Source organism: Eucalyptus grandis, chromosome 11, assembly GCF_016545825.1.
Source record: "Eucalyptus grandis isolate ANBG69807.140 chromosome 11, ASM1654582v1, whole genome shotgun sequence".
In the NCBI taxonomy this organism is placed as follows: Eukaryota; Viridiplantae; Streptophyta; class Magnoliopsida; order Myrtales; family Myrtaceae; genus Eucalyptus; species Eucalyptus grandis.
The window spans coordinates 6,288,701-6,352,599 of NC_052622.1; the positions used below are offsets into that span (position 1 = coordinate 6,288,701).

A 63,899-nucleotide genomic window follows, 5' to 3' on the forward strand; every position below is an offset into this window, starting at 1 on the left:
CCTTTTCTATTTTTTGTTGGGTAGAGAACCAGATTTTGTTCATTTTCCTTATTATCTTTTTTCTTGTTCTTTTTTCTTGTTGTGAATATCTTTTTCTTCTTCTAAAGACTCCCAGAATTCCCAAAATCCATGATGGAGAGGAAGCAACAAGTGGGGTTTGGCTTTATGACGGAGGGCGAGGCAATAGTATTTACTAAAGCGTTTTTTAAAAATACATTAAAAAGCAATTTCACATAATTAGTTCGATTTTTGGTCAACTTTCATTGTTATAAAAACCTCAAACTATCGCACGTCAATCCGTGATCTTTCCTCTAGGTCCTACTCCTTTAACCAGATTTCAATCGTGAACTCGAGGCAGAAGCATGAAACTCAAAGAGGAACTTTGGCAATGTTTTCCAATAAAATAAAATAAAAATAGTATCTTTAATTAAGCTGGTTCGATTTAAGAAAAATATTACTCTATATAAAGAGTATTCATGATGGGATTTGGAAAACAATATTATTATTGATGAGACCGGTTTCATGGATCCACCCGGGAATTGGACCAGACCGGCGGTCGGTTTCTTGGTTGGATCCATCCCACTAACGGGTAATTCCAGTTCCAAAAAATTGAAATCGGTCCTTAGCTAGCGGTTCCGATTCTAGGCCGGGAGCCGTCCACCCAAACCACGCACACCCCTACCTAGATCCATGCGCCTGGTGGAGTTTGCATCACCAACACTTTCCATTTTTTCTCAGTATATAAGGTTAGTACCCAAAAAAATCCCAAACTGAATTAATTGTAACATCTAAATTCATTGTAAAATATCTTGAATGGTGCTGGAAGAGAGGATATATTGTTGTATAAGTTTGGGTCTTTCAATGCAAGGGGTTAAGTCCCCTTCTCCACCATGGAGTGAAAATGATTCCTCATAATACTAAAAAATAAGATCAAAATTTATGGTTTTCCCTATGGCGAGAAAATAAAGGCTCGTGCGGCTCGAGACAAAGGGCAAAAATTAGCAATTTACGGCATTATGACTAGAAACCATTATGATCAAAAGTGAAATATTTTATTTTTAATAAGAACACGGAATTTCTATTTTTGAAGTAGAAATTCATTTGTTGGATGACGGAGTGGTGGCGGTGCGGCGTTGCCGGTGGCTAGGAGTGGTGGCGACGGATGGTGAACCGCGGCTGTTGGTAGTAAAAGAGGAAATAGAAATAAAGATGGAAATCAAGAAAATGGGAACACTTCTCTCCTCATCCAAGCGTGTTAGGTCAAGTGAGAACTAATTAACACCTTTTGGTTATCGATGGCAACAATACCATTGAAGTTTTGGTTTTTTTTCCCTTTCTTTTTGGTTAAAACCAATATCTCTTCATATGAGAGGTTGAAATAAGTACCCATTACTAATACTTTCTAAATGGACGGATGAGAGTCGTATATCTGGACAATGAACAATTACAATTACACATCCGCTTGCCCAACCCGTGCACTCGCATAGTCCACAGAAAAATCATACAAAATCCAAAGCCTCCCACGGGTGAGAGTAATTCTTGCCAATGCTTCTTGGACCTTGGCCGTTTTTACTTATTATTTTTCAGTTTGATGAGACTCCCATTTAGTTTCCATTCAATTTCCACAGTCTCAACAGGTGCTTGGGCAGATTACTCCAAATTTTCAACCTAATATATAAAAAATTACCACATTAATGAATTATATTTACTTATACCACAAATTGAAACCACGTGTTCTCAATTGTAATAGCATCATGGAGGCCTGATTCCCCAAGCTTGTCCCGGCCTAGTCAAAGTCACAAGTGACCGAAGCTGTTAGACGGGCTCGACCTATGGCATTAGGATGAATGAAAGCACGGGATCCTAAGATTTCACCAAAGCCCATCCCATAGGCACCTCCACCTAGGACACCGTGCTTCCAAATATATTTCCTCGCGACCACAACTACTGCTCTATAAATAACAAATAATGATTTTTTTTTTTTTTTTTATGTACGAGGGGTTATTGCTTTTTATTTTTACTTTTACTTTTTTTTTCTAATTGGTTGGAAATGAGCAATTCTCCTTGCCTCGGCCTGTGGAGAGAGAAAAGGAGACTGGGAAGTGGAAGTTCTTCCAACGGGAATGGGAGCAGAGCCACATGGCGGCGCCCTGCACCCACCCACTGGTTCACTTGGACGGCGGCCATGGAGCCCGTGGGTCCCATGGATCTTATAAGAAGGTAAAAAGTGAGAGGTTGAGAGAGTGGACAGACCGTGAAATTTATTTCTCTTTATTTCTTGCATCAACTTTCAACAATGCTTAAATATCTAATTAAGAATTTTTTTTGTGATTTTTAATATGTCATGTATTTATGTTATATTTCTAGTTAAAATAAATGTTGGATGGGTATTTTTGGTGATAAAGACCCTTAATTTCCTAGCTATTTTTTTTTGGGGGGTTTATAATATTTATATTGTATAGAATTTCAAATTTCAAAATACTTTAGTAAAGAGATTTTGGTCAACTATAAATTCAGGGATTTCTTCTGTTGGTGAAGTGATGTAAATGAGGACAAGTACATAATGCTAAGGCTCATAAATTTTAAAGGGCTCCACATATAGTCTTTTCCATTGAATTTCCAGAGAATGCCCTTTTCGTTCATTAGCCACTTTTGACTGAAAACTTCCTCATTTTTCTCCCTCGTGTCAAAAGAGGAAGAGCACCCTTTGCACACTCACGAGGCCGATTGGTTTTCCAACAAGGGGAGGGGGCGGAGGAGCCATTATGAGGTGATCCAATACAATGGAAATCAATATGATCCAGTGAGTATTTTGCTTTTTATCAATTTTCCCTCTTTCTAGTCTTGTTCTTCGTGTTTTTCGTTTCATGTTGTTTAGGTTGTTTGTGTTGATGTATTGAGAATTGGCTTTTTTCACATCAAATTTTACCTTATTGTTTAATCTTTTTTTTCCTGCAGGTACTGTTTGCCTACAATGTGGTGACGGTGGCTTTTACGAGTCTTTGACCTAGTGTCACCTATTGTCACGTTAAGTTTGCCCTCACATCCTTTATGGTTACATCAGGTAGGCCTAGCCAACAGCTCGTAAGTGCAGGTGTGCACATAGAACTATGTGATACATGTACGCTCCTATATCCAAGTTCAATTTATGTAAAAAATGCTCACTATTTGAAAATAAATATGACTGTCTTTTTCCCTTGCTTTTTAGGTATTGCTTTGGAGTCATATTACAGCTCTCAACAAAGATGTTATTTGGTTATGTGATTATTGTCAACCCATGCCTGGAAAGGAAAGTTGCACTTCCAAGGATGACTAAGAGATTACAGAAGATTTGAAAAAAGAAAAAGAAAAATACTCCTCTAGAAAGGTTGGGAAAGAAGAAGGAGAGAAGAACTAGCAACTAGAAGTGGAGGAGGGTGAAGAATAGAAAAAAGAAGAAAATGAAGAAAATGCGGATGTTCTTGGTTAATATAGTCTTGCAAGAGAGTTTATTTCTTCCTTAGAAACTTCTAGATCAACCAGCTTTTCCTTTAGCATCTCCTTCTCCTTCATACCATCGGCCAATTTCTTCTCCATCTTTTGTTAGGACTTGAGAACGGATGAGAAGCTTGTCTTTGTAGCTTCTTAGTTTGCTAATGCAGCTACCAACTATCCCTCGAGTATTCTATTTTATTATGATACGGGAGGCTATTTTTGTTTCATATAAGTGGTATATGCTTGAAGTAAAGGGAGGTGCTCCAACTTTACAATTAGTTTCAATGCATACCTATATCATCATTGTTAATCGAAAGGCTATCATATTCCCACTGATGCAAGGACTCAGGTTTTCATCTTCAAATGCCAAAGCTGTCTCTTCCCCAATGCTTTCACATCCATTGGAGTTGGTTTGGACAGGTTTTTCATGTGTTCCACTGTCTAAAGTCAAACACAATCATTCCCTCACTATTAGTTAAATTCATACTAGAGTAAATGAGCCACTTAAAGTAAGCAATGCCATGAAACTTAATTCCTTAAAGTTCAAGCAGTCATTAACAAATGATGCTTATGCAATCAACATGATTTTTAAAAAAAAAAAAAAAAAAGAGAGAGAAGCTTGTGTAGTCCGCATGATAAACAAAATAGAGAGAGAGAGAGAGAGAGAGAGAGAGAGAGAGGAAAATGATGTAATAGTATTAGAGCAATTATTATCTCTACTTCTCGAGCAATGCCTTGACTTTTACCAATTCAGATACCAATTCAGCAATTTTGTCGAGGTGGCACAATTTTTAAATAATATTTTCATTCTTTTCGTTTATTTTTTTATTTTTTATTTTTTCCCTTTTCTTTTCCTTCTTGTTTGTCCTTGGACTTTCTCGCACTAGCAGGCAAGCCTCCAGCAAATCAGGCTAACCACTTGATGAATCAACTATCGTCTGATATTGAATTTGAATTAGATCGACATGATAGATACTTAAGGTACGTAAAGCAGCTAATTCGTTAAGCATCTTGTAACTATAGAGGTAAAATATTGACTAGAATAGGTTTTCATGATTTACCTACTAATATGTTAATGTATGATAGAAAATTTATATATTGATGGAGTTGAACTGAAAATAATCACAAAATACCAACTTTATCAAAAATGGTAATGAGCAGCTAAAATCTCTAGATAATTTGCTCTAAGTTTGATGGGAAAAGAAAATGAATTTATTGAAAAGAAAAGATACGGTTGAATTAAAACTAATAAAAAAACCCTTATAATAAATAGTAATCAATATATGTTTGTTTAATATTGTTGCATTTATACGACATCTTAGGATTTCTTTAGAAACTTTTTTAGGTTATTGATGTCAATGTAAAAAAATATATGTTTAGAATTTTATGTTTAAGCAATTTATCTATAATCTAATTTCATAACTATATATGTGTATATGTCAACAACTATAATTCTTTTTTTCATGTAACAGTGGTTTATTTCAATATTTGCATGAAGATTGAAAATGGTATCCAAACAAAAGAAGAGTTTAAAGGTTATGACTATTTATGAAGAAAATTCAAAAGTTGCAACAATTGGTAACCAAGCAAACTCAAGGTATATCCACGATAAAACTCAAAGATACAATCGTTTCGGACATATTGGTTTAATATATTTTCATATAAAAAGTTTGTATTTGGATTATAATAATTTGGAAGGAAGATTTACAGGGTATCATTAGAGGCAATATGGCTTGTTATGATGTGCGTGTGACCGATCTTCATAATTGAAACTTCTCAAGTTTTTAAAATCTTTTCACTTCTTTTTTGTTCTCTCTTTTATGTAACACGTCGCCTATCTTCACAATTGCTAATCAAACGAAATAAAAAATAACTATTTGCATGAAATGATACTTACCATAATGGTCGATACAAGTTGGATAGAGTTGGCTCTATGGAGTTTAGAATTTCAATAATAATTGCAAAGATGACATCATTCCAAGTTTAAAATAGGTATCTTGACTTTACCCAAATGAGCTCACAGGAATGAGAATAAGGTGGATATCAATAACATCTACTAAAATACTTTAATGAAGACACTTAACAAAAAAAACCCCGTAATAAAGAAATACCTAGATACTTACCATAGTTGGGATTTAGATTTCTAATAAATTGATTGTGCCTAATTTGAATGCTCAATTATTGTAATTCGATTTTTTCAATCAATTTTAATTCCAAGATTTCACTTATTTATTTTGGAGGGGGGGACATTTTTAAAATTTTAATCGACAAATATGTAAGTTTTTTATGGTGGTAATTAATAGACCATGATTTCAATATATGTTTGTCGTCTAACCCAAAATGTTTGTCTATAGAGGACATATCACTCCCTTCCCCTCCCTCCTCGACTACCACCAAACCTTCACCCCAAGACGATTGGGACCTTCGATCATGAAATGTTATAAACTATCAAAAAAATATGCTAGAAATGGAAGAAGAGAATAAGCATTTATTAGGTCGGGGTAAATGTATGATTATGTATTTAAGAATGGACTGGAAAATGGTGCAAAAATGGGATTGTAATTTCTTTATTTAGGCTTGTTTGGTATCTTAATGAGATAGGAAAATTCAAGACTCTTCCTTAAATTTTATCTTCACTCATTTTTGTAAATGCAAGTTGCAAAAGTTTTTGTTAATGGATCCACTTGGTTTGAAGAGGCAAAAAGAAATAAAAGTCTGCTTGGGATTAAGGATAGTGGGATGGATGTAATGGTATCCAACAAATTTCAAACTGTTATATGAATATTTCCAATAAGAACAAAAATCACCAAAAAACCACCAAAATTTTATGCCATCATTTGCTCGCTCCCTCCCCCCTGCCTCCCTAACTACCACCAAACCCTCACCCCAAGCGGATTGGAGCCTTCGGTCATGAAAGATCATAAATTACTAGAAAATAGGCTAGGGAAATGAAATGAGGGAATAAACATTTCTTAGGTCGGGTAATGTATGTTTATGTATTTAAGAATGTACTAGAAAATGGTGCGGAAATTGGATTGTAATTTCTTTATTTGGGCTTGTTCGGCAGCTTAATGAGATAGGAAAATTCAAGACTCTTCCTTGAATTTTATCTTCACTCATTTTCGTAAATGCAAGCTGCAAAGTATTTGTTAATGATTTACTTGATTTGAAGAGGTAGAAAGAAATAAAAGGCTACTTGGGATTAAAGATAGTGGGACGGATATACTGGTATCCAACAAATTTCAAATTGCCATATGAATATTTCCAAGAAGAACATAAACTACTAGAAAACCACCAAATATTTGTGCCCTCGCTCACTTGCTCCCTCCCCCTCCCTCCCGACCACTACCAAACCCTCACCCCAAGCGGATTCGGGCCTCCGATCATGAAAGGTTATAAATTACTAGAAAATAAGGCAGGGAAATGGAAGGAGGAAATATGCATTTCTTAGGTCATGGTAGATGTATACTTACGTATTTAAGAATGAACTAGAAAATGTTGTAGAGGGATTGTCATTTCTTTATTTGGGCTTGTTCGACAGTTTAATGAGATATGGAAATTCAAGACTCTTTCTTGAATTTTATCTTCACTCGTTTTTGTAAATACAAGCTACAAAAATATTTGTTAATGGATCCACTTGATTTGAAGAGACGGAAATAAATAAAAGTCTGCTTGAGATTAAGGATAGTGGGACGGATATAATGATATCTAACAAATTATATCGATGACATACTTATTATGGGAAATGATGATATTGCAATTCGAAAACTCAAGAAATATTTACATATGACCTTCCATATTAAGGATTTGGGACCTCCCAAATACTTTTTTGATATTGAAATAACCCGATCCAATGAGGGAATTTGTCTCATTCAATGAAAATTCATTCTGAAAATCATATTAAATGCAGAATTATCGGGATGCAAGGCATAGCAGAGCAAAATGTCAAATTGACAACACATGAATATGAAGTAAGCTCTCATTCTCCAAATGAGGATCTATTGTTAAAGGATCCATTAGGATATTAGTGACTCGTTGGAAAATTAATTTATCTCACTATGACCAAGCCTGATATATGTTATACTGTACAAATTCTCAATCAGTTTATGTATAACCCAAAACAATCACATGTGAATGTAGCATTGAAGGTTATGCAGTATTTAAAAGGATGTTTAGGACTTGGAATTTTATTATCTCGTGATTGCAACATGAAGATAATGGCTTATTGTGACACATATTATGCCACTTGTCCAATGACAAGAAGATCCATTACTGGCTTTTGCATCAAGCTAGGAAAGTCTTTGATTTCATAGAAGATGAAGAAGTAATCAACAGTTTCATTGTCATCAGCTGAATCAAAATAGCAAACCATGGCGATTGTGAGATAATTTGGACATAGGGATTACTTTTCAGATCTAGGTGTACAAATCAACAGCACAAGTGAATTATTTTGTGATAATGATGATGCATTTAAATTGGCGGCAAATCCAGTTTTTCATGAGAGAATAAAGCACATTAATGTTGATTGCCATTTTACTTGAGAGAAAATTGGGGAAGGGATTGTTATTACTTGAGGAATTAAAACTACGAAATAGTTTGTAGATATTTTCACTAAGCTACTATGGTAGAGACAACATAGGTATCTATTGACCTTCGACATTTACAAGGCATTGGCTTGAGGTGGAGTGTTGGAGAAATAATCTGATTTGGTCTAAAGATTGATTCCCAATCCAGATTCCAATCTTATGATTGATTCAGTAAATCGTGGATGTGATCGTTTTAGGAAAGATAATATTGTATAAATTCTTTTTGATTCATTGATTATACTACAAATACAACCATATACTTGTACATTTGATAGATAAAAAATGCAGAATTAAAAATTTTCTCTTCACACCTTTACGTCTCTTGTCATTATTAAAATCATCTTGCTCCTTGGCATAGATAACATTTATACAATCTTCTTGTTGTGGAATTAATTTAATGTTTCTAAATGTGTACATTCAACATACCCACAAATTAGTTATCCATATAATGATGAATACATTATTTATTCATTTGTTTATACTCGATGCTTGATTATGGTGCAAATAAGTGTCTTTAAATTTATTTAGCTTTGACTTGTAACAAATACAATCTCTCTTGCAAAATCGGGACCAATTACCAATGTCACGAAGCGATGCTCTCGCTCTTTGCACCAGTAACATTACTCGGGTATTCTCATTGTGAAATTGTTTTAACATTTCTAAATGCGAACATTTAATACCCCCACAATTGGGTATTGAAAGTACATTGTTTTGATGCATGGTTGTGAAATTCATTTTGGGAGCCCCATGCATGATGATGTTGCTAATATGTAAAGGGAGGAGAAGACACTTAGCAATGGATCAAAATGTCAAAGAATTTTTGCAATCCAACAATAACTTCTTGCTGATGAGGTACTCTTATTCAAACATCAAGAAAATCATGAGAGGCCTTAAGGAAAAATTAGGCGAGGAAAGGTATGGTTCTATGTTTAAAGGAAGACTTCGGAGTGACCACAAGGTGACAATCAAGATTCTGAAGAACGGAAAAGCGAATGGGCAATACTTCATCAGCGAAGTGGCCATCATAGGAAGAATTCATGGTAATGTGGTCGGACTAATCGGTTTTTTCTTTGAAGGTTCAAAACAAGCTCTTGCCTATGATTTCATGCACAATGGGTCATTGGATAAGCACATTTTCTCACGATGAGAGGGGACTTCTCTTGATGGCAAAGAAGTGTATGAGATTGCTCTTGGAGTGACTAGAGGGATCGAGTATCTTCATCGAGGATGCGGTGTGCAAATCCTACACTTTGATATTAAGTCTCGTAACATTCTTCTTGACAATGATTTCACCCATTCACCCCAAAAGTTTCCAACTTTGGGCTCACTAGATTGTATCCTACAAATTACAACACTGTCTCTTTGACTGCCGCAAGAGGAACCTTGGGATACACGACTCCGGAGTTAGTCTTTAAGAACCTTGGGTGCATCTTGTACAAAGCCGATGTCTACAGTTTCGGCAAATTGTTGATGGAGATGGCCAGTGGGAGGAAGAGTGTGGATGTGATTGTAGAGTGTTCTAGTAAGATTTACTTCCCTTTATGGGTTCATGACCAACTTAGTGAAGGAATGGACATTCTAGCAAAGGAAGTGAGGGGGATCGGAGAATAGTAAAGAAGATGATAATAGTTGCTCTTTGGTGCATACAATTGAATCCTAACGAACATCCTTCGATGCATAAAGTCTTGCAAATCCTCAAAGGAGAAGTAGATGATCTACAAATTCCTCCCAAGCCACTTTTTTATCCAACGGAAATGTCAACAAGGGATGATGAAACTTGGACTAACAATGGCAAAGATACTATATCCACTTCATTGACTAGTGAAATAACTTATGAAGATTATCGTTTTGAGCATACTAGCACTAGTACTACACAAGTATAGTCACATATCAAAACAATTTGAACCCCGTCGATAGAGTGAAACGTCATATTGATGATGTTTCACATGTGGCTCCCCTTTCTTAGCCATCATCATATTGTATATGTTCATGACCTTATTTTTAATCTTAGTCACGCCCATATCATCCTTTAGCATTGTTGGTTGAAGATGCCATTGGTTATAATGTGGACTTTCATATCCAACATAAAATCTAGTGACGACTTTTAGCATAGTGCTATGAGGTGCGAGTTTGTGTTTTGAAGATGATCTCTCATTGAATAACAATAATACATGAGATTAATTAATTTTTTATTCTATTTACTAGGCTAATCACTATGAGGTGGGGAGTTCAATTCCCCACAATTTCGAGGGTTGGGGAGGAGGCACGTGAGTGGAGTAAAATTTCATAACCTATGCATAGCGCACAAACGCAATGACTTGTAATATATTTATAAAAGATAGAATTAGACAAAAGGAAAAATACTGGGAGATATGACAAGATGATCTCTTCCTAGATAACAGTAATACATGAGATTAATTAAATTCTTATTTTATTTGTTAGGTTGCTAAAGTTATTTTAGTGGTAAATGTGCACTTAGAAAATGGTAATAATTTTCCTTTTAAGATTCATTGTCTAATGCTATTACATTAGGAGGAAATCTTACGTTAGAGAGAGAGACATGCCATTTTTATTAAAACTTGGTTTGAGTATCCTACTCGACTTTAAATTCATATCGAATGTAAACAAGTATTTTCATGTTTAGTTTTCAAGTACGTGTTAACTGTCCCAAACACTTCCTTCTATACATCAAATCGAGCGAAATACAAATTCACGAGAGCAAACAAAATCCCACTTTGAGAACGGATGTGAAATTTTACAATTTTTGCGAATTTAATTTCACCATTTTTAAGATTGACTTTTGTTTTAGCTAGTAAGTGTGCACCTTGACTCGAAGCCCAATAATCATTATGGATTTCACGTGAGTATTGGATTAATAGTCATATAACTTCATTTGCATTTTTCTGATTAAGAAGTGAGGAGAAAGGAATCGAACCGTGCGTTTCCATCATTTACAGATTACCGAAATACAATATTTCTGTTTTTGGGTCTCCAAAGATTCCGAACGACACTTTTAGATAACAGGTCCCTTAATTCGGGATACAGGGCGAAATGACAAAAAGTCCAGGGGACCAAATCCGAAATAACAGAAAGGTCGCGTCCTCGGATGCAAAAAAGTCGCCTCGCTTGTCGCTATTTGCTTCCTTCCATAAGTCTCTCCTTTCTTTTGCGAGGGAGGCCGCTTCTAGACCCAAACGCTCAAAACGCATTCAACCGTTGATTCAAAAATCAGGCAACCAAAAAAAAACAAAAAAACTCGTCACATTCTAATTCTGATTCTGATTCTGATTCTCATTTATCGTTCTCTCTCGCGGTCTTATGGAGATCTCTTGCTGTTTTCTATATTCCATCTCCTCCGCTCTCATTTCTCGCGCCATAAGTTTCTCGAATCGCAGTCCCGATTGGAGGCGAAGACGAAGAAGACGACGGCGAAGAAGGCGATGGGCGGCGGAGGCGAATCGGAGGCGACCCGGTGCGGCACGTGCGTGGTGGGGACGCCGGTGGAGCCCCGGGCGCACCCCGCGAACCAGCACGCCGCCACCTGGGTCGCCGGCGAGGCCCGCGGCGGTCCCGCCAGCTTCCACTCCAGCTACATGCGCGCCACCCCGAGCGGCTCGGCCTACGGCTACGCCAACCTCAACCAGAGCGGCGGCGGCGGCGGCGGCGGTGGCGAGAACCCGTACGTCCACGTCGCTCCGCTGAATGCCCCCGCGCCGTCCGGCAGGAGTGAGTACTATCGAGGCGCATGCTTCGCGTTGGGAGTTGAGTAATTGGCGATTAAAGGCTTTTGAGAAATGGTTGCGATGAGGCCGACGCTTTGCTGGTGTTTGCAGGTCCGATGGACAGGATATGCGGCGCGTTGAACCGGTGTGGGAAGAGGTTCGAAGACGCTACGCGAAAAGCAGAGACGCTCGCGGACAATGTCTGGCATCACCGTAAGTTGTCTCTACAATTTTTGCTCGCAATATATGTCTGTATAATCAGTTAGGAACATTTTGGATTTGTTCGTGGAGACGTACCTGATCGCTTGCTTGCGTGTATTTTTTTCTCTGTTTCTGCAATGTCAGCGAATGCTATGGATGTAAATATTCAATCCATAGAGTTTGGCACCTTGTCTTTCATTGACGTCGTTTGGGAATCAGTTCGATTTCAGTCACCACCTAGGAACTAACATACATCCTTCATAATCTGTGTATTCAATCCACCGATTAGCTGCTGAGTGGATCGAGTCCTTTGATTATTTATCTAGGGGAGATTGAACTGTTATGTGCGGTGCTATCTTCAGCGCTCATTGTTTTGCTAATCTATGTTGATTCCTACTTACAACAAATTGCCGAACGTGTAACATGGCACTTTTGTGGAGGACATACTTTGTTTTCCATAATTTTCAAAAGCCATCCAGACCCATCGGGCTCTTTGCATGACTGAACGTTGGACTAGATAAATGATCACCTCTCGGCTCTTCGTCTTTTTCCTGTAATGAAGAAAAATTAGCTGTCCTGTAATAGGAAGCACTGCAGCAGCTGGATAAGCTTGGTTTTGGCATGTTGTCTGTTCTTTAATTCATTTGTGACTTGTGAGAGACAAAGCCCGTAATTTCTTTGATTCTTGTCTCCTCACGGTTTTCAATCAATGGAATTGTGATGTTAAGAACTCTACTTATGCCTGACCTCAACCAATTTGTAATTGTGCGATGTTTGTGTGAAACAGTAAGAACCAACCCTAGCATCACAGACGCAGCAATGGCTCGACTGGCTCGGGGGACAAAAGTGCTTGCAGAGGGGGGACAGGATAAGGTATTTCAGCAGACATTTGAGATTCTGCCAGGAGAGAAGCTCCTGAAGGCATATGCTTGCTATGCATCCACTTCCACTGGGCCTGTCATAGGGACACTGTATTTGTCAAACAAGAGACTGGCCTTCTGCAGTGATAACCCTCTTTGCCAATACTCTCCCTCAGGACAGCAACAGTGGATGTATTATAAGGTAACCTTTCCAATCTTCCTGTAATTGCATTATTTACTCTAGGATTGCCATTTCAAATTGGTAAGCACTGAACTTTTGTCTGAATCATGATAAGTTTTTAATGCATTACAAATTCATAGCCTGAGTTATGATTTTCGTTTCCCCTCTTGTGACTGGCCTGAGTCGTCATTGTCGTTGCCCCTCTTTTGGAGAACCTTCATTGGAAAGGACCTTCATTTTACTCATTGACTGTATTACTTCACCGAAACTTGGATAATTCTTTTTGTCATTTTATTCTTATTTAAGCATGAAGTATCTGAATGTAGTGAAACATACCCAAGAAAAATTTGTCAAGCTCCACTGAGCTTCACTCTCCAACCATCGGTTCTTAACATGCTTTCATCCTGATTGATTTCGTAGGTGGTTCTGCTGCTCAATCAGTTGAGCACTGTTAGTCCTTCTTCAAACAGGTTGAATCCTACTGAAAGGTACATCCAGGTTGTCACGAGAGATGGTTATGAATTCTGGTTCATGGGTTTTATATCATATGACAAGGCTCTCAAGAACATAAATGAGGCTTTACATCACTATCATGACAATAACATGGCTGGAAGGATACTGGTACAATAACTCACCCGACTGAGGAAGAGATTGACTGTACTTGAATAATTTGGATGTGCGTCTGACTGCTATGGATACTCGATTTCGAATGTTTTACTTTGTAATGTAAAATAAAATAAGATAAAGCTTTCATAGTCCCAAAAAGGATCACTAGGGCTTTCTTCATTATTGCTCCTGTTAGATAAGCCCGAATGAATACAGCCAGTCATTTCAGATGCCCATATTTGCTAATGGGCTGAGATATGTGGTGAGTGACCAATGCATGGCATTGGAAGGTTCTTGTTTTAGTGTTACTTTCGCTTTGATTTGTAGATAGTCACATGTTGAATAATTGGCTGTTGTATGCAATCTTTCGTGGTCCCAGAAAGGATCGCTAGGGCTTTCTTCAGTACTGCTCTTGTAAGATACCGCGTGAATGACTATGGCCAGTCATTTCAGATACCCATATTTGCTCAATGGGCTGAGATGTGGTGAGTGACCAATGCATGGCATTGGAAGCTTCTTGTTTGTGTCATTTTTGCATTGGTTTATAGATAGTCACATGATGTGTCCATTGGCTGTTGTATTCGATCTTTCTTGGCCTGTAGAAACGGAACTTCGAGAGTAACATTTCCTTTTAAAACAGTTGCAGCAGGTAACTATATTCTATGAAGCAGCTATCGGAGCTTGTTTCTTCTTTTTTCCCTTTAATAATTGCGTTCTTCAGTTTTGGAAGCTGGCTTCTGATAACACTCTAGCTGATAAATACAATTATAATCTGAATCACGTTTTACTACAGATGCTTAACCCGACGTGATCTAATTCTTGAAAGGGAAGCATTCTATTGCAGCGAACTTCTATTTACTTCGGCAACGACTGCGGCCTATCACTAGTCATCTTTAATTGCTAGGCTAATTGCAAGGTTGCCGCCATGACCCTTGGTTACAAAGTCCCATAGGAAACTATACTCTATGCAGGAGATGAGGGTCTAACTGACACTTTCCAATCATTTTGCCGACAAACTGAGAAGGGAATGCGTACTCAGTTTGGTGCTTTTCACGTGGCAACGAGCAACCAAAATGTTGAAAGCTTTTCGAGAAATAATTATCCAAAAGTCTTAAATTTATCATGAGTTTGCAAATTTAGTTGTAAATTTTTCATTTTTCACATTTTAGTTTAAATCTTCCTATGATTAGTCAATTTAAGGCTCGGAATGCCAAAAGAGAATAGAAAAATGAAGTAGAAAGCTCAATGCTCAATTGCTCATCCCCTGGATGGTTGTTTGCTAATAGTTTAGCCTTAAAAAAATAAAAATAAAAATAAATAAGACGTCATTTGCTTATGGCTATCATTCCACATAAGAACCTTTCTATATCTATGTTTTTTTGGCGTGTTCCAGATGATCTAAGCTCTGTTCAACGTAGACTTGTCCTTACGTGCTCTCTAAGCATCACCGTGAAGGCATGGAAATGTCTCTGCAACTGATAACGCTTTTTGTTTCATATCTGCATATTTTATCAGCTAGATTATATAATCCTCTTTCTACCAAACTTTTTGTGATGCTATTTTGACCAACAAAAGATGGTAAGAATTAATCTCCTCACTTTAATTTGGTTCTTTCTTGGATATATCATTTCATTTGTTGCTTCAGACTTGAAGGCCAATGATTCCCCCAGCAAACCATTAAACGAAGACTTCACCCACTGTATATTACTTCAGGAAACTTAAATTCTCTCCTCTTATTCGCTGGACCTAAAAGAACATGCCAATGACAATTTCGACATTGCTGAACAACCATGCCGTCACGAATATACTTACAAGAGAAATATATGAACAGTACTTACAAAAAAAATAGTATGGTCACCTACTACATGGGAAAGTAGGACAACCAAAATCGGTTGCACAAAACATAATTACAATGACGCTGCGCTCATGTCAAGAGCAACCAAGGATGCGTAGAAACCGTCTGGAGTCGTGCTTTCCTTTCTCAACGATCACTCCATTTTTTACCACCACAATCACGTCTGCATTTTTAATGGTTGATAATCTATGCGCCCCTATAACTGTAGTTCTATTGACCATGACTTTGTCTAATGCATCTTGAACCACTCTTTCACATTCAGCAACCAATGCACTCAGTTATATAAGTGAAGTTCCCATCGTTTAAACTGGCTATTTATATCAGATCAACTGGATAGGATTGGCTTTCTTTTGAGACATGCCATACAAAAAAATTCGTGCTTTAGTACCTCTCTCTACTATCTTTCCTTGATGAATGACAGCGATCATATCAGCGTTCCTGACGGGGCTCAGACGGTGTGCTACAATAATAGTGGCTCGGTATCCTGTCCAATGCCTCTTGTACTATTCTCTCTGATTCTGCATCTAGTGCGCTGGTGGCCTCGTCTAAAAGCAAAATCCTAGGATCTTTCAGAATTGCTCTGGGAATGGCAACTCTTTGCTTCTGTCATCCTGAGAGCTGAGTACTGTGCTCACCGACCATTGTCTCCAGTCCCTTGATGCAAAGATGCAAAAAAGTTTAAACTCACAATTCTCAACTTAGAGGTAAATTAATTAAACTAAACGTCTCTAGACCTTGGGCAATTTATCAATGAATTTAGCAGCGTCGGCAACTTCAGCAGCTGCTCTTATCTCTTCGATGGTCGCGTTCCCTTTTCCATACGCAATATTATCCTTAATGCTCGACGCAAACAAGAAGGGTTCCTGGGTCATGAGGCCGATCTTGCCGCGTATCCATCTAAGCTGAAATTCCTTTAGATTTATGCCATCGATGAGCACTTCACCCGCTTGTGGATCATAAAACCTCTCTATAAGACTGATCATGGTGGATTTTCCGCTTCCACTTTGTCCAACCAAAGCGGCAGTTGTCCCACTTGGTACATAAAGAGAGAATCCGTTGAATATCAGCTCATCTGGTCTGGCTGGGTAGCTGAAGTAAACATCCTTAAGTTCTATGTCTCCATGAATTTCATCTATCGGGCTTCCTGTCGATGGTCTCAAACATCTTAAATGCTGCGGCTTGACCAGCAGCAAATGCGGACATGCATGGAGAAGCCTATCCTAAGGACCTAAGAAGTAAGCCAAACCAATTCATTTATTATGGGTCTGCTCTGGCACAAACACAATAAAGCTGCTTACAGTTTATTTATGTCTAATCTCCTTTGATGCAAATATTCAATCTCTTGCATGGTTTTTAAAATAATCAATTATTAGCTTTTCCTTCCAAAAATAACATGTATCTTTTAACTCATCAATGTATACGAGCAGTTAAAGTTGAATGAAGTCCAAAGTACAACTAACATTGAACTAGCTAAGACAGCGATGATGACATTAAGTACTTCACCTCCAGTATATCCTTTTTCCATAATCATCTTTCCTCCGAACCATATTGCCAATGAGTAACTGCAGTTTCTCTCCCTACTAATTATTAATTATTTTATTTTTAATTTGAAAATTTTATTTTGATTAATAACTACAAGCTACATTATTTTGAATAAATTTTTTTGGTAAATTTAAGAAGACTAAACATGTCCATGCCCAAATGTTCTAAGTTCCTTTCCTTTTATAAAACTCATGTTTTTTTTTTGATTAAAAATAAACTAAATTCTCTCCCCAATAATTATTTTTTTTATTTGATGAATGTAAATTATTTTGAATTAATTTTTTTGGGTAAATTTAAGTCACGACGTGCCTTCTGATGATAAGAAATGGTATAGTTTTTCTTTGCATTGCTACCCTTAGAAAGTTTTTTTGATTTGTACAAGGTTATGGTATTTATGGTATGTATGTTTATATCTTATAATGTGAGGGTTTTGTGATGAATTTAGTCAAGAACTTGAATGATAAAGCAAATTACATGAGTTCTACTTTTCCCTCTTGCTCTCTTGCTTCTGGTGGTCTAGCATTCATCTAATATTTTCTTTCTTGTTTTCCAAGGTTTTTGAGTTGTGAACAAAGATGTAGATGTCACGGCCCGACAGCATGTCCAAAAGGTTTCCATGGGCCGGCCGTGACACGATTATGGTGACACGATTATGGACTCAACGACCCTCGGCTTATCCCCGTCACTTAGGGTTTTTCTCGGGTCTTCTAGAATAATTCTAGAATAGTTGGTAGTTGGGGAGATTCAATATCCACCGTTAGATCTAGGGGTTTCTCAGGTCTTCTAGAATAATTCTAGAATAGTTGATAGTTGGGGAGATTCAATATCCACCATTAGATCTAAGGTTTCTCGGGTTTCTAGAATAATTCTAGAATAGTTGGTAGGTTGGGAGATTCAATCTCCACCGTTAAATCTAAGGGAGATCTACGGATACGGTTTGCCTTGTATTTGTATATAAATGGGTCCTCCCCTTCATTCTAAACATCTCATTCACGAGTAATAGAAAATCCATCGCTTCTCCCTCTAAAGAGTTTCTCTCTCAATAATGTGTGAGGACCTCTTTCATTGTAAAGCATCTCATTCACGAGTAATAGAAAATCTAGACAAGTTTTCCCAAAATCAAATCATTTGATGATTTTGCCCACCCCTATTGTTTTCTTCACTTTACTTATTTTGTGGGTCTAGATGAAACTGAAAATAATCTTTTTCTTTGCTCGTTTTACTCAGGTGAGGAAGGTGGAAATGCTTGAAGGAGTATCTGTGATCCCTTCCGAGAAGGTGAAGGATGAACTGGTCATGGAGCTTGTTTTCGAGTCTTGCGCCTTCATAAACCAGGTACGTCCTACTTGTCATTTTCCTCGCACCTGATGAAAAGCTCTTGCTGAGATTAAATTTCTGCGTGTCTTGAAACAGAAATGCATGTGAAGAACAAGGACATCCTTGATGGTATTTATGTCAGCGAGAAGGGAACCTTCTCGCTGGATTTGCTTCTAAAGGATGATTTAGCAGACTATGATGATCTTATTGAGGATGAGGTTTACAATTTTGTGCTATGGGAGTTTCTCTGCCTACAGTTTGGTGTTTAAGGAGGTGGGGATGATTTTTTAAATTTTATTTAATCGGTTGATGTAGAACTTTATGCCTGTGGGATTGCTTTTGGGCTGCAGTGGCAGTTGTTGACTGAATAGAAGTGATGGATGGGGGATGATTTAGACGATTTTGAGTCATGAGTTGATTGTTTGGAAGATTAAGTGTCTTCAGATGATGTTATGTTGTTATGCTGTGTCCTTTTTGTTTGTTTAGTATATGTTTATTCAAAAGGATTAGAGAGGTTTTTCTTTTCTTGTTCAAAACAAGGTCTAGAGATGTTATGGAGCATATCTTCTTGGGGAAGGTCCCAAAGTTATCGTTTTTACTTGTGACTTTCATCCCAGGTCATTAGAAGCTAACATGGGTTGGGTTTTTTTGGTATTAGTGATGGCTGCATTACCACCACTACATGCTATGTTTTATTATGTTTTAGAATGATTTTGTTGATGATAAGTGAGCATGATTGTTATGGGAATGCATTAGGTGGTGGCAGAATTTTCTGCAGTTGTGGTAAGTGACCTATATTAGTCATTAGAATACGTTTGATTGTTCCGAAAATTGATTTAGTGCTTTGAACACTTTCCCTTGATCAACTTTTAGAAAATTGTATAGTTTTTGATTTGTACAAGGTTATGGTATGTATGTTTATATCTTATAATGCGAGAGTTTTGTGATGAATTTAGGCAAGTACTTCTTGGTTGTGAATATCTGAATAGTACGAACCGTTCCATGGATATCTTTGCTTCGGAACAAAACAATTAGAATTAGGCTCGGTCAACTGGAATGTGTATTATCCATATAGGGGATCTTCCAATCGAGACGATCCATCGACCCGAGACGAAGAGAAAAGTCTATCTATTTTATTTAGTTATTCAGTTAAACTTAAACCAATGATTCGTTATTGGAGCACATAGCAACAACCATTTCATCCGACATGCGTAGTTTTGATTTTCCAATGGATTTACATCTTTCGGAAATTTTTTGATGTAGTGAGTAATAGCTCTGGTTATTCGCTGTTCAGTTCATACCATCAATACAAATTATATGAGTTCTTCTACTTTTCCCTCTTGCTTTAGGTGGTCTAGCATTCATCTAATATTTTATTTCTTGTTCTCCAGGGTTTTTGAGTTGTGAACAAAGATGTAGACGTCTTGTTTCAAGTAAGGCCATTAAATTTCTCTGCCTACTAATTATTAATTATTTTATTTTTTATTTAAAGAATTTATTTTGATTAATAACTATAAGCTAAATTATTTTGAATTAATTTTTTGGGTAAATTTAAGTTATGCCGTGCCCAATGTTCTAAGTAGAGCAATTAGAATATTGGGATTGTAAAATCTGATTTATTTTGATTAAAAGTAAACTAAATTATCATTAATTTTTTTTTTTGGAGTAACTTATGTGTGGGCTTCACAAATACTACAACAAAAAAATGCTTAGAATAAAAATGTTATGTACGCGGTGCATCAATTGCCACACATAGGGGACTTGGTTGATTGTTATCATACGTGTTATTTGTGCATCGATTGTCATGTATCCGCTTCCGACTCGGTAGTATTTTCGATGATGTAGTGGATTACTTGGGGCTGATTCAAGTAAAAACTAGTTAGCGAGTAATTTGTAGTTCGAGACAGAAAGTAGCGGAAGTAGCGGGTACATTCATTTCCTTAGTTCTCACCTCAATTCCTTATCTCCCTTCTCCAAATCAGTTCAATTCCTTACCTCCTTTCTCCAAATCAACTTAATTCTTGTGAGGTGATCCGAACTTATAACTGCAACCATCGAACGAAAGTTTTTGGCAGCTACAAACATTCTTTTTACCATAAACCTAAATACTATTTAATTTATCTTAGTAATTTTTTTTTTTTATCAATTTGAATAGAATACTTAAATACTCACATATTTCTTGCATCGAGTATTGTTCCGTGCTTGGAAATTTCTCATAATCCAAGAAAAACCTAAAACATTCACCTAATACAAACATCAATATAAAAAACATTAAGCTAATCAAAATATTTATCCCATCTATTTTTCTTCATGTAAAAAATCAATTTGGTAATGCCCAATTGCATCAAACGCGAGGCTATCCCAATATAATTTATGCTAATTAATAATTAATTAAATAAATAATATCATATGGGAAAATCTTACTTTTTCATGACATAGCATCACGTGACGTAGCACGTAACCTCTCAACTTCCTTTGGTGTTAAATGTTTTAGGCATCTTGTGATCATTTTCTATGTGGAGATATAATAAGTATTAGCATTAGAATGAAACAAACAAAAGGCAAAGACAAGGCAAATACCTCAATGGGTAAATCTCCTAAAATTACTCGGATCTTAATCTTCTTAGCATCTTTCCCTGTCACACAAAATTCACTCCTCACCTTTAAGCACATTCGTTCGCGATTTGTATAACTCAAAAAATATAACCTGTGGACGTCTCTCGTGTGGGTTCGTCCTAGGTTACATTTGTGGAGTTATGCAAATCTCGGAGGAATGTGCTTAAAGATGAGAATAGTGAATTTTGTGTGGCATGGGAAGAGGCTAAGAAGAATAAGATCCGAGTAGTTTTAGGGATTTACCCATTGAGGTATTTGTCTTTGCCTTTTGTTTGTTTCCCTCTAATGCTAATATTTATTATATTTATTCACATAGAACGACCATAAGATGTCTAAAACATTAAACACCGAAGAAGGAAGTGGAGAGGTTACGTGCTATGTCAAGTGACGCTTTATCACGAAGAGGTAAGATTTTCCCATGTGATATTATTTATTTAATTAATTATTAATTAGCATAAATTATATTGGGATAGCCCTAGTTGCGTTTGATGCAATTGGGCATTACTGAATGATTTTTTTACATGAGGAAAATAGATGGGATAAGTATTTTGATTAGCTTGATGTTTTTTATATTGATGTTTGCATTAGGTAGATGCTTTAGGTTTTTTCTTAAATTATGAGAAGTTTTCAAGCACCAAGGGAACAATACTCGATGCAAGAAACATGTGAGTATTTGAATATTCTATTCGAATTGGATAAAAAATTATTAAGATAAATTAAGTGGTGTTTAGGTTTATGGTAAAAAGAATGCTTGTAGGTGCCAAAGACTCTGGTTGGATGGTTGCAGTTATAGGTTCGGCTCACCTCACAAGAATATTTGGGAGGGAGGTAAGGAATTGAGATGAGGACTAAGGAAATGAATGTATCCTCTATTTTCTGCCTCGAACCGCAAATTACTCTCTAAGTAGTTTTTGCTTTAATCAGTCCCAAGTAATCCACTACATCATCGAAAATACTACTGAGTCTGAAGCGGATGCGGATATGTGGTAATCGATGCACGGATAACATGTATGATAACAATCAACCGAGTCCTTATGTGTGGCAATTGATGCGGTATGTGACAATTGATACACTGCTTACATAACATTTAAGCATTTTTTATTGTAATGTTTGCGAAGCCCCACAAAAGTTACTTCAAAAAAAAGAAAAAATTAATGATAATTTAGTTTACTTTTAATCAAAATACAACAGATTTTACAATCCTAATGCTCTACTTAGAATAGAACATTGGGCATGGCATGACATAAATTTACCCAAAATGACATAAATTTACCCAAAAAATTAATTCAAAGAGTTTTTGAAAGGAAGGAAATCATGGAGATGTTTAGTCTTCTTAAATTTACCCAAAACAATTAATTCAAAATAATTTAACTTGTAGTTATTAATCAAAATAAATTCTTCAAATAAAAAATAAAATAATTAATATGGCCGTACCTGTTCACAACTCACAAACCTAGAGAACAAGAAATAACAATTTGATATTAGATAAAGTAGAAGAACTCATGTAATTTGCAAAGCAGCCAATCATTCAAGTTCTTGACTAAATTCATCACATTGCACTCTCTGCTTCAACCCTCACATTATAAGATATAAACATACATACCATAACCTTGTACAAATCAAAATAACTTTCCAAGGGTTGCTTTGCTACAATAAGCATGTCCATCGTACATCTAAGGATATCGCAAGACGGGCAGACTCTAGCTAGCTAGTTAGGCATCTTGTGAGATGTTTCCTAAATGGACATGCACGCTGTTTAGAGGAAAATATACTCCCCAAAGGATCTCCGCGAGCAATGTTGAACTTTCTGGCATTTGTTGATTCGGCATAGTTTTTTCTAAACCAGCACTTTTGGTGTATATGAAGTATTCTTAAACCAGAATGCTGATTAATCTAGGGCAATAAGACTAAGAATTGCTTGCTCAGACAATGTCTGTTTCTGTATGTTTTGTCTGTGGCAGCAGGCTCATAAACATCAATGGAAATGATGAGAAGGAAAAGACTTCCCCGCAGGATATGCTCCATATATTCCTCTCACAGCATAGTATTCATAAATATAGTAATCTTCAAGAGACCGCGTCCTTTCTCAAGACATCACTCAGTCCTCTCCGCATGTGAAAAAAGAAAAATGGTGCAGATGTCTACCCAGCCAGAACAGCCCATGCAGGTGGAGAGGAGGCAAAACAGAAGTACTGGAGGACGTGAAGAAGAAGAGTGACCCGACAGGCTTGCCATTTTATAAGCTTTTGAAGTATGCAGACGCGCTCGATTGGATTTTAATGGCTCTAGGGACCATACGATCTGTCGTCCATGGGATGGCTCAACCAGTTGGATATTTGTTGCTCGGCAAAGCACTCAATGCTTTCGGAAGTCATATCGACAACAAAGACAGCATGGTTCATGCTCTGAAAAAGGTAGATAACTGCACTTCGCTTGAATTCCTAGCTTACTGTCAACTGGTGGCTATAATTATTCATAGCGTGCCTTGAGTACCGACTTACTAATTATGGATGATTCACACACAGTGTCAGTGGAGCTTTTCATTTGTGTTTTTCTTCTTACCTCTTTCAGGTTGTTCCATATGTGTGGTACATGGCCTTTGCAACCTTCCCTGCTGGAATCCTAGGTTGGCTTCTTCTGGTTTTCTAAGATGATGCAGATGCATATGTTTTTACTAAGTCGCAGAACAGTTTTTTGTTGACATGCACACTTGTCTCACACCTAATCGCCGTTCAAAAGTCACTGTTTCCTAGGCTCCAGTGGAGATTGCTTATTTTTGTGTGCCATTCCTGAACATCGCATCAAGTTTTATGGGATTGGAAGTATCATATAACCATTTATCATATTGGACTACTACCAATAAAGTTAGCAAGAAGGACTAGATTAACTACAGGAGAGAAAACTAGTAGTCTAGAAAGTACGCAGTAACAAAGCATTCGCATGGCTTCCAATTTTCTGCAGAGATTGGATGCTGGATGTACGCAAGCGAAAGACAAACAGCACGGATCAGATTAGAATTCCTGAGATCGGTCCTCAGACAGGAGATTGGAGCTTTTGATACTGAATTGTCGAGTGGAAAAGTCATTGCGGGAATAAGTACTCACATGAGCATAATCCAGGATGCTATTGGAGAGAAGGTAGCAATCTTTCCCTCAAGTTGACTGCTCTTTAGATTTCCCCACCAAAGTTTGCCGATCATGCTAACATAACTTTTGCTAGCAGCTGGGGCATTTCCTTTCGTGCTTCACCACATTCTTTTCTGGAGTCTTGATTGCCTTCATTTGCAGTTGGGAAATTTCACTGGTCACCTTGTTTGTAGTTCCCTTGATTCTACTGATTGGAGCCACCTACACCAAGAAAATGAATGCCATCTCAGCTGCGAAAATGATTTACCTATCCGAAGCTACTACTGTTGTGGAACAGGTGAAAAAACTTAACCTTTTTTATTTATAAAAAATCTATAATATAGGGAATCATCTGGGAATTCATGGGTTAATGTTTGACAACGTACAGACCATATCTCATATAAAAACGGTCTTTGCATTTGTGAGAGAGGATCGCGCAATCAAGTCATTCTCAGACCACATGGACAAGTAGCCTGTCATTAGCAGAGGAGAGGCACTGATTAAGGGAGTTGGAACAGGAATGTTTCAAGCAGTGACCAACTCCTCTTGGGCACTAATCATATGGATCGGAGCAATCATGGTCATTGCTGGAAGATCTAGTGGAGGGAACGTCATAGCAGCAGTCATGAGCATCCTATTTGGATCTATGTAAGAAAAGTTTACCTTTCTTGTAAGAGTTTTTGGATGAGATTGTTTTGTCTTACAGCGACTAGGTAAGCAATCCAATGATGATCATCAAGCTAGTTAATCTGCACATAACATGAGAAATAACATCATCCTACTTGGGTTCTCTAAAGTTTTGTATGAATGCGTGTGTGATGCATTTCATTTTGAGCCTCTTAAGAAGATATCAGATGCCTTTAAGAATCTTCATACAATGAAGTGAAGAAGATAAACCTTAATTTTGGACCGTGGCTTCTTTTGCTTTCCAGCTCAATCACTTATGCTGCCCCAGACATGCAAGTATTTAACCAAGCAAAAGCAGCAGGAAATGAAGTTTTCAAGGTGATCTGGAGAAAACCAAATATTAGCAACGGTTCAGGGGGATCATACTGAAGGAAATCGAGGGAAACATTGACATAAGGAACATTCACTTTGCTTACCCATCCCGAGAAGATAAGGTGATTCTTCAAGGTTTTACGCTGTCAATTCCAGCAGGAAAGACGGTGGCGTTAATTGGTAGAAGTGGGTGTGGGAAAAGCACAATCATATCCCTGGTTGCAAGATTCTACGATCCATCGGAAGGTCTAAAACCTTTACCTCCATGCTCTTGAGCTGAAATTTGTTATCCTCTCCTTATTATTCCCACGGTTTCATGCTTCTATTGCTCATACATTTTTTGCGCACAAAGATTGCTGACGATTGAATAATATTGCATAGGTTGCTGAGGATTGGGAAATATTGCATGTTTTCAGGGGTCATTCTCATAGATAACCATAACATCAAGGATCTTGATTTGAAGTGCCTCCGCCAAAATATTGGAGCAGTTTCCCAAGAACCATCACTGTTTGCTGGCACTATCAAGGACAACCTTAAAGTAGGAAATTTGGATGCAGATGACCAACAAATAGAGAATGCAGCAATGATGGCAAATGCACATAATTTCATTTCACAGCTTCCAGATAAGTACTCGACAGAGTTAATATGCAATCTCCTAGCAACAGATGAAAATAAACGATGTCTCTCCTGAAAGTTCTCAAGCTCTCATTAGACAAAAAACAAGGATCCTAAGTTCAATTTTGGCGCCATGATGATGGACTAGGTGGGGCAGAGGGGCTTCCAGCTGTCAGGAGGACCAAAACAAAGAATTGCAATAGCCAGAGCCATTCTCAAGAATCCTCCAATACTCCTGCTCGATGAGGCTACATGTGCTCTTGATTCGCAATATGAGAAGCTGGTTGAAGAGGCATTGGAGAAGGCCATGCAGGGAAGAACGGTGATCTTGATTGTGCACAGATTGTCAACCATCGTTCATGCAGATGAAATTGCTGTCGTAGAGAATGGACAGGTTAAGGAGACAGGAACGCACAGCACCCTATTGGATTCCAGCAAATTTTACAACAGGCTATTCAACATGCAGAACATCAGTGTTGTTCGTGATGAAAGGTTGGCTGCCCCATAATAATTATTTCCTACCGTTTGTGCATGACGATTATTTTGATAAAAAAAGAAACAGGTTCTCACTGGCCCATGATGTTGATTGAATGACAGAACTGATATATCTTCGCAAGATTATGAAATTGACCAACCCCATGGCTCACCTAAAAGCAGAGTTTTAAGTGAAAAAGGCGCAGAGATAGAAGAAAGCATCAGAGAAGATCCTGAGCAAGAGGAGCACAAGAAAATATTAGAAGCAGTCCACTTCTTTAGAATCTGGTTTGGGTTGAGGAGGATGGAACTTGTCAAGATAGCCATCGGCTCCATTGCAACCGGTTTCTCTGGAATCTCAAAGCCTGTTTTTGGGTTCTTCACCATAACAATAGGCGTAGCATATTACCATAAACATGCAAAGCGGGAAGTTGGATGGTACTCGATCGCATTCTCCCTAATAGGGTTGCTATCATTAGTCTCTCACATCTTGCAGCATTACTACTTCGGTGTGGTCGGTGAGAAGGCGATGACAAACCTTAGAAAAGCTCTCTTTTCAGGTAGCTGTCACTCTTTTTTGCTAGCAGAGTCCTTTACAGTTTAATGCAGAATCTACTAGCTCTGAATTTGAGATTCTGCCCAAGTTGTGAATCATTTATGGAGTATAATTTGCATTGATTGTCCTAAAATCTTGCAGGTGTCCTGTGCAATGAATTCACTTGGTTTGAGAAACCCGAGAACAGCATTGGGATGGTTACTTCGCGAATCATATGATACATCCATGGTGAAAGTGATAATTTCTGATCGCATGTCCGTCATTGTTGGATGCATGGCTTCTATACTGATTGCTACAGTAGTTAGCATGATTGTAAACAGGAGAATGGGTCTTGTGGCTCGGGCTGTGATGCCTTGCCACTTCATCGGTGGGCTCATTCAAGCCAAGTCAGCCAAAGGATTTGCTGGCGACTCTTCTGCAGCACATGGCGAAGTCGTTTCCCTATCTTCTGAGTCGGTGACAAACATAAGAACTGTAGCATCTTTTTGCTATGAAGAGCAAATCCTGAGGAAGGCCAAGTTAGCGTTGGAAGTCCCAACGAAAGAGAGCAGGAGAACCAGAATCAAGTATGGAATAATCCAAGGATTCTCTCTTTGCTTATGGAACATTGCACCTTGTGGTATACCGCGGTCTTGGTCGATAGAGGCCAAGCCACATTTGAAAACGGCATAAGATCGTACCAGATTTTCTCTCTCACGTACCTTCTATTACAGAGCTGTGGACGCTGATCCCCACCGTGATATCGGCCATGAGCATACTCACCCCTGCATTCCAAACCCTCGATCGAAAAACTGAAATCGAACCAGATGTGCTGGAAAATACACATCATGGGAGGATCGAAGGAACTGCTGAGTTCCAGAACGTCAAATTCAAGTACCCATCACGACCAGAAGTTACCGTTCTCAAGAACTTCACGTTGAGAATTGAAGCTAGGACGAAGGTGTGGCTCTTGTCGGGCCAAGTGGTGCCGGAAAGTCCTCTATTCTGGCCCTTCTGCTGAGATTCTACGATCCGATGGAAGGAAAGGTCGTCATTGATGGGAAGGACATAAAGGAATACAACCTGAGATGGCTGAGGACTCGAATAGGATTTGTGCAGCAAGAGGCCATCCTCATTAGCTCCTCCATTAGAGAGAATATCTGTTACGGAAACTGCGGTACTTCATTGCCTCATTGGTGCTTTTCTTGTAGCATCTTCGAACCTCTTCCCACACCGGTTCAACGCGCCGCATCCATCGGACCCACAAACACCAGCAAAGCGTCGGCCCCATCAAAACCATTCTCAAAAGCCTCTAAACGAGAATCAGAATCAGAATTAGAATGTTGCGATTTTTTTTTTTTTTTCTGTTTTTGGTTGCTTAATTATTGAATTAAAGGTTTGAGTGCGTTTGAGTGTTTGAGTCTAGAAGCGACCTCCCTCGCTAAAGCAAAGAAACATCTGGAAGGAAGCAAGGAGCGACTAGCTAGACGACTTTTTTGCATCTAAGGACGCAACCTTTCTATTATCTCGGATTTGGTCCCCTGGACATTTTGTCATTTCGCCTTGTATCCCGAATCAAGGGACCTGTTACCGGAAAGTGTTCGGATTTTCAGGTGGCCCAAAAACAGAGAAATTGTATTCCGGCCAAGAAAAAAAAAGCAGTGAAATTGTAAATGATGCAAACGCACCGTTCGATTCTTTTTTCCTCACTTCTTAATCAGAAAAATTCAAATGAACCTATATGATTATTGGTCCAATACTCACCTGAAATCCGTATGATTATTGGATTTGGAGTCAAAAAGCACTTTTTTTTTTTTTTTTTGCTTTTTGGGCCTAAAGAAAGTCAATGAGCACATTCAGCGGCTAAAAAATAGTCAATATTATTAATGGCGAAATTAAATTCACAGAAAATTTGTGAAATTTTGCATCCACTCTCGAAGTGGGATTTTGTTTGCCCTCACCTATTTTGAGTTCATTCAATTTGATATGAAAAGCGATGTACTACTTAAAAGTGATAGTAGGAAGGGTTTGGAATACTTAGCACAGTCTTGAAAACTGAACATGGTAATACTCCTTCGCATTCAAAATAAGTTTAGACTCAATAATTATACTCAAACCATTGTAATAAAGATGACATATATCTCCCTCTCAAATAAAATTTCCTCCTCACATAATAGTCTTGGACAACGAACCCTAGAAAGGAAACTAATATCATTTTTTTAAGTGCACATTTACCATCAAGATAACTTTGCAACCTAGTAAATATAATAAGAATTTAATTAATCTCATGTATTATTGTTAGTCAGGAAGAGATCATCTTTTGATATCTTCTGCTATCTCGCACTCCCCCGCTGTTAAATCGAAGTTGTTTATTATCCCTCTTCATCCATCATATTCAACATTATTCGTAGTGACAATCGGTATGCAATGAAGCAATACATACATAGTGATCACTGAAGTGCCGTTAACCATGCATAAAGTAGGTTGTGTGCTAGCTAGACTTTTAAGCAGAGGCTTTGAAACCCAAACTTGCTCCTCATAGCACTATGCTAAAAAGTAGCCACTAGATTTTCTATTGGATCCAAGAATCCAAACTATAACCAATGACATCTTTAATATGATAATGCTAAAAGATGAATTGGGTGTAATTAAGATCATAAATATAGTCATAAACATCTATTATATAATGATGGCCAAGAAAGGGGAGCTACATATGAAACATCATCAATACCACGTTTCAATTCGCCACATATGTGAACGGATCAAACGGTTTTGATACGTGTCTATGCTTGTGTAATGCTAATACTAGTACACTCAAGACCAGAATCTTCAAAAGTTATTGCACTAGTTGATGTAGTGGATATGGTATTATTGCCTTCGTCGGTCCAAGTTCCATCATCCCTTCTTGACATTTCTGTTGCATAAAAGAGTGGCTTGGGAGATATTTGTAGATCATCTACTTCTCCTTTGAGCATTTCCAAGACTTTGCGCATCGAAGGGCGGTTGTTAGGATTCCATTGTATGCACCAAAGAGCAACTATTATCATCATTTTTATTATTTTCTTGTCATCCTCACTGACTTCCACCGGAATTTCCAATTCTTTACAGAGTCAATCATAAATCCACAAAGGAAAGTAAATTTGACTGGAATACTCTGAAACCGCATCCCCATTTTTCCTCTTAGTAGCCATTTCCATTAGCAATTTTCCGAAACTATAGACATCAGCTTTGTACGATACGCCTCCAAGGTTCTTGAAGACGAGCTTCGGAGCCATGTACCCTAAGGTTCCTCTTGCGGCAGTCAAAGACACGATGTTGTAATCCGTGGGATACAATCTTGCAAGCCCAAAGTCAGAAACTTTTGGGGTGAAATCCCTATCCAAAAGAATGTTATTAGGCTTACTATCAAAGTGTAAAATTTGGATGTCGCATCCTCGATGAAGATATTCAATCCCTCTAGCAACTCCAAGAGAAATCTCATACACTTCCTTGCATTCAAGGGAAATCCCTTGTCCTCGTGAGAAAATGTACTTATCCAAAGATCCATTGTGCATGAAATCATAGACAAGAGCTTGTTTAGAGCCCTCAAAGCAATAACCAATGAGTCCAACAACATTGACATGATGAATTGTGCCCACAGTAGCCACTTCACTAATGAAGTCCTGCGCGTTCATTTTTCCCTTTAGAATCTTGACCGCCACCTCACGGCCACTCCAAAGTCTTCCTTTGAAAACAGAACCATACCCACCCTCTCCTAATTTATCCTTAAAGCCACTCGTGATTTTCTTGATGTTCGAGTAAGAATACCTCATCAGCAAGAAATTATTAGATTGCAAAAATTCTTCAACATTTTGATCCATTGCTAAATGTCTTCTCCTCCATTTGCGTATTAATAATATCATCACGCATGGGGCTCCCAAGATGAATTTCACAACCATGCATTGAAACACTGTATATTTTTAACCAATTTGAGGGTGTGTTAGATGTTTGCATTTAAAGATTTAAAGTCAATTTCACAATGAGAAGACTATAGTAATGTTAACGATGTTGAAGAGCGAGAGCAAGAGCCGGAGCAGGTGCGTCCCATCAACGAACCGTATTCCGCAATAGAGATTGAGTTTGTAACAAGTGATTTCTGAAGAACATTTAAGAGACATTTATTTAGACCATAATGAAGCAGTGTGTACATCGGTTCAGTCCACTAAGATTTGTGGGCAGAATTTGAACTAAATAGATAAACAATTTAATAAATAATGTATTTATTGTTATATGAATAACCAATTCGTGCGTGTGTTGAATGTTTGTATTTAGGAACACTAACTTGATTTCACAATGGAGATTGTATTGATGTTTACCGATGCTAAGGACCGAGATCACTTCAATAACCTCGGCAATTAAGGTGAGGTAAAAGGCGATATCTGCAAAAGAGATAGAATGTGTTTACTTAGATCATAATCAAACAGTGAGTAATTGAATATATCAAGTTCAATCCACTAAGATTTACTGGCGGAATTCTAATTACTTAAATTAACAAATGAATAAAAATGTATCCGTTGTCATACTTATAAAATACCACAACAACATTGAACTAACTACATGATCTTACAGATGACTGAGCTCTATTTCACGTTTAGTGAAATTTCACATGTCTTTGACCAAATATATCCTAATAATATTTTGGGATAAGTACATTAAAAGTGTCATAATTTTCATACAACATTCACTTATTTTTTTGTTCACTTTAGTGCCACAAATTTGAATTCGATCACTTAAGAGTCATCGGTGATTTGCTTTAGCGGAAAATTCGATGTAAATGATGATTATCCTATGTGACGTCGCTATTGTTGATTTGGACAATTAATAAAAAATTCAAAAATAAAAAGAATCCACATCGAAATGGAAAATTAATTAAAAAAAAAATTGTGTAGGATGATATGCCGAAAACAACATTCAAATGATCGATTTTACTTTAATGTGACACTTAAGTGAACAAAAAAGAAAAGTTATGACACTTAAACGAGTACCGTACAAAAGTTACAGCACCCTTGCTATTTTTCATAAGAAATTGAACAAACTCAAAAGTTGTTACCGTTCTTGGCACTACACTGAATTTGGTGCTTGTCATTGATGTCGCACTCGAAATAATGTTTGCAATACTTCTTACAGGAAATTGGATGCCATGAAAGCTCAAACCCATAAACCATTAGATCATGAATTTGCGCATAGGAACAAAGATTGTCTCCATCGACCCACCCTGGCATCATTGCCATATGCTCTATAGTGCACGCACTTTCCATATTCGAGACATTAGCATCGACCATGGCATATAATTGCCTTCTTGTACTGGAAAATTTTGAAAATTCGACCCCATCAAGGCATGATGAAGCATCAATGTATAACCGAGAAGCAACGGCCTTCGTGCAGTTCACAATTGAAACTGTCTTGGATAACTCTCTATCATTGTACATGTATCCCCCGCATTTATATCGATTTGATTTGACGATCAAGAAGCTGCTGCATGACAAAGAGTGGAGAGGAAGAGACGAGCAATTGCCCTTTTGTAGCTCAACATCAACAACCCTAATTGTGTAGTTGGTATAGTCAATGGAACTTACATGGTATTGGCTTGAGTTCAAATCAAGAACAGTGCGGTTATTTACGCAGGCTAGTTCATAATTAGGGTCGCCACAGATCTCCGTGTTGTCCTTCAACCGAAACAGGTAGCTTACGTTGGCGATCTCGCCACAAGAGGTGGTGCATCGATTATTTTCAATAGGGTTACTAAAAGACTGAGGTAAGAGGAGGAAGAGGAGGAGGAGGAGTTGTTGATCTTTGTGCATGGCTTATGCGATTGGAGGGAGCACGCATCAGCTAAGCAAAATCTGAGTGTTTTCGTGTTGAGCTGTAGAAGAAAGATAAAAATGAGAGGAATGATTTTAGTTGCTCTGTTTCTTTCTTGAAAAAATGACGAGGTATATATCAAGAGAGAGGGGGGAAAATTCTCCGACCACAGCTAATTGTGTGGATGTGCGTGATTTGGGGTCTAGCGTCCCACATCAATGGGACGTACGAGAGACGCAAAGGTCGGCTGAAAAGTCAAAAGCCGGTCACCAAAGTGTAATCGCCCTTGGCCCGGCGGACGTGCAGCGAGGAGCAGAGATTAGAAAAGACCAGAATTCAACAACGAGGAAAAAACTGACTCTCGAGCTATCGACATCAGCTTTGTAAGATATGCCCCCAGCCCCCAATGTTCTTTAAGTTTAGAGTCATGTATCGCAAGATTCTTCTCGTAGCAGTTAGAAACATACTGTTGTACTCGACGGGATACAATCTTACGAGCGCAAAGTTGGAAACTTTTTGGATGAAACCTCTGTCGAGAAAAATGAGAAAAATGTTGTGAGACTTAATATCAAAATATATATTTGCAGGTCACATCCTCAATAAAAATATTCAATCTCTCTGACTATTCCAAGAGCAATATCATGCATTTCGTGCAATCAAGAGAAGTCCCTTGTCCTCGTGAGAAAATGTGCTTTATCCGAAGACCCATCATGCATGAAATTGTAGAGAAGAGCTCATTTGGAGACTTCAAAGCAAAAAGCAACGCGTCCAACCACATTAACATGATGAATTCTTCCTATGATAATCACTTAGTTGATGAAGTCTTGTCCATTCGCTTTCCTCTTCTTCAGAATCTCCATTGCCATCTTGCGGCCGCTTTGGAGTCTGCCTTAGAAAACAGAACTGTACCCTCCCTCGCCCAATTTGTCCTTAAGGCCACTCGTGATTTTTTTATGTCCGAATAAGAGTACCTTATTTGGCAAGAAGTTATTATTAGACTACAAAAATTGTTCAACCTTTTAATCCATTACTAAGTGTCTTTTCCTCCATTTGCATATTAGCAACATTATCGCCATTGGGGTTCCCAAGATGAATTTCACAGCCATCAGTTGAACTGTATTTTGGGGAAAACGCAAGAAAATTATTGGTCTGTTAAATCTTTTGCATTTAGAAACATCAAATCAATTCAATATGAGAAGATTTAAGTATCGTTACCGATGCCATAGAGCAAGAGTCCTCAAATACCGGTGCCAAAATTGTAGAAGTAGGCGGAAATTCCTGGAAAATGGACTGCATATGTGTCAAGTGAAAGCGGAAGAAATTCAAAAAGACACTTATTTAGACCGTAATCAAGGAATTAGTATATTGGTTCAATTCATTAATATTTGTTGGCAGAATTCGAATTAAATAAATAAACAATGCATTTATTACAATACATATAAAATACCACGAGCATCAACCTAACTACCTGAGCTTACTGGGCATTTTCAAATCACACGGGCTTTGAAAAGATACACAGATGACTGAGCTCGATTTCACGTTTTGAACAAATTTCACGGACTTTGACCAAATATGTCCCCACAAATTTTTTTTTTTTTTCAGAAAATTGAACAAACTTAAAAGGTCTCACTTTCTTGGGTCCGCACCAAATTTGGTGCTTACCCATACCACTCAAAATGATGTTTGCAATACTTCTTACCCACAATTGGAAGACATGAAAGCTCAAATCCAAAAACCATCTATTCATGGATTTGGGCATAGATTTAAAGATTGTTGCCATCAACCCACCCAAGTATCATTGACATAAGCTCTATAGTGCATATAGTTTCCATATACAAGACATAGTATCGACCATGTGTTGGGAGCATGTAATAGAAATTCGATACCTTATTTTGAAGATCGTCAAGAGGGAGCTCAAGTTTGAACCTGTCAATATATCCAGTTGGATTCACATTCACTTAAAAGCTTAAGCCTATGGGTCATGATTTAATTAAGATATATTAACTGCTCTACACCATACCAACTTAATGATTTCTCTAACACAACTTACTTACACGTGAGTCATGAGGTCTGTTCTCCCTTAATCCAAGTATCATTTTGCACCTTTAACGATTTATCTCAAACCATGACCATGGCTCTAATAAGCACACAATAGAAGTCCATCTTAATCCAAGTATTCTTTTGCATCTCTAACGACTTTTCTCAAGCTGTGACCATGGCTTTGATACCAATTGGTGGAAGCACACAATAGAAGTCAAATACCTTCTTCCAAGGAGATTACCAAGAGGGAACATAAGTTTAAACCTATCAACATATTCAGTTGAATCCACATTCAATCAAAAGATTAAGCCAATGGCTCATGAGCTAACCGGGATATATTAATTGCTATACACTACACCAATCCTTTGATGTAAGATTTCTGTAACACAACTTATTCACACGAGAGTCCTAACACCATAGTGTATAATCGCCTTCTTGTACTAGAAAAGTGAAAGAAAAATTGACCCCATCAAGGGACGACAAAGCGTCAACATGAAACTGAGAAGGCACAGTCTTCCTGCAATTCACGATCGAAAAGGTCTTGCATGACTCTCAACCATAGACCTTGTATTCCTCGCATTCTTATGGATTTGGTTGGAGCTAGAAGTTGCTACATGACAAAGAGTGGAGAGGAAGAGATGAACAATTGCCCTTTTTCATCCCTACATCGGCAACCCTAATTGTGTAGTTGTCATAGTTGCAATACTGGTCCGGGTACAAATCCAAAACGGTACGGCTATTTATGTAGGTTAGCTCATAGTTAAGGTCGCCACAAACCTTTGAGTCCCCTCTAAGCTGAAACACGTTGCTTATGATCGGGATCTCGCTGCAAGAGTTAGTGTATTTATTATTTTTTGTGGCAATGCTAAAAGACTTGACGTAGAAGGAGGAGGAGGAGTCGATCTTTGGGCATTGGTTATGCAATAGGAGAGGACACGAGTCGAGTAGGAAAATCTATTGTTTAGCGTGGAGATGTAACAGAGATGGATGAAGATGAGAGGAATAATTTCAGTTGCTCCGTTTCTTGAGATAATGAGAAAGAGAAGGAAAAATCGTTGACTACAAACTAATTTGTGTGGAAGTGAGTGATTTGGGGTGTGGCGACCATAAAATGGGACGTGTGAGAGAAGGAAAAGACTGGGATTGGTCGTCTGAAAAGTCAAAAAGCCCGTCAACGAGCGAGACAGGCGCTAGAAGAAACTTCGTGCACCGCGACGAATCTAGAGTTGAATCAACGTCGGCGTGGGCCACCCCAACGCAGCCGTGCAGCAAGCTCAGAGTGAACCTAGGCGCGGCACGGCCGGTGGTCATGGTCTGGGATGAGGGGTGTAGATTATAAGATCGGAATATGGATTCCGAAATGAAAGTCGGAAAGGTCATATCGATTCATTTTTTAACGATTGGAAATTCTATCTGATTGCCATAAGTTCTTTTTTAAGCTCTCATTGTCCGACAAAGGGAAAAATGGCCTAATGCTAGACGCTCAAAGATTATTCATGAAATCTTGTTTGCAGAATGATGCATAAACTCTACATTTGTATAATCGGGAAGAAAGCGATCAAATGGTAGGAAAATATATACATAACTATAAATGTGAGATGTTTCTTCACTTTTCATATTTTTTGAATTGCCATTCTCACTTATGAAAAGTCATGTGTAAAATGACTTTTTATAATCAAGAAGGGCAATTCGAAAACATGAAGACAGAGAAAAACCTTGCACTTTATAAATTGTAGTGCATTCTATTGTGTTGTACCTATCATCCCTAACTCTCATCCGACTAATTAACATCATATATCACACAATTTATTCAAATAATATATACGTAAAATAATTTTATGCCGTCATCCACAATATCTCTACCTAATGACAGTATTCCGATAGGATTTTGTTAAAAAAATGCCCTCAGACACTTGTTAACGCCAAATAACAACATATTGTCAACCCCGCTGAACTGATTTTTTTTTTTTTTTTGTGATTTGAATATTCCTATTCTCGTCTAGTAATACTGCTGTACTCAAGCTGTTAATCTCGATAAATTGTTGCAGCAATTGATGAATTTGACATAGCGTTTGATGCCTAGCAACTGACACTTCTGTTGGACAAAAGGGTGACTTGGGCAGCGTTAAGAGGATAAAAGTTCCTGCAAGGGAAATTGAACACGTAAGTGAAAGCTGAAAAAATTTAAAAGATACCTATTTACCACAATCAAGCAACAAGTGTTCTAGTTCAATTCATGAAGATTTGTGGTTGGAATTTGAACTAAACAAATAAACAAACGAATAAGACTGTATTCATTATCATACTTATAAAATACCCCAATAGCATTTATCTAACTACTTGATCTTAATGGCCATTTTCAAATCACATGAGCTCAAGATATACAAATGACCAAGCTCAGTTTTCCCTATAGATGAAATTTCACAACCAAATATATTTATTGAGAAAACTGAATAAATCATAAATACTTACCTTTATGCAATTAGTTAGGTTTGTAGCGTCGATATAGCAATAGTATTTACAATGCATCTTACAGGCTTTTTTAAGCCATGAAAGCTCAAACCCATAAACCATCTGTTCATGAAATTGTGCATAGCTATGAAGATTATTGCGATCAACCCACAATGGTATCATTGCCATAAGCTTTATAGTGCATGCAGTTTCTACAGACGAGACATTCGCATCAACCATGGCGTATACTCACCTTCTCGTACTAGAAAAATTCGAAAATTCAACCTCATCAAAGCATGATGAAGCTTCGACGTAAAGCAAAGAATCGATGGCCTTCATGCAATCCACGATTGTGACAGTCCTGGATAACATGTCATCCCTGTACATTCCTCTCCACCATGTATATCGCTTCCATTTGTAGCTGGAGTGGGTGCAGGACAAGGAGTGGCGAGCAAGAGATGAGCAATTTCCGTTTCGTAACCCTAATCGTGTAGTTGGTATAGTCAATGTATCATACACAGTACTTGCCCGAGTACAAATGGAGAATGGTGCGGTTTTTTTATGGAGACTAGCTCATAATTAGGGTCGCCGCAGAACTTCGGGTCACCCCTCAGTTGAAATGGATAGCTTATATTGCGATCTCACCGCAAGAGGTGGAGCATTGATTAATTTCGACGACAATCCTAAAAGACCGATGCGGGAGAAGGAGAAGGAAAAGGAGGAGGAGGAGTTGATCTTTGTGCATAGATTATGCAATAGCAAAGAGCACGAACTAGTTAGACCAAATATAATGTTTGGTATCTAGATGTAGGCCCCGTTTGGCTCGGTTGAATTGTAATTTTAAAGTGCATTAGGAAACAATTTTGACTGAAATGCCATTTAATAAAAATTGCATTATCAAATGACTTTTATTATTATTATTATTATTATTATTATTATTATTATTATTATTATTATTATTATTATTATATTTATTATTATTATTTTTTTGGAGTTTAGCTACCGGCGGCTAGATCCAGCTACAACCGCCTCACCTGAGGTGGTGTGACCTTAGGCGTTGCCTAAGTCGCACAAACTAGGCATCGCTCGCCTTGCCACAACCTAGGCAAGCAATGCCTAGGTCACCCCGACCTTAGGTGACCATCGACTGGGGTCGCGCAATCAACGTCACCTAAGGTTAGGCGGTAGTCACTTGCCCGCACTACCCTTCTAGCCTTCGATTGGCTTTTCTGTGCAAACCATGGAGAAAATTAATAGTAAATGAGGAGCTAAGATTTGCATTCTGAGAATGCAACTTCCTAAAGGATTTCCGGACCTATTTTGGGCTAAAGGCCCATGGAGCCCTTTGGAGATGTAATTATATTTTCCCAAAAGTTGAGCAAAAAATGAAGGGTTAATACCTTGAAAAACCCCAAACTGGTACACTTGTGACAAATTTACCCCAAACTATTTTTTTGACCATAAAAAACCCCAAACTGGTAAACTTGTGACAAATTTACTCCGACTGATTATAAAAAATCCTAAACTGGTACATTTATGACAAATTTACCCCAAACTAATTTATTCGACTGCAAAAAACCCTAAATTGATAAATTTGTGACAAATATACCCTATGCTAAATTGAATTAATACCACAAAAAAATCATAAAAATTATAAACTGTGACAAACGGAACGTAAAATCCTAAATTGGTATACTGGTTAACCGTCACGTGTCATTGAACTTAATAATTTGAAAATAAAATTTAACGAAAACTAACATAGGGTAAATTTGTCACAAGTGTACCAATTTGGGATAAATTTGTCAAAAGTATATCGCTTTGGGGTTTTTTGTGGTCAAAAATAGTTTGAGGTAAATTTGTCACAAGTGTACCAGTTTGGGGTTTTTTAGAGTATTATCCCAAAATGAACCAAACGCCATATGCATTTGGTCAAGGGATTTTACAGTTTCAAAATCTATTTGGAATACTCAACCAAATGGGCATAGAATGGGATGGATAAAGATCTGTTTCTTTCTCAAAATGATGAGGAGAGAAGGAACAAAGCGACCCGGCCTTCTAGGCAAAGGGGGAACAAAAAGCAAAATCTCATGTAGACTGAATGATGCGTAAAGTCTTCCTTCTTATAATCTTTTAGCAGATTTTAGCACTTGATCAACTTGACTTTTACTTGTAACCGGAGACTAGAGTGATGCATTTGGTACGAAAATATTTTCTTTTTTCTTTTGTCTTGAAGGTGATAAAAAAAAATCTTATTAAAATAATGATTTCTCCCATGTCTATTCCTTTTTATTACAAACCTCAACTTTTCTAATTTTGAAATTGCATTTTTTGAATGTAAAATGATTTATGCCTTTCCTTATGTAGCAGTTCAATGTCATGTGTGTTGGAGGATTCTATATTCAATTTTGATTGTTATTGAAAAAACTGATACATATTTAATTTAGAAGAGGATCATGGAAAAGAAGGAAGCTAGTATTTTCTTCCATCACGACAATTTATTACGTGCCTAATCTTTTGTGTGATCATGAAATATTCTCAACATGAGATAGGGAATACTTCTTGTGAAAATACTATTTCGAATAGGGTAGAATGATGAAGATGGATCTTTAGAGTACTCAAGTCGGATTTTGAGGCGTGATATCACTTTCTTTAAGAATTTATTTGCCCCACAAAGTTGCTAATTGTCACCGGTAAATATTTTTCAGGATACAACAAAGTCTCAAAATAAGAATACTAAATAGCAATTCTAGTATTTCTCTAGGATTTCCCTAGGAAACAATCAAAAGGATGGTTGTAGTTTTCAGAAAGAAGACTCGAAAAGATGAAAAATGATCACACTCATTCTTCCTCAATCTAACAAGTATATATAAAATAGTCTTAAAAAACGTAGACGACTCTTCGTGAAAAGTTGCGAAAATGAACAAACACATTCTTTCAAAAATTGCTCAAATGAACAAAGGCGTCCATTCGTAAGAAGTTAAACTAAACAAATGCAACCCTTCGGGAAATGTTGTAAACTAAACATATATCTTTTTCAAAGGTTGTCTTGAAAAGACACAAATAAAAAATTCGGAATAAAAATAATAATTATTAATTAATAAATAAAATTTCGAAATTATTATTTATTAATTAATTAATTTCCTAAAATTCTCAATAAAAAAAACAACCTTTGAATTTATTAAAGTTAATAGGATAACTGTACGAAATAGAAATAAAAATAAAAATAAAAATAAAAATAAAAATAACAAATGAATATGGTGGGGTTTAGCCCACAACCAATCATTCCTTTAGATGCACAAAGGAAACTTCACACTTATAAATTGGCCCATTTCCTCCCATTTTTCCTATGTGGGACAAAGAGAAATGCACTTAGTTTGTTTGTAAAACAAACTTCCAACAATACTCCAAGGAAACAGATAATAATAATAACAAACAAACTATAAAGAAAAGATTAGTAAACGTTTGGAAAGTGTAAATTTTAGACATAACCTTTCACAATTGAAAATAATTTGGAAATGAAAAAGTGGACATACACCTCACACTTTATAATGGTAGTGCATTCTGTCGTGTTCATCGATCATTCTAAACTTCCATCCCATTGTCTATATTTATCAACATCCTGTATCTTACTTTATTCAAATAACAAATATGCAAGAACCATTCCATGTTTTCGTTTATAGCTTAATCCCTCCGTCTCCATTTGCGGATTACAGTATCCCCAATCACAGGGTTCCCAAGACGAACTTAATTAGGCTTACGGCAACTATACTTTTTGGAAAATATAATAAAAGATGGTGGCCGCCGTTCCTCAGGTCGCCTTATAGTTGAAAAGCGTAGCTTATGTCGGTAATGTTGCCACATGAGGTGAATTCCCCGCATGGATTGTACCCGCATAGAAGAATAACGAGAACAAGGGCTAGTTTTTTTAGCATTGCAATGTTTGTTTCAAAGGGTTTTCATTAATAAGAAATTAAATCAAAAGAAATTACAGGAAATTGGCATTTATCAAGTCACGAATTGACTCGGATTGGAAAGCTAGTATAATGAACGAGCAAGGTTTTTGAAGACGATGTGGCATCTTGTTAGTTGCCCCTATTGGGAGTCAAAATGATGGGTTGGTGGTCCATCTTACAAAATAGAAGAAGATGAAGTGTGGGGCTCGTCAACTGACAAGTCAAAGTCAGTCAACGTAAGTTGACGAGCAACAGAGAATCGGAAGAAAAAGTCAAAAAGATTATGCGCTGCGAACCATCCTAGAAAAGCTCGTAGAAGAAAATTTTGGGAAGGTGCAAAACAACCGCGTCCAACTTTTCCGGGCTGAACACTATGGGTCAAAATTTTGGGAAGGTCAAAAAGATCATCATCGACCATTATGGGTCAAAATTGGAAGGATGCACGAGCAACAACCGCGTCCGTCTTTTCCGGGCTGAACACTCACTTTTTCGCTAAATTCATAGCTAAAAGTGTACTTATAAAAGGTATTAATAAGTTACCAACAAAAAGAATGATCATGGTTCATGAACTGTCGACTTCATGTCATATTGAGAAAAATTATATACAACAGCTTCCCGAGTCAAAAAATGAGATGAGATTGATTAGCTCTTTATGATGATTTGGGAGACTTCCTTTAGTCCTTGTTTAGTTGATTGATTCCAGAGGAATTTAATTAGTCAAAGAATGAATATTCTACTCTTAAGCTTTTCATTTAAAAAAAAAGAATGACTATTGTTGGAGCTGGAATATTTCATATGTAGGACTTCCTTGAAATATATTTAAGGGAATTACCTAACCACCTTTAATTGAATTCCACCTTCATCATAATTATGCTCCACTACCACCAAAGTCATCGAACAGTCTAAGTTCATCACCTCTTGCTATCATTCATTGCGTGAGGAGAGGGAGGTCAAGTTGAGTCCCCGCCTCGACTCAGGACCTTGAGGCCGGCCTTGAAACCCCAATGCCAGAAATCGAGACCCTGGTGCCCAAGCCCGGCATGTCAAGGATCGAGTTCTGGACGGACTCAAGGTTTGAGCCCATGATAACCTAAGCAACCTAGTAAAAGAAGGAAGAATTTAATTAATCCAATTTATTAATGTTAATAAAGGAGACATCATCTGATGTCTCCTATTATTCCCTGATTTAATTATTTAACTAATCTCCGATGGAACAAAAAGTCAACAAAAGTATCCACTATTTATTGTGTAGTTAAGCGTCCCCTTCTTCCCCTTGTTTAAACCGAAGTTGTTGTTTATGATCTCTCCTAAATTTTGTCATTTCTTACCATCCGTCATTTTTATTAGTGGCAACGATTAGTTTGCCCTAAAGCGACACGTACATAGCGACCACTAGAGTGCCGGGAAGTCCTGTGTGCTAGTTAGTATTTTACGCAAAGACTCCAAAACGCAAACTCGCTCCTCACAAGACTATGCTGAAAGTCATCACTAGATTATATATCAGATCCATAAGCGCAACTTATAACTAATAACATCTTTAATATGAAAATGCTAAAGATGATACAATCGTAATTATGATCCATTAAAATAGTCTCACATACGTAAAATCTCATGATGGCCAAGAAAGGGAGCTACACTTAAAACATCATTAATACGATCCGTTTTTGTTTGCCACATATGTCACGAGATAAAATATTATCATGGCTCTATGCTTGTGTAATACTAGTAGTACCATACTCAATATGAGAATCTTTATAAGTTATTCCACTAATCGATGAAGTGGATATAGTATCTCTGCCATTGTTAGCCCAAGTTCCATCATCCCTTGTCGACATTTCTGGTGGATAAAAGAGTGGCTTGGGAGGTATTTGTAGATCATCTACTTCTCCTTCTAGCATTTCCAAGACTTTGTGCATTGAAAGGTGATTGCTAGGATTCAATTGAATTTACCAAAGAGCAACGATTATCATATTCCTTACTATTCTTTTATCCTCCTCCCTAATATGTTCAACCGGAATGTCCAGTCCTTCACTAAGTTTCTCATGAACCCAAAAAGGAGAGTACGTCTAACTAGAACATGCTTCAACCACCTCCCAACTCTTCCTCCCACTAGCCATTTCCATCAACAATTTACCAAAACTATAGACATCGGCTTTGTAAGAGACGCTTCCGAGGTTTCTATAGACCAGCTCCAAAGCCATGCCATAGGTTCCCCTTGTAGTAGTAAGAGATACGATATTGTAATCCGCATGATACAATCTCACTAGCCCAAAGTCAAAAACTTTTGGGGTGAAATCCTTGTTGAGAAAAATGTTGTGAGACTTAATATCAAAGTGTAGAATTTGCATGTCACAACCTCAATGAAGATACTCAATCCCTCTAGCTACTCTGAGAGGAATCTCATACACCTCCTTGCAAGCAAGAGAAATCCCTTGTCCTCGTGAAAAAATGTGCTTATCCAAAGATCCATTGTGCATGAAATCATAAACAAGAGCTTGATTCAAGCCATCAAAGAAAAAACCAATCAGTCTAACCACATTAACATGATAAATTCTTCCAATCGTAGCCACTTCACTTATGAAGTCCTTCTCATTTGATTTCCCCTTCTTCAGAATCTTCACTGGCACCTCACGGCCACCCCGGAGTCTTCCTTTTAACACAGAATCGTACCCTCCCTCACCTAGTTCTTGTCTTGAAGACTGCCTGTGATTTTCTTGATGTCCGAGTAAGAGTATCTTATCGGCAAGAAATTATTGTTAGATCGCAAAAATTCTTCGGTGTTTGATCCATTGCCAAGTGTCTTCTCCTCCATATGTGCAGGAGCAACATTATCACCCATGGGACTCCCAAGATGAATTTCACAACCACGAATGGCGCTATATGTTGGGATGAAGGCAAGAAAATTGTGAGTGTTAAATATTTGCGTTTAGTAACGTTAAATCAATTTCACAATGAGAAGATTGTAGTAATGTTACTGATGCCATATCACGAGACCATATAAATTACCCAGGTGATGAACATGAGGTAATGCTCGATTTTAACTGCAAGAGATCTAGAAGTTGAATATGTGACAAATGAAAGCTGAACAAATTCAAGAGACGATTATTTAGATCATTATCAACGGATTAGTAAATGGGTTCAACCCACTAAGATTTGTTGGCAGAATTCGAATTAAATAAATAATTATCTATTATTATACGTACAAAATACCACAACAGTATTTACTTAACTATTTTATCTTAAAGGGCATTTTCAAATCACGTGGGCTCTGCAAAGATATACAGATGACCGAGCTCAATTTTCACGAGTTTCGAACAAATATATCCTGACAATTCTTCTTTCTTTCTAAGAAAACAGAACAAACTCGAAGGTTCTTACTTTTCTTGGATCCGCAATGACTTTGGTACGTGTCGTTGATTTCACAGCAATAGCAATCCGGCCCACAGGTAAATGGAAGCCATGAAATTTCAAACGCGTAAACGATAAGCTCATAAATTTGCGCAAAAGAGCGAAGATGGTTGCCATCAGCCCACCAAGGTATCATTGTCATATGCTCTATAGTGCATGTAGCTTCCACGTATGAGACATTTGCATCGATCATGGCGTACACTCGCCTTCTCGTACTAGATTAATCCAAAAACTTGACTCCATCGAGGCACGATGAAGTGTCAATGTAAATCCGAGAATCGAAGGCCTTCATACAATCCACGATCGCCATAGTCTTGGATAACGCTGGACCCTTTTTGATCATATATTTCCCACATCTATACCAATCCGGGTTGTAGCTGAAGTTGCTGCATAACAAAGAGCGAGAAAGAGACGAGCAGTCGCCCTTTGGCAGCCTGACATCAACAAGCCTAATCGTGTGTAGTTGTTATAGTCAATGTACTGTACAAAGTACTTACTAGAGTACAAATCCAAAATAGGGCAGTTATATTTGCAGTCCAGCTCATAGTTAGAGTGGCCGCAGTCTTTCGAGTAGCCCTTCAATCGAAATGGGGAACTTATGTTGACATCAGCGCAAAAGAAGGTGCAGTGATTATTCTCCATGGCGATTTTAAAAGATCCATGAAGAAGTGGGAGGAGGGGGGGGGATGTTGATCATTGTGCATAGGTTATGCAATAGCAGAGAGCACGGATCGATCAAGCAAGTCTTCGATTTAGTGTTGAGATGTGAAGAAAGATAGGGATGAGAGGAATACTCTTGATTGCTCTGATTCTCGAGATGATGATGATGATATGAGAAAGGGAAAAATCTCCGACTTTAAAGCTGATCGTGTGGAAGTGAATGATTTGGGGTGTAGCAACCAGAAAACGAGACATGCGAGACAAGCAAAAGCGTGGGAATGGTCGACTGAAACGTCGAAGCCGGTCGATGAGTACGGGACAAGCAACCGAGGGAGACTTTGTGCACCGCGACGAATCTGAAGTTCAATTGACCTTGGCTCCACCCTAGCCACCCGACGCAGTGTGTGCAGCAAGCTCAGAGCGAACCATGGTGCGGCCCGGCCCGGCCCAATGGCTAGGGGTTGGAATGAGGAGCATAGATTAAAAGATCAGGATTCAACTCTCGAGACGAGCGAAAAGCTCATGTGAGTTCATTTTCCAATTATTTGAAATTCGATCCGATTGGTTTGAAAATGTTTTGTTTTTTTGGTTTTTTTTTTTGTAAGGAAAAATGTTTTGTTTTTTCATCATGTAGATGTTAAAAAATCTTAGTAAAATGATAATTTCACATGTTTATTCTATCTATAATAAACCTCAGCTTTTCTAATTTTAAAATTGTATTTTTAAATGCAACACGATGTATGCCTTTTCTTATATGTTGATATATCGTTACATACGCTGCATGCATTAAGATCAAACCTTTTCTCGAAGATGTGTATAAATGAAATGTGATTTAAGAATGATTTGAGAATTCTTTGTTCATGTTTAGTATTATTAAATAAATGATCAACATTGATAAATCCTTTTTTTTTCTTATTCTTAGTGACATAGCTCCATGATTGTAACATTTTTTCAGAGTTCATAAACTTAATGGTCCTATCAACAAGCAATCAACCATGACCTAGGCAATGGAAAAAATAAAAAATAAAATAAAGTTGGCAATCTTAGGCTCTGTTAGTTTAGCATAAAATATCATGTTTCGGGAAAATATTTTCCAGGAAGCTATTTTCCAAGAAAATGACGAGATTTTTCGGTATTCTACAAATCTGAAAATGAAGTGAGAGATATTCCACTTTTCATTATCTTATTTAATTTTCTAGAAAAAGTTACCAAAAATGGAATTTTGATTTTTTAGTCGACCAAAAAAATTAATTTTAATTTTTATATATTTTTTAAAATTTAAATTTTCAATTATTTTCTATTATTAAAAAATCGAATTTTTAAAATTTTTTCTTTCTTTCTTCTTCTTTTTTTCCTTTTTCTTTTTCTTCCTCCTCCTCTTTCTTCCTTCGCCACCACATGCCTCTGATGGCCAACGTTTAACAACCAACCAAGACATGGATCGGAGCTCGAGGCCTAGCTAATCCAAGCTAGCCCAAGCTCGCTAAGACCGGCGAGCTCACGGCTCACCGTATCTAGGCGAGCGCGAGCTCTATTGATCTAGGCAACCCCAACCTTGTCGAGGCTGGTGAGCTCATGCTTGCCGGCTTGTGGCGAGGCTCAAGCTAGCCCGTGGCTACTCGCCACCGCCACCGAGACTAGTGATCGGCCAAGGAAAATGAAAAAGAAAAGGAAAGAACAAAAATTAAAAACTTGATATTTAAAAAAAAAAAAAAGAAAAAGAAGAAGAAAACATATAAAGAAAACATAAAAATAAAAGGAAAATGTGTTTGGTGAAAGAAAGTGAGGTGAAAGAAGTTATGGAAAATGTTTTCTATTTCTGAAAATGGAAAACATTCTCTCCACTTTTGAAAATGTTTTTTCTAATAGCGGAAAACGTTTTTCTAGACTAGTTCATTTTTTGTGAAACGAACATTGGAAAATCTGAATTTTTTTTTAAAGTTATTGTCCGTGAAACGAACGGAACAATCATTAATTTTCCTTACATATTCATAAGTTAATATCTTTTCAAAATAATTCACGGTTGAATTTTTTTTTTCCTTTTGATACGACAGTCCCGATTATATACAAGATCGATTCCATAAGTTGTTGGACTAGACCATGTAATTCCCCATTAATTAATGAAGTTGGGAAGAGATTAATGGAGAAAATCTAACAAATTTTCACATTTGTAGACCCATGCTAAACATTCACAAAAATTCCGTGAGTTCTCTCCTTTTCGTTTTTGTTCCCTCTTGGCTGAAACTAAAAGAGATTTGTGGTAGTTGAGTCAGAGATGAAGGAGAGAGGTCTGGATTCGTTTTCTAGTCTGTATATGCTATAAACTGGACTAAACAAGAGTTTTCATCACGAGCAAATCGAAAGAGTTGCTAGGCTGCTAGCTAGCAAGGACAAAACATGGGCGATCAATTCATAGCTCATATCCTTCTGCATAAATCGTGATTGGTAAAACTTTCATGGTAAATGTCGAAGTTCCTAAATATCATCTGAAGAGACGGATCTCCGACCTTCTGCCTAGATGGGATTCATGGAAGAAAACATTTTGGTCACTGTCAAGCAGATCCTCATCTGTTTCTTGAAGTTAAATGTATATTGAGCGTATTGAGTAACGAACCGAATATCCAACATGCAAACGTCCCTTTTGAAATTCAGCGCGAATCACCTCAACCCTAGTACCAATGATAGCTTGTTAGCTGATCTCAGCGCCTTGAAACTTCCAAATGACCATGCAGAAAAGCAAGAAATGTCTCTTGCTTCCATGTTAAGAGAAGTCATTGTGATGGTGCAATAGGTGGAGACATATCATCCCCGGGTAATTCGAAACCTGGCAGATGTGGCTCTATTCCTTTTTTTATTGCCATATCAGAGAAAACTAATATCAATTTTACAAGCTACTTCGTTGGCCAAGTCTTGGCTGTTTCATACTTCATATGTGTTTGCATTTTGCTGAAACAGAATAAAGTTATCCCTTGAATGCGTCAAATCAGAGTATCCTTATCCACCATAGAATGGAACAAGAGAAACTGCCATCTAATGATGTCATTAATTTAAGTGCCGGACAGGGACGTTGTCCGATCACAAAGTTTCTCCAGAGTCGAGTGGAGGAATACCACATTCTTTTCGGGAATGAATGGACTGTAAGCTTGATCTTCAAGAACCCGACTTTACTTGAATCAACTCAACAATGGAATTCATTTCGGCGTACAGTTGCAACTATCACAGTGAGAGAACTGTTAAATATTTTCTTGCCAAAATAGAGAGAGAAAGGGATGAGAAAGGCTGAGGAAAATGGGTTTCCTACTCCTTAGATCACCAAGTTACAGGTTTGAGCAGAACAAATAATCACAGACTAGGATAGATATAAGATTAGATGGGGAATGAGTTAGAGAAGTGACAAATGCTGAGCAAAACGAGTCCCTGCAGTAAATGTGAACAGCTTTAAGAAGAGCTTAAACCCAAGATACTTCTAGGTTGGTGAATCCCAAGTAATGTAAAAATGTCCGTCGTGCATCTAAGGAGATCGCAAGACGGACAGACTCTAGCTAGCTAGTTAGGCATCTTGTGAGATGTTTCCTAAATGGACATGCACGATGTTTTGAGGAAAATACACACCCCAAAGAATCTCGACGAACAGTGCTGACCTTTCTGGCATCTCATTGATCCGGTACCGATTTTTCTAAACCAGCATTTTTGGTGCAAAAGAGGTACTCTTAAACCAGAATGCAATTAATCTAGGGGAATAAAACTAAGAATTGCTTGCTCAGACAATGTCTGTTTCTGTATGTTTTGTCTGTGGCAGCAGGCTCATAAACATCAACGGAAATGCTGAGAAGGAAAAGACTTCCCAGCTATTATTTTTCCCGAACCTCAAAGGATATGCTCCATATATTCCTTGCACAGCATAGTATTCATAAATATATAATCTTCAAGAGTCAACACGTCAGTCGGTCCTCTGTGCATGTGAAAAAAGAAAAATGGTGCAGACGTCTACCCAGCCGGAACAGCCCATGCAGGTAGAAGGGAAGGAAACAGAAGTACTGGAGGAAGTGAAGAAGAAGAGTGACTCGACAGGCTTGCCATTTTATAAGCTTTTGAAGTATGCAGACGCACTTGATTGGATTTTAATGGCTCTAGGGACCATAGGATCCGTCGTCCACGGGATGGCTCAACCTGTTGGATATTTGTTATGCTTTCGGGAGTCATATCGACGACAAAGATGGCATGGTTCATGCTCTGAAAAAGGTAGATAACTGCACTTCGCTTGAATTCCTAGCTTACTGTCAACTCGTGGCTATATTTATTCCTAGCGCGCCTTTGAGTTCCAACTTACTAAATATGGATGATTCACACACAGTGTCATTGGAGCTTTTCATTCGTGTTTTTCTTCTTTGCTCTTTCAGGTTGTTCCATATGTGTGGTACATGGCCTTTGCAACCTTCCCTGCTGGAATCCTAGGTTAGCTTCTTTTGGTTTTCTTAGATGATGGAGATGCATATGTTTTTATTCAGTCGCAGAATTTCAGTTTTTTATTGACATGCACACTCGTTTCGCACATAATCGCCGTTCGAAAGTCACTGTTTACTAGGGCCCACTAGAGATTGCTTATTTTGGCGTGCCACTCCCAAACGTGGCATCAATTTTTATGGGATCGGAAGTATCGTAAAATCATTTATCATATTGGACTATTAGCAATAAAGTTAGTAAGAAGCAATGGATTAACTACAGGAGAGAAAACTACTAGTATAGAAAATATGCAGTAATAAAGCATTCGCGTGGCTTCCAATTTTCTGCAGAGATTGGATGCTGGATGTTTGTGAGCGAAAGACAAACAGCACGGATCAGATTAGAATTCCCAAGATCGCTCCTCAGACAGGAGATTGGAGCTTTCGATACTGAATTGTCGAGTGGAAAAGTCATTGCCGGAATAAGTACTCACATGAGCGTAATCCAGGATGCTATAGGAGAGAAGGTAGCAATCTCTCCCTCAAGTTGACTGCTCTTGAGATTTCCCCACCGAAGTTTGCCGATCATGCTAACAAAACTTTTTGCTAGCAGCTGGGGCACTTCCTTTCGTGCTTCGCCACATTCTTTTCTGGAGTCTTGATTGCCTTCATTTGCAGTTGGGAAGTTTCACTGGTCACCTTGTTTGTAGTTCCCTTAATTCTACTGATTGGAGCCACCTACACCAAGAAAATGAATGCCATCTCAGCTGCCAAAATGATTTACCTATCCGAAGCTACTGCTGTTGTGAAATAGGTGAAAAAACTTCACCTTTTTTAATTTTAAAAAATCTAAGAAAAAGGGAATTATCTGGAAATTCACGGGTTAATGTTTGACAACGGACAGACCATATCTCATATGAAAAAGGTCTTTGCATTTGTCGGAGAGGATTATGCAATCAAGTCATTCTCAGACTGCACGGACAAGCAATCCGTTATTAGCAGAGGAGAGGCACTGATTAAGGGAGTTGGAACAGGAATGTTTCAAGCAGTGACCAACTCCTCGTGGGCACTAATCATATGGATCGGAGCAATTGTCATTAGTGGAGGGAACGTCATAGCAGCAGTCATGAGCATCCTCTTGGAGCTATGTAAGAAAAGTTTACCTTTCTTGTAGGGTTTTTGGATGAGATTGTTTCGTCTTACAGCGACTAGAGAAGCAATCCAATGATGATCATCAAACTAGTTAATCTGCGCTTAACATGTGAAATAACATCATCCTACATGGGTTCTCTAAAGTTTTGTATGAATGCATGTATGATGCTTATCACTTTGAACCTCGTAAGAAGTTATCAGATGCCTTTAAGAATTTTCAAATCATGAAGTGAAGAAGATATAACTCTGATTATGGACCGTGGCTTCTTCTGCATTCCAGCTCAATCACTTATGCTGCACCAGACATGCAAGTATTTAACCAAGCAAAAGCAGCAGGAAATGAAGTATTCAAGGTGATCCAGAGAAAACCAAATATTAGCAATGCTTCGGGGGGATCATATTGAAGGAAATTGAGGGAATATTGACATAAGGAACATTCACTTTGCTTTACCCATCCCGAGAAGATAAAATGATTCTTCAAGGTTTTACACCGTCAATTCCAGCAGGAAAGATGGTGGCGTTAGTTGGTAGCAGCGGGTGTGGGAAAAGCAGAGTCATATCCCTGGTTGCGAGATTCTAGGATCCATCGGAAGGTCTGAAACCTTTATCCTCCATGCTCTTGAGCTGAAATTTGTTATCCTCTCCATATTATTCCCATGCTTTCACGCTTCTATTGCTCATGCACAAAGGTTGCTGACGATTGGGTAATATTGCATGTTTTCAGGGGTCATTCTCATAGATAACCAAAACATCAAGGATTTTGATTTGAAGTGCCTACGCCAAAATATTGGAGCAGTTTCCCAAGAACCATCATTGTTTGCTGGCACAATCAAGGACAACCTTAAAGTAGGAAATATGGATGCAGATGACCAACAAATAGAGAATGCAGCAATTATGGCGAATGCACATAATTTCATTTCACAGCTTCCAGATAAGTACTTGACAGAGGTAATATGCAATCTCCTAGCAACAGATGTAAACAAACGATATCTCCCTTGAAAGTTCTCAAGCTCTCACTAGAAAAAAAAAACTAGGATCCTGAGTTAAATTTTGGTGCCACGATGATGAACTAGGTGTGGCAAAGGGGCTTCCAGCTGTCAGGAGGACAAAAACAAAGAATTGCTATAGCCAGAGCCATTCTCAAGAATCCTCAAATTCTTCTGCTCGATGAGGCTACTAGTGCTCTTGATTCAGAATCAGAGAAGCTGGTTCAAGAGGCATTGGAGAAGGCCATGCAAGGAAGAACAGTGATCTTGATTGCACACAGATTGTCGACCATCGTTAATGCAGATGAAATTGCAGTCATAGAGAATGGACAGGTTGAAGAGACAGGAACGCACGGGATCTTGTTGGATACGAGCAAATTTTACAACAGCTTATTCAACATGCAGAACATCAGTGTTGTTCGTGGTGAAAGGTTGGCTGCCTCATAATAATTGTTTCCTACTGTTTGTGAATAACAATTATTTCGATTAAAAAAAAAAAGGTTCTCACTGGCCCATGTTGTTGATTGAATGACAGAATCGATATATCTTCGCAAGATTATGAAATTGACCAACCCCACGGCTCACCTCAAAGCAGAGTTTTAAGTGTAAAAGGTGCAGAGACGGAAGAAAGCCTCAGAGAAGATCCTGAGCAAGAGGAGCACAAGAAAAGATTAGAAGCAGTCCACTTCTTTAGAAGCTGGTTTGGGTTGAGGAGGACGGAACTTGTCAAGATAGCCATCGGCTCCATTGCAACCGGTTTCTCTGGAATCTCAAAGCCTGTTTTTGGGTTCTTCATCATAAACATGCAAAGCAGGAAGTTGGATGGTACTCGATCGCATTCTCCCTAATAGGGTTGCTATCATTAGTCTCTCACATCTTGCAGCATTACTACTTTGGTGTGGTCGGTGAGAAGGCCGTGACAAACCTTAGAAAAGCTCTCCTTTCAGGTAGCTGTCACTCGTTTCTACTAGCAGAGTCCTTTACAGTTTAATGCAGAATCCACTAGCTCCGAATTTGAGATTCTGCCCAAGTTGTGAATCATTTATAGAGTACAATTAGCATTGATTGTTCTAAAATCTTGTGGGTGTCCTGCACAGTGAATTCACTTGGTTTGAGAAACCCAAGAACAGCATTGGGATGGTTACTTAGCGAATCATCAATGATACATCCATGGTGAAAGTGAGAATTTCTGATCGCATGTCCGTCATTGTCCAATGCATCGCTTCTATACTGACTGCTACAGTAATCAGCATGATTGTAAACTGGAGAATGGGTCTAGTAGCTTGGGCTGTGATGCCTTGCGACTTCATTGGTGGGCTCATTCAAGCTAAGTCGGCCAAAGGATTTGCCGGCGGCTCTTCTGCAGCACATGGCGAAGTTGTTTCCCTAACTTCTGAGTCAGCGACAAATGTATGAACTGCAGCATCTTTTGCTATGAAGAGCAAATCCTGAGGAAAGCCAAGTTAGCGTTGGAAGTCCCAATGAAAGAGAGCAGGAGAAGCAGTATCAAGTATGGAATAATCCAAGGATTCTCTCTTTGTTTATGGAACATTGCACATGCAGTCGCCTTGTGGTACACCGCGGTCTTGGTCGATAGAGGCCTAGCCACATTCGAAAATGGCATAAGATCGTACCAGATTTTCTCTCATACGGTAGTTTCTATTACAGAGCTGGGGACGCTGATCCCTAACGTGATATCGGCCATGAGCATACTCACCCCTGCATTCCAGACCCTCGACCGAAAATCTGAAATTGAACCAGATGTGCCAGAAAATACACGGGAGGATCGAAGGAACTGCTGAGTTCCGTTCCAGAACATCAAATTCAAGTACCCATCACGACCAGAAGTTACCGTTCTGAAGAACTTCACGTTGAAAATTGAAGCTGGGACGAAGGTAGCTCTTGTCGGGCCAAGTGGTACAGGAAAGTCCTCTATTCCGGCCCTTCTGCTGAGGTTCTACGATCCGATGGAAGGAAAGGTCGTCATTGATGGGAAGGACATAAAGGAATACAACCTGAGATGGCTGAGGAGGCAAATAGGATTTGTGCAGCAAGAGCCCATCCTCATTAGCTCCTCCATTAGAGAGAATATCCGTTACGGAAACTGCGGTACTTCATTGCCTCATTGGTGCTTTTCTTGTAGCATCTTCGAACCTCTTCCCACACCGGTTCAACGCGCCGCACGCATCGGACCCGCGAACACCAGCAAAGCGTCGGCCCCATCAAAACCATTCTCAAAAGCCTCTAATCACCAATCATTAACTCCCAGCGCGAAGTATACGCCTCGATGGACTCACTCCTGTCGGACGACCGCACCGCGTCGCCTCCGATGATTCACCTCCGCCGCCCATTGCCTCCTTCGCCGTCGTCTTCGTCTTCAATCGGGACTGCGATCGCGGGAGAGAACGGTAAACGAGAATCAGAATCAGAATTAGAATGTGGCGTTTTTATTTTATTTTTTTCTTTTTTTGGTTGCTTAATTTTTGAATTAACGGTTGAGTGCGTTTGAGGGTTTGAGCCTAGAAGCGACCTCCCTCGCTAAAGCAAAGAAACTTCTGGAAGGAAGCAAGGAGCGACTAGCGAGACGACTTTTTTGCACCCAAGGACGCGACCTCTCTGTTATTTCGGATTTGGTCCCCTGGACATTTTGTCATTTCGCCCTGTATCCCGAATTAAGGGACCTGTTACCGGAAAGTGTTGTTCGGATTTTCGGGTGGCCCATAAACAGAAATATTGTATTCCGGCCAAGAAAAAAAAGAGTAGTGAAATTGTAAATGATGCAAACGCACCGTTTGATTCTTTTTTCCTCACTTCTTAATCAGAAGAATGCAAATGAAACTATATGATTATTGGTCCAATACTCACCTAAAATCCGTATAATTATTGGGCTTGGAGTCAACGAGCACTTTTTTTGTTGGCCGAAAGAAAGTCAACGAGCACGTTCACCGGCTAAAAAATAGTCAATCTTAATAATGGCGAAATTAAATTCACAAAAAATTTGTGAAATTTTGTATCCACTCTTGAAGTGGGATTTTGTTTGCCCTCGCCTATTTCGAGTTCATTCAATTTGATATGAAAAGCGATGTACTACTTAAAAGTGATAGCAGGAAGGGTTTGGGATACTTAACACGGTCTTAAAAACTAAACATGATAATACTTATTCGCACTCGAAATGAATTTAGACTCAAATAAAATACTCAAACCATTGTAATAAAGATGACATATATCTCCTCCTCCAATAAAATTTCCTCCTCACGTAATAGTCTTGGACAACGAACCCTAAAAGGAAAATTAATATCAATTTTTAAGTGCACATTTACCACTAAGATAACTTTAGCAACCTAGTAAATATAATAAGAATTTAATTAATCTCATCATTATTGTTATTCAGGGAGAGATCATCTTTTGATATCTCCTGCTATTACGCACTCCCTCGCCATTAAATCAAAGTTGTTTATTATCCCTTTTCATCCATCATTTTCAACATTATTCATAGCAACAATTGATATGCAATGAGGCAATAAATGCGAAGCGGTCACTGGAATTTCGTCAAGCCACGCTTAAAGCAGGTTATGTGCTAGCTAGACTTTTAAGCAAAGACTTTGAAACCCAAACTTGCTCCTCACAGCACTATGCTGAAAGTAGTCACTAGATTTTCTATTGGATCCAAGAGTCCAAACTATTACCAATGACATCTTTAATATGATAATGCTAAAAGATTAATTGGGCGCAATTAAGATCATAAATATAGTCACAAACATCTATAATATAATGATGGCCAAGAAAGGGGAGCTACACATGAAACATCATCAATACCACATTTCAATTCGCCACATATGTGATGGGATCAAATGGTTTTGATATGTGTCTATACTTGTGTAATGCTAATACTAGTAAACTCAAGATAAGAATCTTCATAAGTTATTGCACTAGTTGATGTAGTGGATATGGTATTATTGCCTTTGTCAGTAAAAGTTCCATCATCCTTTCTTGACATTTCTGTTGCATAAAAGAGTGGCTTGGGAGATATTTGTAGATCATCTACTTCTCCTTCAAGCATTTTCAAGACTTTCTGCATCGAAGGGCGATCGTTAGGATTCCATTGTATGCACCAAAGAGCAGCTATTATCATTTTCTTTATTATTTTCCTCTCGTCCTCACTAACTTCCATTGGAATTTCCAATTCTTTACTAAGTTGGTCATGAACCCATAAAGGAAAGTAAGTGTGACTCGAACACCCTGTAACCTTGTCCTCATTCTTCCTTCTAGTGGCCATTTCCATCAACAATTTTCCAAAACTATAGACATCGGCTTTGTAAGAGACGCCTCCAAGGTTCTTGAAGACGAGCTCCGGAGCCATGTATCCCAAGGTTCCTCTTGCGGCAGTCAGAGATACGGTGTTGTAATCCGTTGGATACAATCTTGCAAGCCCAAAGTCAGAAACTTTTGGGGTGAAATCCTTGTCTAGAAGAATGTTATGAGGCTTAATATCAAAGTGTAAAATTTGGATATCGCATCCTCGATGAAGATATTCAATCCCCCTAGCCACTCCGAGAGCAATCTTATACACTTCCTTGCATTCAAGAGAAATCCCTTGTCCTTGTGAGAAAATGTGCTTTTCCAAAGATCCATTGTGCATGAAATCGTAGACAAGAGCTTGTTTAGAGCCCTCAAAGCAATAACCAATGAGTCCAACAATATTAACATGATGAATTCTGCCAATGGTAGCTACTTCGTTGATGAAGTCCTGCCCATTCGTTTTTCCCTTCTTTAGAATCTTGACCGCCACCTCACGGCCGCTCCGAAGTCTTCCTTTGAACACGGACCCGTACCCTCCCTCACCTAGTTTATCCTTAAGGCCACTCGTGATTTTCCTAATGTCCGAGTAAGAATACCTTATTGGCAATAAGTTATTGTTAGATTGCAAAAATTCTTCAACATTTTGATCCATTGCTAAGTGTCTTCTCCTCCATTTGCATATTAGTAACGCCATCATGCATGGGGCCCCCAAGATGAATTTCACAATCATGAACGAAAGCACTGTATTTTTTATAGCCAATTTGTGAATGTGTTAGATGTTTGCATTTAGAAATTCAAAGTCAATTTCACAATGAGAAGACTACAGTAATGTTACCGATGCCGAAGGGTGCGAGCATCGCATCAAGGTAAGGGTCGATCCCTATTCCGCAATCCATATTGAGTTTGTAACAAGTGTAACCTGAAGAACATTTAAAAGACACTTATTTAGACCATAATCAAGCAATGTGTATATCGATTCAATCCACTAAGATTTGTGGGTAGAATTTGGACTAAATAGATAAACAATTGAATAGATAATGTATTTATTGTTATATGAATAACCAATTTGTGCTTTTGTTGAATGTTTGTATTTAGGAACACTAACTTAATTTCACAATGAAGATTGTATTGATGTTTACCGATGCTATAGAGCGAGATCAGTTCAATAACCCAGACAATATCGGCGAGGTAGACGATATCTGCAAATGAGATAGAATATGTAACAAGGGAAATCTGAAGAAAATAAAATACACTAATTTAGATCATAATCAAACAATGATAATTGAGTACATCAAGTTCAATCCACTAAGATTTACTGGCGGAATTCTAATTATTTAAATTAACAAATGAATAAAAATGTATTCGTTGTTGTACTTATAAAATACCACAACACCATTGAACTAACTACATGATCTTAAGCTCCATTTTACGTTTAGTGGAATTTCACATGTCTTTGACCAAATATATCCTAACAATATTTTGAGATATGTACATTAAAAGTACCATAACTTTCATATGACACTCACTTGAGTGTTATAATATATATATATATATATATATATATATATATATATATATATATATATTTCGTCACTTGAGTGCCACAAATTTGAATTTGATCAGTTAAGAGTTATCGGCAATTTGTCTTGTCGAAAATCCGACATGGATGCCAGCTTATCCTATGTGACATTGCCGTCGTTGATTTGGATAATTAATAAAAAAATTAAAAATAAAAACGATCCACGTCAAAATGAAAAATTAATAAAAAAATTTAGTAGGACAATTTGCCGAAAACGACATTTAAATGATTGATTTTACTTCAATGTAGCACTTTATAGCACTTAAATGAGCATCGTATAAAAGTTATGACACTCTTGCTATTCTTTATAAGAAATTGAACAAACTCAGAAGTCCTTACATTTCTTGCTCTTGCACTGTATTTGGTGCTCGGAATTGATGTCGCAAACGAAATAACCTTTGCAATACGTCTTACAGGCAATTGGAAACCATGAAAGCTCAAACCCATAAACCATTAGATCATGAATTTGCGCATAGGAATGAAGATTGTCTCCATCAGACCACCCTGGTATCATCGCCATATGCTCTATCGTGCATGCACTTTCCACATTTGAGACATTCGCATCGACCATGGCATATAATTGCCTTCTTGTACCGGAAAATTTTGAAAATTCGACCCTATCAAGGCATGGCGAAGCATCAATATATAACCGAGAAGCAACCGGCTTCATGCAGTTCACAATTGAAACTGTCTTGGATAACTCCACATTATTGGACATGTATCCCTCGCATCTATACCGATCTGATTTGTCATTGAAGAAGCTGTGGCATAAAAAAGAGCGGAGAGGAAGAGACGAGCAATTGCCTTTTTGCAGCTCAACATCAGCAGCCCTAATTGTGTAGTTGGTATAGTCGATGGAACTTACATGGTACTGCCTCGAGTACAAATCAAGAATAGTGCGGTTATTGACGCAGGCTAGCTCATAGTTAGGGTTGCCACAAACCTTCGGATAGCCCCTCAGTCGAAATGGATAGCTTATGTTGGCGATCTCACCACAAAAGGCATTGCACTGATTATTTTTAACGGAGATACTAAAAGAACGAGGTAGAAGGAGGAGGAGAAAGAGGAGGAGGAGTTGATCTTTGTGCATGGCTTATGCGATTGGAGGGAGCACGCATCAACTAAGCAAAATCTGAGTGTTTTAGTGTTGAGATGTAGAAGGAAGATAAAAATGAGAGGAATGATTTTGGTTGCTCTGTTTCTTTCCTGAAATAATGACGAGGTATTTATCATAAGAGGTGGATAAAATTCCCCGACGACAGCTAATCGTGTGGACGTGCGTGATTTGGGATTTAGCGACCTACATCGATGGGACGTATGAGAGACGGAACAGTTTGGGAATGGTCGGCTGAAAAGTCAAAAGCCAGTCATCTAAAATGCTATTGCCCTTGGGCCGGCAGACGTGCAGCGAGGAGCATTAGATTAGAAAAGATCAGAATTTTCCTTTTTTTTTGTGGGTCAGACAAAAGATCAGAATTTTTTTTTTTTTGATCTACAGCAAAAGATTAGAATTCAACAGCGAGAAAAAAAAGGGACTTAGGAGCTAGTCTAGAACTATCGACATCGGCTTTGTAAGAGATGCCCCAATGTTCTTTAAATTTAGAGCCATGTGTCACGGGCCGACAATTTCCTTAGCCGCGGAATGACCCGTGCTACGCCTGGCGAGCGGAACTTGCTAGGCCAGCCTTTCTTCTATAGATGTTCCACGAATAATACGATGAATACTTCTTTGTACGAGATCCTACCACGCCCAGCTTTGCTTGGGCGTCTAGTCCATCGAGTGAGACAGCAAATCTTTTTAGGTTCAACAACTGGTTTTGGCCTGCCATGGTCTTGTTAGGAGAGCGGCATCAGCTCCTGACCAGTTTATGCACGGAAAGCCAACCCCGCCTTCAGAACTCCTAAGTGATATAATCCTTCTATCCTAGAACTCCTAGCACCAACCATCCTAACGTCACTCCCACGGACCAGTTGTATTTGTCCCTTTTGCCTCCTCACTCTTCACTCGATAACTCCAAGCACCACTCACAAGTGTCACGAGTACGAGAGAATTCACGGACCATGACATTCTCCCCCACTCAAATTCGCAACATCCTCATTGCAGTCTGCTTTGTCGCTTCATTCCGTCCCTTAACCATTGATGCGCCACTTTTGGGATTTTACATCGAATGGTCACGCTCGCCCAACAAAACAGGTTTTGCTCCGTTGGTAGCCTCTTTTAATCTCAGCTGCTTGGCCATTCTTGGTCACCTGCACTTTCTTTGGCAAGTGTGGTATATTTCGCCAACTGCATCTTTTGGCAGCACCATTTCTTTGCTTACTCAGCTTCTTTGACCCCAGCAAACCAAATAGAGGTTATTTCCTTGTTGAAAACGTGACAGTAAACCTCTTCTTCGAATTCACCGATAAATCCAGGAACGTTATCCCTATTCAATAAAGGTTCGGTTCTTCTCGAACTCCCTATCGGCTCGGCGAGGAATCGACTCATCCTAGTACCATTGCCATCCTAGGAGCAAAGAGCCCAGCTTCATTTGAGCATCTTTTGCCCCCGCCATTCACTTTCCGCACACTAGGATCGGACCGGGCACTTATCAGTTCGACGCACTAGAGCGAGAAGTTCGATTCTCCGACTCATTCACTTATTGGAGGGATTCCTACTCTAATACCACTTGTCACGGGCCAACAATTTCCTTAGCCGTGGAACGACCGTGCGGCACTTGGCGAGCGGAACTCGCCAAAGCCAGCCTTTCTTCTATAGCTGTTCCACGAACAATATGATGAATACTTCTTTGTACGAGATCCTCCCACACCTAGCTTCGCTTGGGCGTCTAGTTCATCGAGTGAGACAGCAGATCTCTTTAGGTTCAACAACTGGTTTCGGCTTGCCATGGCCTCGTCAGGAAAGTGGCATCAGCTCCCGACCAGTTTGTGCACGGGAGGCCAACTCCGCCTTCAGAGCTCCTAAGTGATATAATCCTTCTATCTTAGAACTCCTAGCACCAACCGTCCTGAGACCAGTTGTGTTTGTTCCTTCTGCCTCCTCACTCTTCACTCAATAACCCCAAGCACCACTTACAAGTGTCACGAGTACGGGAGAATTCACGGACTGTGACACATGTATCCCAAGGTTCTTCTCATAGCAATTAGAAACATATTGTTGTACTCCATGGGATACGATATCGTGAGCCCAAGGTCAGAAATTTTTTGGATGAAACGTCTATCGAGAAAAATATTGTAAGGCTTAATATCAAAATATAGATTTGCACGTCACATGCTCAATGAAAATATTCAATCTCTCCGACTACTCCAAGAGCAATATCATACATTTCGTTGCAATCAAGAGAAGTCCCTTGTCCTCATTTGAAATTTCTCGACATGAAATAAGGAATACTCTTAGGGAAACACATAATAATAATAACAACAAAAAAGAAACTATAAAGAAAAGATCATTAAAAATTTGAGAAGTTTGAATTTTAGACATGACTTCTCACAATTGAAAGGGATAATTTGGAAATATGAAAAGAGGAGAAACACCTCACACTTTTTAATAGTAGTGCATTTTGTTGTGTTTGCATCAATTTTTCTCAACTTCGATCCCATTGTATATTTTACAACCCACTTTATTCAAATAAAAAATATGCAAAAACTATTCCATGTTTTCATCCATCGCCAAATGTCTCCATCTCCATTACTTCAAAAACTATTCTTGAAGTAATAACGAGAGAAGGAAAAATCTCAGAACTACAGACTCAATTGTGTGGAGGCGAGCGATTATGGCCTAGCGACCACAAAAAATGGGACGTACAAGGAAAGCAAAAGTGTGGGAATGGTCGGCTGAAAAGTCAAAAGCCGGTCAATGCACGGCACAAGCACAAGGGGCCAATTAATGCACCGCGACAAATCTAAACTGCAATCAACGTCGAACTGGCCCGGCCCAATCCGACGCGGCAAGCTCAGAGTGAACCCAGCCCAGTGGTTAGGGGTTGGTTGGGAAGAAAACAAGCAAAATGCCAAATGCATGAAGAATATTTATTGAATCTTGTGTACTAAATGATGCGAACAATCGACATTTGGATAATCTTTTGTAGATTTTAGCACACCATCTACTTGACTTTTACTTATGGCCAAAGACTCACGCGATGCATTTGGTTTGAAAATAAAATTTATTTTTCATCTTGAAAATGTTAAAAGAAAATTTTAGTAGAATAGTAATTTTTCCCATGATTATTGTTTTCTAATTATGAATCCCAACTTTTCTAATTTTGAATTCTTTTTTAGATGTAACATGACTTATGCCGTTCCATTTTTCCTAGTACATTGCCCATGTAAAGATTTCATATCGTCTTGAAAATGTAACAATCAAATGCCATGCCACCCTCATCTTGCAATTTAGTTGCTAGTGAGTTTATTGGTGGTGGAGAGTTCTCCAACTCCTAAAAGGTCAAAGTCAAAGTCTTCTTGAAGCGACAGGTCTTATGGGGTTAATGGGGCGTGGGAAATTCCTAGTGCCATAGAATTTTCACGGAAAAGCCTTCATAAAACTTCCTTCTGCGCACGATGTCTTCTCCTTTGACAACACCCGCACGTCACGGCACTAACAACTCTACTTGACTACTGACGAATTTGACTTTAGAAAATAAGAAGATGACAGCAACATTACTCCTTTAAATGAGAGTAATGGTGGGGCCTTCATGATAGCTTTCACCCTTTAAATTTAAATAAATAAATATATAAATCAGATGAAAAAAAGAAATAGAAAATTAAAATACCAAGTTATAAGGTTTAGGATTAAATTTACATTAGTTTAAAATGTTTGAATTAAATTAACACAAATATAATAGGTTTATAACTATTTCAACACTTTTTCCTCAGTAATCTTAATTGTTAAGTTGGTGTAGTCGATGCACCGTAGAAAGTATTTGCTCAAGTACAAATCCAAAATGGTGTGGTTATTTATGTAGGCCAACTCATAATTATAGTCATCACAACCTTTCGAGTTGCCTTTCAATTGAAACAAGCAGCATATGTTGACTTCGCTGCAAGAGGTGGTGCATTAATTATTCTCGATGACGATGCTAAAAGATCAATGCAGAAGAAGAAGAACAAGGAGTGCATTGGTTATGCAATCTCAGGAAGCACGAACCAATCGAGCAAGTCTTGAGTGTTGAGTGTTGAGATGTAGAAGAAAGAAAGATGAGAGGAATAATTTTAGTTGCTCTGTCTCTCAAAATAATAATGGGAGAAGGAAAAATCTCCAACGACAGACTAATTGTGTGGAAGTGAATGATTTGGGGTGTTGCGACCACAAAATGAGCCGTATTTGACAAGCAAAAGTTTGGGAATGGTTGGCTGAAAAGTCAAAGCCGGTCGACGTACCACACGGCACCCAGGGAGACTCCATACGCAGCACGAATCTGAAGTTCAATCGACTTTGCCCCAGCCCGGGCCACCCGGCACAGCTGCGCAGCCAGCGCAGACCAAAACTCGGCGCAGCCCGGCTTAATGGCTAAGGATTGGGGTGAGGGGTGTAGACTAGAAGATCAGAGTTCAACTCTTGAGACAAGACCGAAAAGTTCATGTGAGTTCATTTTCTAATTATTAGAAATTTGCCCAGATTGGTTTGAAAATATTTTACTTTTTCATCATGTAGACGCTTAAAAAATCTTAGTAAAATAATAATTTTCCCATGTTTATTCTATCTACAACAAAACCTCAACTTTTCGAATTTTAAAATTGCATTTTAGATGTGACATGATGTATCCCTACTCTCATGTACTAGTATAATGCCATGTACGTTGCACACTTGGAGGTCAAACCTCTTCTTGAAGACATGCATAAATCAAATGTGATATCAGTATGATTTTAGGATTCTTTGTTCATCTTTAGTGTTATTAAATAAATGATATATATTGATAATTCTTTTTTTTTCCTATTGTTAGTGGCATAACTCCATACTGTAACATTTTTTTCATAGCTTATTAACTTAACGGTCTTATCAATAAGTAATTATGCTCCTATGTTGTAATTTTCCTTAACCAACGATAAAATAAACAATGGAGAAAAATAAAGTTGGCAATCTTATAGTCATTAGTTCCTTAAATATTCGTAATCTAATATCTTTTCAAAATAATCCACGGCTGATTTTTTTTTTTTTTTCCTTTTGAGCCAACAGTCCCAATTACATACAAGATTGATTCCTGTTGTTGGACTACACCATAGAATTTCCCATTAATTATTGAACCGATTTAATTCTAATAAAATTCAAGATTTCTCCTGGGAATAAAATGAAACAAAATTTAACAATAGAGCTGGGAAAGGATTAATGGAGAAAATTGAACAAAATTTAACTTTTGTCGGTACATGCTAACGGCCGCTGGTGG

At 38.2% G+C, this 63,899-nt stretch overlaps 3 protein-coding genes and 3 pseudogenes across 3 annotated transcripts; 2 read left to right on the forward strand and 4 right to left on the reverse strand.

Annotated features, from left to right (window-relative positions):
- The first annotated feature begins 11,366 nt into the window (after window positions 1–11,366).
- LOC104424605 (GEM-like protein 2) lies at window positions 11,367–14,198 on the forward strand. Its single transcript, XM_039304888.1, has 4 exons — window positions 11,367–11,786; window positions 11,894–11,995; window positions 12,771–13,045; window positions 13,445–14,198. The coding sequence occupies exons 1-4, from the start codon at window positions 11,501–11,503 to the stop codon at window positions 13,652–13,654; spliced, it is 873 nt and encodes a 290-aa protein (XP_039160822.1). The 5' UTR covers window positions 11,367–11,500; the 3' UTR covers window positions 13,655–14,198.
- Window positions 14,199–15,320: 1,122 nt separating this feature from the next.
- LOC104427074 lies at window positions 15,321–17,016 on the reverse strand (annotated as a pseudogene).
- A 396-nt stretch (window positions 17,017–17,412) lies between these two features.
- On the forward strand, window positions 17,413–55,157 carry LOC120289671 (annotated as a pseudogene).
- Window positions 55,158–55,509: 352 nt separating this feature from the next.
- Window positions 55,510–56,670, reverse strand: LOC120289672 (rust resistance kinase Lr10-like). The gene has a single exon (XM_039304987.1). It carries the CDS (start codon window positions 56,668–56,670, stop codon window positions 55,510–55,512), a length of 1,161 nt encoding a protein of 386 aa, XP_039160921.1.
- Window positions 56,671–56,746: 76 nt separating this feature from the next.
- On the reverse strand, window positions 56,747–58,678 carry LOC120289673. Its single transcript, XM_039304988.1, has 3 exons — window positions 57,859–58,678; window positions 57,080–57,139; window positions 56,747–56,859 (listed from the first exon to the last, which is right to left on the reverse strand). The coding sequence occupies exons 1-3, from the start codon at window positions 58,607–58,609 to the stop codon at window positions 56,747–56,749; spliced, it is 924 nt and encodes a 307-aa protein (XP_039160922.1). The 5' UTR covers window positions 58,610–58,678.
- Window positions 58,679–62,876: 4,198 nt separating this feature from the next.
- Window positions 62,877–63,899, reverse strand: part of LOC120289674 — a 7,459-nt pseudogene continuing 6,436 nt past the window's right edge.

Bases quoted from the DNA above. Each gene is read 5' to 3' on its own strand.
- LOC104424605 (XM_039304888.1), top strand. From the start codon at position 11,501: ATGGGCGGCGGAGGCGAATCGGAGGCGACCCGGTGCGGCACGTGCGTG. The intron at 11,787-11,893 runs GTGAGTACTATC...TGGTGTTTGCAG, and splicing joins CCCCGCGCCGTCCGGCAGGA to GTCCGATGGACAGGATATGC. The intron at 11,996-12,770 runs GTAAGTTGTCTC...TGTGTGAAACAG, and splicing joins GGACAATGTCTGGCATCACC to TAAGAACCAACCCTAGCATC.
- LOC120289672 (XM_039304987.1), bottom strand. From the start codon at position 56,670: ATGATTGTGAAATTCATCTTGGGGGCCCCATGCATGATGGCGTTACTA.
- LOC120289673 (XM_039304988.1), bottom strand. From the start codon at position 58,609: ATGCACAAAGATCAACTCCTCCTCCTCTTTCTCCTCCTCCTTCTACCT. The intron at 57,140-57,858 runs GTAAGGACTTCT...TCTCATTTGCAG, and splicing joins ACAGTGCAAGAGCAAGAAAT to ATATCGTCTACCTCGCCGAT. The intron at 56,860-57,079 runs GTAAACATCAAT...AATGTTCTTCAG, and splicing joins GATCTCGCTCTATAGCATCG to GTTACACTTGTTACAAACTC.